Here is a 72,089-nt window from a genome sequence, read left to right as displayed (position 1 = left end):
TAAATCCAATGGTTGACATCTTCGAGCCACTAAGATCTATGCCACAAATTCACCTCCCAATACCATTGGCTATGCCTATAACAAGCGTGTCATCAGGTTTTACACCCCCTATCACTTCGATCCCACCGAGCTTTGGTCCCTTACCTGACATTCCCGCAAATCCTATAAGTACCAACCCTTTCCTAGATGCCCGCACCTTGGAGATACTGACTAATCTAGGAAAGGGGGTAGCCCAAGGACTCAGTGAGTCTCTTCCAACAAGAGAACTCACATACGGCCTTAGTGATTCATACAAAAATACCGTCGTACAAAATTCATACAACAAGTGTGGGTACCAAAAACACTACTGCACAAGGGTACTACCAAAAAAATACTAAAGCTTGGTTCCCCAAGTGCATCACAAAGTCCCCTAAGCTTGCACAAAGAAGGAAGCCTCACCAATTTATAATGTTCATCAAAGATGGGTGAGGAATTTGATAATTCCCTTAATTACAAGATTAAAACAATCTCTCAGAACCTCATTTGGAGGAATGCTCTTATCTCATTGATGAAGCCATCATCACATCAGCACTTGCATCTTTAAGGGCTCAACATGAGTTATACCAAGACATAAAGAACTCCATAAAACAAGACTATGAGGATTTGCAAGTTTCCAAACAAACCTCATTGAGAATTGGGCCAAGTGTACCAGTGTACGTATTGGGTACTCTTGAAAAAGATGAGACCCAAATACAGGATAAAAATGAATGGGAATATGAAACAAAAACAGGATCTGAAGCTGAAACAAAAACTGAAACATCCATGGTTCCTTTGGAAGATTCTATCATGGTATGATTGGATTTCCCTATAGGCAATGATGTTAAGCACAAACGCGCATTGATTAGCCCTCGAGCTAGTCATAACATCATGACAATAGACACTTGGGTGTCATTGTTGGGACAACCTAAACTCATCCCTACAAGCAATAGTCTTACAAAAGGAGCCAATGGAGACAAAACATTGAAGTTTCAAGCTACTTTAGCTACACTACTCAAACTATCGGTGGAGGTGTGGAATGCACATTCCAGGTTATCCTAGATTCTCTTGAATATGATGTAGTATAGCGAAACTTGGATAGGTGAATCATTGTATTCAATAGATGACTCCATGCAAATAGTCACCTTGAACACTCCTACAAGTAATGTACAATTGCTATTACGGGAGGAAGAGACCTTGAAGGTGCTAGAACTTCCAACGTATCTTACTCAAAAGATCCCTATGATTCTAGTGGGATTGGAAATTGCAAATAAAATCACCCCATTTCAAGCACAGCTGTATCCAACATGAAAAAACAATCTCATGACCCTCGAGCTATGGGATTTGTTAGGACAACTAACACTCACAACACATCTTGAAAGAATTTCACACAAGACTTGAACATGCCATGTTTGGGGTACCTTGAACATACAATATATATTGAAACTAACCCCCTTTCTTGCAAGTTTTTTTGTGGTTGAGTATGTGTTGGAAGCAGATTTGATCTTGGGGCATAAATGAACTATTGTTGCCCAAGCACCACTGTGCTTTGCTAGCACAATAGAGTCATCATGGTGGTCAATAACAAAAGGTGGACAATACCATACTACAAGGAAGAGGATCCAACTTTAATGGATTTCTATGATGCTGAATGCAAAAGTATACAAGCCTCTTCCACACAAAAGCCCCTCTACACAATGACCTACCATCTGTGTCAATGACCAACTCTGATAAAGCATCTACTCCTTCAACCCCATCCTCACCTATGAAGTTTGATGCTAAAACCTCGCAATCAACATCTATTCTTGAAGAAGTTCCCACAGCTCAACCATCTATATCTAACAAGGAACTCAAAGGAAAGGCCCTAGAGACTATGCATCTTCATCGACAAACCTCACCAAAGGAGACTTGTAACCACATGCTCAAAGGCTTTGTCATTGACAACCACTCCACAAGAGACTCTAGCCTCATTATTGTCAACAATGCCCATGAGTCTCAAACCTGCAGCCTCAGCGCCAACCAAAGTCAAGGAGGGCCCCAAACCTTCCCACATCAACCCAAAAGAAAACTCCACCATGACAACCATAATCAAGGTATCTTAATACTATCAAGATGTGGGTGGAGAAGCAACTACTTGTAGCTCAAGGCTACTATGAAGGTACCTATCAAATTTGGGTGCCTTGACAATCAAAGTCTCTTTCTCAATGCAGCACTTGGAGGCCAAGGAAGAAGAATACTCCACAACATCGTCCACAAAAGCCTATGCGAGTTCCTCAAAGAACTCCACCAATGCAACAAGTGTGGGTACCAAAAACACTAGTGCACAAGGGTACTACCAAGAAAATACTAAAGCTTGGTTCCCCAAGTGCATCACAAAGTCCCCTAAGCTTGCACAAAGAAGGAAGCCTCAGCAGCACCAAGCACATAGGCCACCAATTTATAATGTTCATCAAAGATGGGTGAGGAATTTGATAATTCCCTTACAAGATTAAAACAATCTCTCAGAACCTCATTTGGAGGAATGCTCTTCTCTCATTGATGAAGCCATCATCACATCAGCACTTGCATCTTTAAGGGCTCAACATGAGTTATACCAAGACATAAAGAACTCCATAAAATAGGACTATGAGGATTCGCAAGTTTCCAAACAAACCTCATTGTTGAGAGTTGTCAGAGGGCCAAGTGTGCCGTACGTATTGGGTACTCTTGAAAAAGCTGAGACCCAAACAGAGGATGAAAATGAATGGGTATATGAAAAAGAAATAGGATCTGAAGCTGAAACAAAAACTCAAAACATCCATGGTTTCTTTGGAAGATTCTATCATGGTATGGTTGGAATTCCTATAGGCAATGATGTTAAGCGCAAACGCGCATTGATTAGCCCTCGAGCTAGTCATAACATCATGACAATAGACACTTGGGTGTCATTGTTGGGACAACCTAAACTCATCCCTACAAGCAATAGTCTTACAAAAGGAGCCAATGGAGACAAAACATTGAAGTTTCAAGCTACTTTAGCTACACTACTCAAACTATCGGTGGAGGTATGGAATTCACATTCCATGTTACCCTAGATTCCCTTGAATATGATGTAGTCTGGCGAAACTTGGATAGGTGAATCATTGTATTAAATAGATGACTCCATGCAGACAGTCACCTTGAACACTCCTGCAAGTAATGTACAATTGCTATTACGGGAGGAAGAGACCTTGAAGGAGCTGGAACTTCCAACATATCTTACTGAAAAGATCCCTAGGATTCTGGTTGGATTGAAAATTGCAAATAAAATCACCACATCTCAAGCACAATTGTATCCAACACGAGAACACAATCTCATGACCCTCGAGCTATGGGATTTGTTAGGTCAACTAACACTCACAGCACATCTTGAAAGAATTTCACATCACACGAGACTTGAACATGCCATGTTTGGGGTACCTTGAACATACAATATATATTGAAACTAACCCCCTTACTTGCAAGTTTTTTGTGGTTGAGTATGTGTTGGAAGAAGATTTGATCTTGGGGCATAAATGAACTATTGTTGCCCAAGCACCACTGTGCTTTGCTAGCACAATAGAGTCATCATGGTGGTCAATAACAAAAGGTTGACAATACCATACTGCAAGGAAGAGGATCCAACTTTAATGGATTTCTATGATGCTGAATGTAAAAGGATACAAGCCTCTTCCACACAAAAGCCCCTCTACACAATGACCTACCATCTGCGTCAACGACTGACTTTGATAAAGCATCTACTCCTTCAACCCCATCCTCACCTACGAAGTTTGATGCTAAAACCTCGCAATCAACATCTATTCCTGAAGAAGTTCCCACAGCTCAACCATCTATATCTAACAAGGAACTCAAAGGAAAGACCCTGGAGCCTATGCATCTTCATCGACAAACCTCACCAAAGGAGACTTGTAACCACATGCTCAAAGGCCTCGTCATTGACAACCACTCCACAAGAGACTCTAGCCTCATTATTGTCAACAATGCCCATGAGTCTCAAACCTGCAGCCTCAGTGCCAACCAAAGTCAAGGAGGGCCCCAAACCTTCCACATCAACCCAAAAGAAAACTCCACCATGACAACCACAGTCAAGGTATCTTAATACTATCAAGATGTGGGTGGAGAAGCAGCTACTTGTAGCTTAAGGCTACTATCAAATTTGGGTGCCTCGACAGTCAAAGTCTCTTCCTTAATGCAGCACTTGGAGGCCAAGGAAGAAGAATACTCCACAACATCGTCCACAAAAGCCTATGCGAGTTCCTCAAAGAACTCCACCAATGCAACAAGTGTGGGTACCAAAAACACTAGTGCACAAGGGTACTACCAAAAAAATACTAAAGCTTGGTTCCCCAAGGGCATCACAAAGTCCCCTAAGCTTGCACAAAGAAGGAAGCCTTAGCACGAAGCACATAGGCCACCAATTTATAATGTTCACTCATCAAAGATGGGTGCCTGTGCATGTGCTTCAACAACAAGGATACTATGATGGTAATTCTATCATATGGTTGCTAAAATGGAACAACGTGAAGAAAGCCTCACCACCGACCTCAATTCCAACAGCTTCACCTAAAGTTCAACAAGAATGGAGGCCTAAGCAACAACAAGAAAATCACTCAACCACTCTTATGCATTCAGCACCAATACAAGAGCTTGTCTATTCAAGCAAACAATCAGCAGTCTTCCCTACTGCCTCGACAACATTTGAGCAACAAATTCAAGAATCAATACCCATGGAGACTTATGAACGCATCAAGAACAAAATAACAATGCCCTTGCCACCCCTCTGGAAGTGAGAAATGAGTGCATAAGAACCTATTTCTCTCGCAAGTCAGGACCTAGTTATCCCACAACGGAGTCAAAACCTACAACTTCACGGGGTCAAAACTTGCAATCTCATGAGTTCACGTTTCTCAAGAAATACAGCCTCACGGCTTAAGAACCTGCACTTTCATGATTTAAGCCTCATCACGGATTAAGCCATATCACGCAATAGCCCTATATATTTGTTAAGCTTATTGCTTACTATTCTTTGGCTAAATTAATGTAACAGCTACTCCATGAGTACATATCCATACTCATGCACAGGAGAACATTTGCACCAAAGCCTCACCATCGACAACTTCTAGGTAGATCCCTAGATGGGGAGGCCATGGTGGGTGAAAGCCTAGTCAATGGTACAACCCATCGCCTGGAATTTTCCTTCAAATTACAAACCTCTCCAAACGATGCTACCATCTTCACAAATCAATGATCTATCTATATTAGCCTCACAAGTCGACGTAATTCTTTCAATCCTCACCAAAACAAGTGGCTAATTCAACATAGAGCAGTTCAATAGGATTCTATACGACTTGATTTTTGTACTTCATAAAAATCTGTTTCTAAGAGCACTTAAATATACATAAAAACATAAAAAGAACTTGGGCAGAAGAAAGTAGGAACAGGTCCTACTCAACAATATTTGACAAGAATACTGCCACACAAAGAGACATCATCAAAAGCCAATTACTTCAAAGATGAATGTCGCTTCAATGAATCAAATGAGGAATTGAGAATCACAATCTCATTCTGATGATTAAGTCTACGCTCCTATGGATCCTCCCCTCTCTTCTCTCCCATTATTGACATCTCTTAGTGTCCCCACTAACAAAAATAAAATGTAGCCTTGCCGATGATTACCAAAAACATATTGAGCCAAAAAAAGGGTGCTCACACAAATATAAAAATGAATCATTCGCAAAAAATCCCTCCCCTCACCTCGCTAGGAAGTCCCAATACACCACTAACCTCTTCATTCATTAACTATTTTTTCTTATTTCTTCCGAAGGAACAAAGACAATTGAACATCACTCAACATCAACGCATCGACAAAGCTTGTTCATTATCCCCACACAAAGGTCTTCAATGTGATCACGAGGACGCGATCGCCATCAAGAAGGGGGGGATGTTAATCCAATTCTAGGATTAACAAGAGCTACCACCATTATTTTACATCAAGGAGCCACGGTAGATACACCAAAGGGGCATACATGCAAGATATGAAGCAATAGTATCCAAAGCTACAACTTGGATGGGTTCCTATAATGGTGTGATAGAGTATTTATGGCGATTCTTGCTTCAAGAGCATGTGGTAGCAAGTTAGGATGAAGTCCTAACTGATGTACTTCATGGATATATTATGAGAGTAGTCATTGTAATAGCATTAGGCCTCTTATAAGCCTAAAGTGCCCGGTCGGCCACAGTTTAAGTGAGTGTGAACACTTATGGCCATGTATATAAGTGAATTTCTCTCATTATAGAACATACTCTCCCATTGTGCAATTGAGTCTTTCTCTTGATAATCTCTCTCCCTAATGCATGCTAGTGAGTGTGTGTGAGTGAAGTGAGGTGAGGTGAGAGGAGGGATGAGTACCCGTAGTGCAATGCGACGGTGTGACAAAACGCTCATGGGAGGCGCAGTGGAATTGCTTTTCAAGGAGTTGTAGAGCTTGGAGACCTCAAGGGTTATGACCTCAGCCATTAGAAAGATCCTCACGACCGACAGTTGTGGTTCACCAGGTAATCTCTTTTTGGATGTGTTTCAAGGAGGGTTAGGGTGAGCCATAACAATCATCCTTTCATAATCCTAGATCATTTGTTGATAGGAAAAGTGGCTTAGAACAGATCCTTAATGAGGAGTTTGGGATCTCAGATGTTATTACACTTGGTGTACAAAGCACCAAATTAGTGTTGAGAACACCTGGCAGTGATTCACATGTACATAGGTGTACAAGGGTCAGATATCTAGTGGATAGGTTGAGATATGATAGGTATATAAGCATTGAAAGATTCCAAGGATGAAGAGATGGTTGTTGTTGGATATTTTGGAGTCTAGTAGTGTGTCCATTGGTGCGTACACTTTAGTGAACACCCTCTTATTAAGAGAACATAAGGTAGGGCCTTGGTGCCTATATAAAGCATTGTACATGGTGGAAGTATTATCATAATTCATTAATCATTGTGTTATGCAACCACTCTTTCCATTGTGCTCTCTCTCTCTCTCTCTCTCTCTCTCTCTCTCTCTCTCATAAAGCACCATGGTAATCTCAACATGGTATCATAGCTAGGTTCTATCCATCGCCATGTTTCCTTCACCTTTGTCTTTGTGTGTCACAGTGTATTATTTGACCAACCATCGCTATCATCACCTTGCATTTATCATCACACTATGAAGCACCTTCTCAGTGTTTTCTCTTGCCTACATGAGGAAAGCCACTAATGATCACTACTTCTATGTGTGCTTTTAGCCACGTGATCAATTTGTTGTGTGTGCATTAAAGCCATGCCATTTTTGACACAAAATCAATAGCCGGTACTACTTTGCCTCATGCTTGCATATGTCATGCCTACAAACACCACCACCATAAGTACCTTGTAATGCCCAATGCTCTGTGTGCAATCCATCACTGCAACCACTGCCAGTTTCATAGTGCCATCACCTTGAACATCATGCTTGGTTCCTAGTGCCTACTGCAGCCTCTGACTAGCCTCAAAGCTACCTTCGACTGCATATAGAAGTATTGCCCTCTAGAGTTGCCCATTGGCCACTACATGTGTAGTACTAGCACAATCATCATTATCGACATATATTCATAATAATGCCCAACATGTCATCAACACTAAAATGCACCATCGTGAAGCACCTTTGGTTTGTGTTTTTTTTCTTTATCACTTGTAAGGGATTTTAGTGATCATAATATTTTAATTCAAGTATAGTATGGAGGTACATAGGAGCAACATGTCCATTGAGAAGTTTATTGGAGCAAACTTCCCAACATGGCCGAATTCTCTTAATGTGAGAAGGAGTATGGAACGTCATCAAAGGAATAGGGAAGAAGCATGAAGCAGATCCCTAGAAAATCCTAATATGGAAGGACATATTATAAGCCAATATTAGTGTCATTGGAACGGAACATAAAATTGGGGTGATCAAGAAATTATCAATGATCCCACGTTCTTTGAGAGCATGGAACTCCTAATCCAACAAAAGGCGGGCTAAGGCTGCTAACAATGAGCCAAGCAATGAGGAACTACTCGGACCCAACCATAGGCCCAAATTGAATAGAAGAACCTCTCCACGAAGAGGACATGGTCTAGGTATAGGAGGGCGGTATTGTGGATCCCAACACAGATCTAAACGTAGTCACAAGGGCAGATTTGTTGAATATGGCCACGAAAATGGTCAAGGTATGGTTAGGGAACTAGGTATTTCCTGGAATCTAGACCATCCCAGATGAAGCCACATATCATTTCAAAGCTTGTGCAAAAATTATCGAGAGATGGGAACCCGATCCAACATGTAGGGGTCTTTGAGTCCACTTGTGAAACTTGTGGGCCAATGAGCGATGTAACTATGATACATGCTTTTTCTCTGACCCTAGAAGGGAAGGCTCACCAATGGTATCGAACCGTAAAGTCGGAGGATAAAGTCAACTTTACACGGCTTAAAAATGTGTTCATACCGAGCTTTGCTCGAAGTGCATGTGGCTCAGCTCCACAATATCAAGCAAAAGAAAAATGAGTCCATGCAGGATTATGCTTCTCGGCTCAAGCACTTGAATTCAAGATGCAAGTTGAGGGAAAGGCTAATTGATGATCATTTATTGCCTTGCTTCCAAAGAGGAGTCCAAGATCATAAGATGAATGATTATCGAGTGTTAGCCCGACTGACTGGAAATTGAATATGAGGATAATATGCTTGAGTGGACATAACCAGAAGATGCCAAGGTAGCTTCAGTAGGTGTGTGGCAACATTGCGAGTCTCCAGTCATCAAGACACATGGACCAAGAGCAAGAAAGTTGGCAATATGATAGTGGAAGAACTTAGTAACACCATCTTAAAGAAGTTAAGATTGTGGAAGAACTCAGTAACACCATCTTAAAGAAGTTAAAAGTCAAGGATGGGAGAGAAGCATTAGGGAATGCTCATCTCTACCCCCCGAAGAGAATTGATTTAGTGCTCAATTTGCTGACAAAGTCACACAAGCATTGAATGACCTCACTTAAGACCAAGATAATTACTCTATTGTGCTCACTATCAGATATTATGGAACCATGACACTGCCATGTGCAGGTATCCAAGAATCCAGCCCTTAGTATAACTTCTAGCATCCAGAGTGCCACTAGCCTTACTAGCACCACCACAGTGCAAACTAATGTGACTTTAGGGCAGCCAAATACCTACCTACCAAGATGGATGTTCCCAATGCAAGAAATGTTACCTTTGCCACCACCTATTTTACCACCACATGCCAAAATCAACCAGGTGTTGATTGAGGAGCCCTTGGATGAGGAAGAAATCATGCCCGAGGTAGAAGTCAATAAAACGACTACTATGAGGAGCCCACAGAGATCACACCAGAGTATTATGTTGATGCATCAAACTTTGCTATAGGATGCATAATGGCATAACCTAGGGAATTCAAATTGGATTACCCAGATTGATTTTCTAGTCATGAATGATGCAAAGACACTACTGAGCGTGAAGGGTTGGCCATGGTTTATGCTATAAAGAAATACCAACATTACTTTACTAGCCACAAATTTGTATTCTTTGTGGACAAGACCAGTGAACAAGCCTTGCCCCACGAGAAGAATCACACACTGGTTGCTTCTACTCTTGGAATTTGACTTTACGACCACGGTGAGAAAGGGAACACAACATGTTTTGGTAGACCATATGTCTAGAATTCCAAATGAAGAGTTTGCAAACGACCGGCACCGATGACCTCCCAGATGCTTGTCTGTTCTTCAAACTTGACATGGTGCCTGAGTTGAGTGAGGAAACTCCGACTATCTAGCTCATGGGTTCCCACAAGATCGACCTTTGAATAAAGGTAATATGCGTCGACTTATTAAGCTGGCCGCACCCTATCAATTGATTGTTGGAGAATTATACAAGCTAGGCAAGGACGATATCCTCAGTAAATGTGTGCGAGAAGATGATTTTGTCATGATATTAGAAGAAGCACACTCAGGAATAGTTGTAGAAGTTACACAAAGTTCTTCAGGTAGGCCTATGGTGGCCTACGTTATTCGGGGACACCATAGAATTTATAAAGAGATGCGAGGAATATCAACGATTTGCTATTACACAACAAAAGGACAAGATGCCACTCATCCCTGTGATTGTGAGACAACCCTCTGAGAAATGGGGTATTGATTTTGTTGGACCCATTAGTCTAGTAGCACATCCATCACACTCACAAGCCCGTTATGTGATCGTGGCCACAAATTATTTGACTAAGTGGGCAGAGGTGAGAGCCTCTAAAAGAGCCGATGCTCAAACTACGGCCAACAAACTACAGCCAAGTTCCTATAGAACAGATCATTTTGAGATTTGGCTGCCTACTTGAATTAGTCAGTGAGACTGGGGTTCACATTTCATTAATGAGGTGATTGAACAATTACTTACAAGATTCCTTGTAGTCCATCACAAATCATCACCTTATTACCCACAGGCAAATGGCCAAGTAGAGGACACAAAGATTTTATGTGCTATCCTAACTAAAACTTTAGAAGCTAGTCGTACGGATTGGGAGCACAAGTTGACTGCAGCACTATGGGCCTATCGTACATCTTATAAGGTAGTGACGGGATACACTCCCTTTCGTTTAGCTTATGGCCAAGCAGAGAACACAAAGATTTTATGTGCTATCTATCAGGCGTTTTTCTATAAAGGTGTTTTGATTCCGTGTACATAGGGGATGCGTGGTGTGCAATAAAACTTTGCGCTGAATGCCCTGGCAAGTGTACAGACGGAATGGCTTTGGAGTGATTTAGTGCATGCAATTTTCTTCGGAACAGCTGCTGGAGGCTTGAAGCTTTTATTCGTATGAGTTTTTTAGTCGTCAAGAAGGTGTCTGGGATGTGTGTAAATAAGAGGTGGATGAGCATGAGGATATCAATGATGGGTTTTGATGAGCCTCTGCTGGTGGAAATAAATGTAGACATGCTGGTCTATGTGGAGAGAGCTCAATTCAGACTGTAAATATTGAATTTACAAGGGACGCCGGCAAATTGCCTTTATGCTTGAGTTTTGAGAATCTTTTAGGTTTGGAATGGCCGTCTTGGTAATGATGATGCTGATGACGAGGCTGTGGGCAGCTCTCGCATTTATTTTGGAAATTGTGGGCGCGGCGCAATGACCCGAAGCATAAGGAGAAGGAGAGGCTATTGTAAGTGGTGGCCATTATTTTGAAGCTTAAAGTAAATGAAAAATATATAATACACATGGCCAAGATTATTGGGGCCACTTGGAAGCTTTTTTGGGCTGCCACCTCGACATCTAGAAGGTGGCGAAAACGTGAAAGGAAGGTGGCCACTTAAGGGCTGGGGGGATTGTGAAAAGAGAGCGAGGGGTGTTCTGGAGGCACAGAGAAGGAGAAAGAGCCTGAGAAGAAAGAAAAAGAGGGGGATGCTTGTGTGGCCATCGCATAGAGGAGAAGGGCTCTGGATGCAGCTAGCGCAGGTGACTGGTGAGTTCGTCGCTGTGAAGAGAGTGATAACGTGCGAAGAAGGCGTCAAACCGTCGTGTGTGAATAGGAGTGGGCTGGTGGACAGCGTGAGTGGGGGAGAGGAGTTCTGCAGGCAAAAACAAGGAGAAAGAGCTGACTGGTGATTCGAGTGGCAGCTTGGAGCCGGGGTCCAGTGTGGAATCGCAGCTGGCGTGGTGATGGGAGCGAAAACCGGTGGTTGCCTGTGAAGACGGCGGCGTCTGTTGAGGTATTAGCCTCGTTGATATAGTGGTAGGTGGGGCGCCCTCTGGTGATTGTGCAGCTGCAGCCATATGGTGTGAAGGGAGCACAGCCAGATGTGCGAAAAGAGCCAGAGTGTTGGCCGCCTTATAAAAGCTAGGTGTGAGCTGTAAAAGGCTGACCGCGCAGGCAATGATTTTGAGCTACGTGGGTGGTGCGAAGGGCTGCAAGAGTTGGCGATACAGGTAAGGCTGGCAATTGAGAAGCTGGGCTAGGTGAAGTTCTGCAGAGAGTCGAAAGAAGGAGTGGCCGCCAAGGGTACAAGGGGCCTCACGATGGTGAAAAAGGCTGGTGGGTAAATGTGCAGCCGGGCTAGTTCTGCAGAGATGCCAGGGAAACTGTCGAGAGCAGTGTGAAAGGAAGCTGAGGTTGGTGAGTTTGAGGCTGCTGGTCGAGCTGCTCTGTAGGCGTGGAAAGCAGAGGCCAAGGTTCATGCTGGTAACCAGAGAAATTGCTGCCTTTTCTACTGGAGGTAGCTGCCTTGTTTCGAGACTTCTGGTGTGAGATCAAGAGCAAGCTTTAGGCAGTGTGTGTGTGAGTTGTTTGCTGTGAGTGTGTGATAAAGGAGAGTGCGAGGGAGAGTGGGTTCAAGTTTGTCAATTAATAAAATCTATGGTGATGGATCACCCCTTGTAAATGGACAATAGGGTTTGTGTTGATGATATGTAAGTGGTTTAGCCTTGCTGACAGATAAAAGGCTTTGATAATGAGATATGTGAGCTGTTGAAATTGCCTTTCTTTGGGTATCTCTGGGTGGTAGAGAGAGAGAGAGAGATTTTTTCTTTCCAGCTAGAGAAGCTGTGGTGGTGCCCCTTGTGCTTGTGAGTGTTCTGAAGGTGGTGAGTCGGCGAGCTATAGTGGCCTTCTTGTGTTCTTGAGCTGCCTCACATCCTTCTGGTGCCCCCACTGAGGAGTTGCTCTGGCATTGCTGACTGAGGAGTTGCTCTGCTATTTACTTCAGTTTATCAGGGTGTAGGCCCTAGGAATTGAGAGTTTCAGGGAAGGTGCTTTCTTGGAATTTGAGGTGAAGTTTGGGGGTGAAAATGATGTCTTATCTAGAGTTTTATGGTAGCCCTAATGAGGATGTGGCAGATTTCTTGGAAAGAATGGAGGTTGCATGCATAAGCAACCATATTAATGAGTCGGTACAGGTGTTGCGGCTATTGAGCATCTGCTTGAAAGGGGATGCAAGGACCTGGTACAGGACTTATGAGGAGTCATTGAGGGTTGCTGTTCCACATCTTGATATGACTAAAAATGGATTAAAGACAGCACTTAGCAACAGGTTCAAGAAGGTAGAAGACCCCGACAAGGTTTGGCATGAGGTGCAAGCTCTGACACAAGGTGAGTTTGAATCATTAGATGATTATATGAAGAAATTTTCTTTGCTATGGGAGACTCTATGCAGGGCTTTAGGGGAAGACCAGGTGCCGCCTGACATGATGAAGAAAATTAAGTTTGTAGCCGGGCTTAAGAGGAGTATTCACTGGAAAGTGGAATTGAAGAAACCGAAGTCTTTTGAGGATGCGGTAGAAATTGCTAAATCAAAAGACTAGAAGCAGCAGAGCGGATGAATCAGCTGGGGATGATTCCAGTTGTAGCACAGCCGGAGATTCGTAGAGTGGAGGCTACACCCATGAATGCAGTGATTGAAAGGACGAAGCCCACTGAAGCACAAGCTATGCAGTGATTGAAAGGACGAAGCCCACTGAAGCCCAAGCTATGCAGATGGTGCCACAAGCTAATCAAGGAGTACCTATGGTTCCTGCAGGTTCTGATGAGGGATTGCAACAGGATATGAAACAGATGGTTGATCTTATGAAGAATTTGAGCTTAAATTTAATGGGAAGTACAGGTGGTGGACGTGGTAGAGGCCGAGGTAATAATCATGAAGGGGGAGATGGACAAGCAGGGTATGGACGTGGTCGCGGTAGGGGCCATCGTTTCATCCCTACATGCTGGAACTGTGGTGAGCTTGGTCATCTGAGCACAGATTGTGATAAGCCTCAGCATATGGGTGGTGATATGTACCCACTACCTTCACAGCTACCTGATAGGTCAAATGATTATGGTATTGATATCAGGGATCAATACCATAATGATTATGGTATTGATAGCAGGCCCCAGTGGAATCACAGCTGAGGAGAAGGGGAAGGCAAAGGTCATGAATGTTGTTACTCTGGAGAATGTTCAAGTGAGAGAAGAAGGGGATGTGATGCCTGTTGGCAAGCGCACAACAGATGAAAGAGAAGGAAAAGGGGTGGCTGGACCCAGCCGTAAGAAGGGGAAGCAGCAGGAAGGAGAAGATGTGAAAGCTAAAAGGAAACGGAAGCCTCGTAGAAGGTTCCAGGTGTCAGACTTCCCACTGGGGGATGGGCAAACCAGCTATGACTTGAAATCTGATTTGGTGAACAGGAAGGCCAACATCACCTTTGGGCAGTTGGTGGAGATGGTGCCAAAATTGAGAAGGCAATGGAAGAGACTGGTGAATCCAATGGAAAAGGAGTCAGAGAAGAAGTTAGTCAAAGTACTATCTTTAGAAGAGCTTCCAGATATTTGTCCTATTGTGGAGGTGTGGAGTAAAGGTAGGAACCTTGGTCAAGCCTATATAGATGGAGGAGCTCAAATCTGTGTGATTACCCAATCATGCGTGGAGCAATCAGGCTTGAGGGTGTCTGGGGTTTCTGGTTTTCGAATCAGGATGGCTAATCATCAAAAGGTAAAATGTCTTGGTATGATAAAGGAATTGGAAATTGAAGCTTTTAATGTCAAAGCTACTGTAGATTTTCATGTGATGCCTGCGGGTCTTGGTGCTTTTCCAATTATTCTTGGACGACCCTGGTTGCGAGTGGTGGGTGCAGTACAGGACTGGAGGTATGGGACCATTTCTTTGCATAATAAGCAGGGTGATAAAAAATCTTTTGAGATGCATAGTAGGAGATCTTTGAATGATGTGTGGGAGAGACCACAGGATTTGAGTGAAGAGGAAACTACCACCACTACTTCTGAATCAGAGATGGATTCATCGACTACTGCTTCTAGTGGAGAAGAGGCAGATGTGGCCTTCCTAATATCAGAGCAATAAGGTAATGAAGATAAGAAATGCATGAAGTGGGTGCTGAGGGAGAAGATACTATGGGGTCGTATGAAGTGATCGAGGAATTACTGCAGCCAAAGATAGAAGTGAAGAAGAAGCAGGAGCTAATCGAAGGAATGCTGAGTCCGGATCTCTCGAGTGGAGAAAAGGTTAGATATGTTAATATGCTGTCTCATTTTCCAGAATTGTTCATCACTTCTTATAGAGAGATTCAAGGATTTAAAGGGCCAGATTTGAGGATTGAATTGAAAGAAGGTGTAAAAACAGTTAGGCAAAAGCTTCGCAGGATGGGACGAGAACAAATGCAGGCCCTGAGAGAGGAAGTTGATAAGCTGTTGAGTGCAGGTTTCATTACACCAGTGGATATAGCTGAATGGGTAAGTCCTACAGTGGTGAGTCCAAAGAAGGATGGCAGATGGCGTATATGTGTGGATTTCAAGCCTTTGAACGCTGCTACAAAGAAGGATTCTTACCCCCTACCTTTTTTGGATGAGATCTTGGATACTGTAGCTGGATATGAAAGGTATAGTGTTTGTGATGGGTATTCAGGTTATTTCCAGTTAAAGATTGCAGAAGAAGATCAGCGCAAGACGACTTTCATTACACCGTGGGGGTGTTTCTGCTACAAAGTTCTTCCTTTTGGATTGATGAATGGACCAGCCTACTATCAGAGAAGGGCAAATTGGGTATTATCTCCTTTTTTGAACAAGTTTGTCAAAGATTTTATTGATGATTTTTGTATATACAGCTCCAGGCAAGAGCATTGTGATAAGCTGGCTACAGTTTTTCAGCGTTATGATGAGTGTGGTGGTCAATTAAATCCAAAAAAGTGTTTTTTAGCTCAACCGAGGGTGAAGCTTTTGGGCCATGTTGTTTCAGAGAATGGTATTGATCCAGATCTTGATAAAGTCAAGTCTCTTCTACTTCTTTCCACACCAAAGAATACAAGGCAACTGGCTACTTTTGTGCAAAAGGTGAAGTATATGGCTCGTTTCATTTCTCTATCTTCACAGTTGTTATATCCTTTATAGCAAGCAGCAAAGCATGATCCTTTGCATTGGATGGAGGAGTGTGAGGTAGTTTTCCAAAAAGTGAAAGAGGTACTGGGTGCTATTCCTACAATGCAGGCGCCTAATTGGGAACAGGTATTTTATGTCAATCCTTCAGTAGGTGAAGATGCAATTGGAGCCATGTTGTTACAGAAGGGGAAAGAATCACATTATATGCAACCAGTTTACTGTGCTAGCAGGGTAAAACTTGCCAGAGAAAGGTTATTATCAGAGGTGGAACTTGTTATGGTTAGTGTGATGTATGTTATGCATGTAGGCGGTTCTGCCATTACTTGTTGCCTCGCCCCTTTGTGTTCTTGACGAGTTACACTGTTTTGCCTCAGTTGATAAATGGCGCAAATTTATCTAAGGCTATGATGAAGTGGGTGATTGAGTTGCAGGAATTTACTTTCTCATTCTTGGTGGAGGAGAGTACCAGGGCTACCTTAGCTGATCTACTAACATATAAGGAGAGTCCTCTTCTTATAAAGGAGAGTCCTCTTCTCATATAAGGAGAGTCCTCTTCTTATAAAGGAGGAGACCATCAAGAAGCCAGTTGAGGATGCAACTGAATTGGTGAATGCACACTTATTATATTTTGACGGTTCTTACAGGAAAAGCCATGATGCAGCCTCAGGAGGTTTGGTGCTTTATGATCCACACGGTTGCCTTGTTTTTAAGAAGGGTGTTAAAGTGGATGCACATAGCAACAATGAAGCGGAGTATTTGACTCTGGAAGTTGGATTGCAAATATGCTTGAAGCATGGTGTACACAGGATTCGCATTCGTCGAGGAGATGCATTGCTTGTGGTAAAACAGGTATTGGGAGTTTGGAAGTCAAAGAATATGTTACTCAAAGAAATGTGTTTCAAGATGAAAGGTCTGTTGAAGGAATTTGAAGCTTGGAGTCTTAAGCATGTGGATCGAGGCCATAATGAGGAGGCTCATGAAGCAGCCCAAGGAATGATTGGTGAAGTTTTTATTCTTAAAGCTCATGCATCTTTCTATTGTGGCAGGGAGAATTTACAGGATGTTGAGGAGTTTTTGTTAACAGGGATGATTCCTAATGGTATTGACAAATCAAAAAAATATGGTTTCATCAGGAAAGCTGCAAGGTATGTGTTGGTTGGTGATGCTTTGTATTTGAAAGGAATTGATTTGATAATGCGACGGGTACCTTGGAAGGAGGAAATCTACAAAATTCTTAAGGAAAACCATGAAGGAGCATGCGGTGGACATTTTGCTTCGAAGATTACCTTGCATAAGGTATTGCAGGAAGGTTATGCATGGCCAAGTATACATAAGGATATTAATCATTGGTGCAGGTCATGCAAACAATGCCAAGCTCATAGTAGACGGATATTAAAGCCTGAAATGAGGAAGACAATTCTTGCTTATGATGTTTTTGAAAAATGGGGAATTGATGCTGTGGGACCATTGCCTATTACTAGCCGAGGGAAGTGCTACATCTTGACTGTAGTTGATTACCTTTCTAGATGGGCAGAAGCAAAGGCAGTGAAACAAATTACTGCTAAGGAGGTGGCAAAGTTTGTATATCAGGATATCTGTTGTAAATTTGGTGTGCCATTAGAATTGCTTTCTGATCAGGGTCCAGGATTCAGAGCAGAGCTTATGGATTATTTGTGTACGAAGATGAAGATCAGTCGCAGTTTTACCACACCTTACTATCCACAGTGTAATGGCCCGAATGAGCGTTTCAATGGTAAATTGATCAAGATTTTATCTAAGGTGATAGAGCAACAAGGTAAGAATTGGGATCTGGAGTTGCGTGCTGCCTTATGGGCATACATGACAGCAATTAAGACTGGTACGGGTTTCACTCCATTTTATCTTGTTTATGGGAAAGAAGCCTTATTGCCTATTGAGGTGGAGATACCAGCTGTGAAAATGTTGGAAAAGCTTTTGGAAGAACCTGAAGATGTCTTTAAAGAGCGGCTATTATATTTACAAGAAGCACAGCTGAATAGGGATAATGCTTTGAAGCATTATGAAGATATGTAGGCAAGAACGCTGGAGAAGTTCAACAAGAAGATTAAAAGCAAGGGAATTATGAAGGATGATTTGGTATTACGTTATAATAGCAGGCTGGATAATGCCTTTCATAAAAAGTTCCAAATTAAATGGGAAGGACCTTTCTTGGTGATGCAAGGATTTGCAAATGGCACCTATCAATTGGCAGATTTAGATGGGACTTTACATGCTTCCAGGGTAAATGGATACGGGCTGAAGAAGTATTATGCACGCTTGATGGTGATTGTGCAGGATGCAGTGTCTGAGGATGTGATCTCAGATGAAGGGCAGTTTTTGGACATGGATTTAGGTCTTGAAATGCTTTTTACTGCTGATCATGAATGATTCAGCAGGCTGTGGGGGTTGGGCAAAGTATGTCAGGCGTTTTTCTGTAAAGGTGTTTTGAGTCCGTGTACATAGGGGATGCGTGGTGTGCAATAAAACTTTGCGCTGAATGCCCTGGCAAGTGTACAGACGGAATGGCTTTGGAGTGATTTAGTGCATGCAATTTTCTTCGGAACAGCTGTTGGAGACTTGAAGCTTTTATTCGTATGAGTTTTTTAGTCATCAAGAAGGTGTTTGGGATGTGTGTAAATAAGAGGTGGATGAGCATGAGGATATCAATGATGGGTTTTGATGAGCCTCTTGGTGGAAATAAATGTAGACATGCTGGTCTATGTGGAGAGAGCTCAATTCAGACTGTAAATATTGAATTTACAAGGGACGCCGGCAAAATATAAATTGCCTTTATACTTGAGTTTTGAGAATCTTTTAGGTTTGGAATGGCCGTCTTGGTAATGATGATGCTGATGACGAGGCTGTGGGCAGCTCTTGCATTTATTTTGGAAATTGTGGGCGCGGCGCGATGACCCGAAGCATAAGGAGAAGGAGAGGCTATTGTAAGTGGTGGCCATTATTTTGAAGCTTAAAGTAAATGAAAAATATATAATACACATGGCCAAGATTATTGGGGCCACTTGGAAGCTTTTTTGGGCCGCCACCTCGACATCTAGAAGGTGGCGAAAATGTGAAAGGAAGGTGCCTGCTTAAGGGCTGGGGGGATTGTGAAAAGAGAGCGAGGGGTGTTTTGGAGGCACAGAGAAGGAGAAAGAGCCTGAGAAGAAAGAAAAAGAGGGGGATGCTTGTGTGGCCATCGCATAGAGGAGAAGGGCTCTGGATGCAGCTAGCGCAGGTGACTGGTGAGTTCGTCGCTGTGAAGAGAGTGATAACGTGCGAAGAAGGCGTCAAACCGCCGTGTGTGAATAGGAGTGGGCTGGCGGACAGCGTGAGTGGGGGAGAGGAGTTTTGCAGGCAAAAACAAGGAGAAAGAGCCGACTGGTGATTCGAGTGGCCGCTTGGAGCCGGGGTCCAGTGTGGAATCGCAGCTGGCGTGGTGACGGGAGCAAAAACCGGTGGTTGCCTGTGAAGACGACGGCGTCTGTTGAGGTATTAGCCTCGTTGATACGGTGGTAGGTGGGGCACCCTCTGGTGATTGTGCAGCTACAGCCGTATGGTGTGAAGGGAGCACAGCCAGATGTGCAAAAAGAGCCAGAGTGTTGGCCGCCTTATAAAAGCTAGGTGTGAGCTGTAAAAGGCTGACTGCAGGCAATGATTTTGAGCTACGTGGGTGGTGCGAAGGGCTGCAAGAGTTGGCGATACAGGTAAGGCTGGAAATTGAGAAGCTGGGCTAGGTGAAGTTCTGCAGAGAGTCGAAAGAAGGAGTGGCCGCCAAGGGTACAAGGGGCCTCACGATGGTGAAAAAGGCTGGTGGGTAAGTGTGCAGCCGGGCTAGTTCTGCAGAGACGCCAGGGAAAGTGTCGAGAGCAGTGTGAAAGAAAGCTGAGGCTGGTGAGTTTGAGGCTGTTGGTCGAGCTGCTCTGCAGGCGTGGAAAGCAGAGGCCAGGGTTCATGCTGGTAACCAGAGAAACTGCTGGCTTTTCTACTGGAGGTAGCTGCCTTGTTTCGAGACTTCTGGTGTGAGATCAAGAGCAAGCTTTGGGTAGTGTGTGTGTGAGTTGTTTGCTGTGAGTACAAGTGTGATAAAGGAGAGTGCGAGGGAGAGTGGGTTGAAGTTTGTCAATTAATAAAATCTATGGTGATGGATCACCCCTTGTAAATGGACAATAGGGTTTGTGTTGATGATATGTAAGTGGTTTAGCCTTGCTGACAGATAAAAGGCTTTGATAATGAGATATGTGAGCTGTTGAAATTGCCTTTCTTTGGGTATCTCTGGGTGGTAGAGAGAGAGAGAGAGATTTTTTCTTTCCAGCTAGAGAAGCTCTTGTGCTTGTGAGTGTTCTGAAGGTGGTGAGTCGGCGAGCTATAGTGGCCTTCTTGTGTTCTTGAGCTGCCTCACACTATCCTAACTAAAACTTTAGAAGCCAGTCATATGGATTGGGAGCACAAGTTGACTGCAGCACTATGGGCCTGTCGTATATCTTATAAGGTAGCGACGGGATACACTACCTTTCGTTTAGCTTATGGCATTGATGTAATAATGCCTATGGAATTTTTAGTTCTTCCAAGCCTTCGAATTGCCGTACATGAAAGGCTCACAGAAAATGCGGTAGTCGTCGAGAGGTTGGTTGACTTGGAGAAACTCGATGGAACCGGATTGATTGCATTGTATGGGATTATGGTAAAAAAACTACGAAGAAAACATTGGTTTGACCATAACCTAAAACACAAAGAACTGGAAATGGGGGACCTCATCCTCATGTATGGTGTTGGGAGCACCAAGAAAAAGAAACTAAATTATAGAGGGTTATGACCTTTTAGAGTGTCCGAAATCACCCCTCAAGGGCCACTCCGAATTGAAACTATTGAAGGGATGGAAATGGAAGGGTATATCAATGGAAGTAAACTCAAGAAATATTATGGACCCCTGACCTAGGAAATACTCACACAAGAGCAGCTCCTAAAACAAAAGAAAGAACTAGTCAAGGAAAAGATCAAATAAGCTCAAGAGGAATCCAAGGTAAGGGAAGCCAAAGCAAAACAAAGACTCCAAGGGAGAACGCTCCACGTAAACATGGCTTCACTCACCTTGCTTAACAAGGATGACCTGGATATTGAACCTGTAATTAACAACTCAGTGTAAAAGTCTCTACAAGGGGTGGCCACACGACAAGCATTGCATTAATTGATATGGGGTCAAGTCATAACTTGATTTCCTATGAGACATGGGTAGCCTTAAATAAACCCCCCTAGAGGTAACTAATAAACATGTTTATAGTGTGCATCCATTTGTTATATAAACAATAGGACTTTTGAATATAAACATCTTGTTATGGGCTACCACATGTCCCAAAGGGAACTCTAAGCATTCACCTTAGGAAGAAGCAATAGATCACAGCCGTCGTAGGGAACTTACCAATTCTTTGAGCTTGTGTCCCTTGAGGTCTCTAAGCTCACTTCAAGAAGCTCCAATCCTCCAAGCTTCACCTCCACGCTATCATGGTAGAGTTGCTCACACCACCAGACAAGGCAATCTCTCTCTCTCACTTCTCTACACAAGCATGCAAGCATAGAGAAGGCACATGCACTAGAGTACACTCTCACACTGTCCAAACAAGGCAAGAACTTTCATAGCACAAAGGGGGATGGTGTCCATTCATTATGAGAAAATACCTTATATACAATTAGTTCTTATTCACACGGGTATCCAAAACTTACTAACTAAGGCCTTAAGTGGCCAATGAGTCTCATAATGTTACAACTTTTATAGTGTCTTTGCATGACACTTATTAATGTCCTTAAATGGAGGAGCATAATTGTTAATCCTAATTGGGATTAACATCCCCCCTAACTGATGTAGGTTCTCTCCTTTTAGAACCTGTCACCCAGGCCTAAAGACCTGGTCACAACCAAACTCATGATGATAGAAGTTGCGGAGTGACTGAATCTTTTTTAGGGTTCTTCTGAATGCAGAGTGAGATCTCCAGAACCCAGTGTCTACCATATCTTCAAATGTTACATGCATGTAAGCTGGTAGACACCTGAGGCGATGATAGTATAATATCATACCTCTATCAGTGGGGTCTTGGTTCATGTCGAATAGTAGTTGATCTGCATCATATCCATCATATCTCTTTGTGGGCTGGCCATTAAAGACCATGATCAACTTAAAAAATCGGACACTAGCCACAATCGTGGGATTTGGGATGCGACGCTATGCACGTATCCATGTCAGCACAGCAAATTGTTTTCTTTGCTGTTCTATATCTGAAAATGTTGCTGGCAAAAATAGAGGAAAGTTGTAGCATATATGTGAATCCCACTGCTTTGCATCATGGAATTCCAGTGGTGTCCATCTTTTTTTTTTTCAGTGGCACATATAATGGATCCACTCTCTATGTGGGTGGAGCACACGTATTGGTGACTATATTCTGGGATTGTCAAGTACTCCTACCGCAATGCTCGCTGTATAGCAAAATCTTCAATTTTGGGATTTGCATCCTCTATGACAATTGTTGTATAGCCCCCTCGTGTATGAATTGGATGTGCCTTTCTCCACCTGTGGAAGCAGCTCATGAATGTCACAATCTCGATTTCAAGTAAATCTGCCAAATGAGGGTTAGCTAGCTTCCTATGCCTTGCCACATTTTCCCATAAAGTGCCTTCTCTAGCTAGGGGCAATAATTCTTTTAACTCCGGCATTGGTGCTCAGAGAGGATATGGTACATAAGGCTATTTTGTAGATGTAATTATTTTAACTCCAGATTTGGTGCTTAGAGAGGATATGGTACATAAAGCTATTTTGTAGATGTAATGTTAGAGTAAGATTCTGGCACGATCTGCCTTGTAGGTTCAAATGGTGTTATTTGCATTCACACCTTAAACGTTAACTTTGGCTTCAACAAAGGATTTCCTACTGTGATGAATCCTTCATATTCTGCAGAGCAGACAAAGACTCAAGAATAGTATCATCAATAAAAGGGTGAAGAGTATCTTGTGTGGTAGAGTGTGACATACCTCTTGAGTTGGCCATGGTGGAGATGGGTGGGGTGTTGACAACTCCTCGGGGGCAAGAGTGTTAGTGGGAAATTCTAATGGAAGAGAAAGAATACGAGAGAATATACAATTTGCCTAATTTTTTTGTAGGAGGAAGGTTTAAGCGTTGATGCATATTATACACCTCTAGCCACCCCCATGACTGATTATCCATTGATAACTTCGAGCTACAACCTCGTAATTGGTCGATGTAACAGGAATATCATTTGGTACAAATAGGTCAACTTCATTGACATTGTTGTCCAAGATATCCGAATTCTACAACACCTGACACCAACTACATAGGTTGAGCACAATAGGGTGTAATGGATAGAAGAATACATCTTTGGGATCAGTTAGTACTAGGTCCCCCCGGAAGATATCCATAATAATGGTAGGATCGGCATCGCGTTCTGTATTTTGCCTTGTTAGTGTTAAATCTCCTAAGCTTAAGTCTTTAGACAGATTTATTTCAGATTGAAGTAAAGAGAGTGTTAGTGTAGAAAAAAAGAGAGTAAGAGTTTGAGGAGAGGCCAGAGGAGTCACCAAAAATGAACCTATCTCCGAGACCATAGTGAGAGACATGGCTCTGCAAGATTTCTATGTCACCTCATCCCTGATATTTTCATATTCAGCCCTATTGGAATTGTAAGAGCTTTTCTTTAGCATTGCATCCAAAGGAATCTTTTCAAAGTTGTGAAGAGTGGATCTTTATTGGCAGTGGTAATTGCAAGGCTTCCTGGATCAAGTCCTCTGAGAGTAAGACCTATTATGTGGTTCCATATGCTTTGGTAACTTTCCCTCTCTTAGTGGCCTTGTCATAGGACTTTAGATACTCTGCACACAATTCTATATTGATAGTGCGGGGGGAGACACTTTGCCATGCATCCCAGGCCTACTTTCTCTAGCTTGTCCTTGATTTCTGAGTCTTCCAAGATCTGCAAACATTCTGGACAATGGTACTACAGAGCTATCTTCCCATGGGTAGTTTGGATGTCCTTGCTAATGATTGAGCCAACTCACACGGAGATGCCTGAATCTAGTACTGGTCAAGGGGAGACCCATAGAAGGCTTCTTGGAAAATCTATTGAATTGGGATTGCTTGGTGATGTATTCACTAAGTTTTTTGTGCAACGCAATTCCTCTACCCCATTGGTCCCTTTATGCAGGCTGATTCCAAATGAAGCCATACGTACAGTTTCTAGCCAACTTGAGGTGTTTCGTGATTCCTTTGACTGCCATGGCTATGTCGAAGCATCTTCTCCTTTTTTAGTTTCACTTACACGTCCCGGAAGCTCTATGTATTTCGCGGTCACACAAATAGACTTGCAAGAATGGGGACCATACTGGGTGGTACAACATGATAGATTTGAGGATGAAATCAGAGTTACTGAGTGGGAGGATCTTAGTGTAAGAAGTTTCTTGTTTGGGATGGCAATCATCGTGTGAAGGCATGGATGTCTCGAGTGCGCGAAGGTATGTTCTTTTGAATGCCATAGAGTGATTTTATGCAACATTAAAAGTAATATATTGTAATATCTTTATTTTGTTTTCTCTAGCTTGGTCTCATAGCCCCTCACGCCATGTCAGATGGTTAAAACTGTGAAATGGTTAAAACTGTGAGATAGCAGGGTTCGAATCTCGTGAGATGGTTAAAACCATGAGATGGTCAAAACCGTGAGAAGGTTAAGCCGCCGTGAGGCAGTTAGTAGTCCGTGAGATGGCTAAAACCGTGAGATGGTTAAAACCGTGAGATAGCAGGGTTTGAATCCCGTGAGATTGTTAAAACCATGAGATGGGCAAAACCATGAGATGGCTAAAACCGTGAGAAGTTCAAAACCGTGAGATAGTAGGGTTCGAATCCTGTGACATTGTAGGTTTTTTGACCCGTGAAAGTGCAAGTTTTTGTACCAAGTCTTTTGTGTAAAATTGTGATTTTTTAGCGTATTGAGAGTCAAATTGTGAGTGATTATTTTATGTCTTGTGTATAAAATACAAGACCATATGCACGCATGCAGCAACCACAGTTCAGACCATTTACAAGAATTAATCATGACATGTGATTTACAATACTTAAAAGAAAGAAAGAAATGAAAAGAAGAACAAAAAGGTAAGGCACAAGCTCCCACCTCAACCCACCAAAGTTGCCGAATACGCGGGCAGACAAGCACTTGGGAATCGACAGTGATGAGTGGCAATGCATGACGATGCACACGTTGAAGAATTTGCAAAAGCAGAATGCACAAAAATGGGGGAAAATTTGATTTTATGGCGTGATCGTTGGCCTGGGCGACTGTCTTAATGAAGTATACCATGTGGCATTCGATGATTGGCCGAGGAAAGGTGATCGTTTCACACCATGAATTAGTAAGGCAGTTCATATAGCGTGAACCATTTAGAACTTGTTCACACTGTTAACTATTTTAAACTATTTCATGACGTGAACCATTTAGCACTAGTTCACACCGTGAACTATTTTAGACTATTTCACAACGTGAACTGTTTTCTATTGGGTGTGTGCAAGGTTGATACCCTATGTTCCTTTCATGCTCAAACACTCAATCATGCAGTCAAAGATTGGTTGAATACACATGAAAAACGAATGATCATATTTCATGGCATGAAGATTAAACATTTTTACTCTTGTATCCATTTTTGAGTAATGGATACCTTTTTTTCCTCTTTTTTTTAAAAAAAATTTATTGCCACGGAAACTAAGGTGGTACTTTGGCACTTGTGGTGGGTATTTGTTGTTGCAGTTGTTTTAGCTCTGTGTAAGAGTGCTTGATCTTTCCTTCCATCCAACTGAAGAGTGCCTCTACTAAATCTTGTTGATTGAGATTTGTCTCTTTCACATTTGGTTGCACTTTTTCTCTTCTTTTCTCCTTAACTTTATCTAGCTCTTTTATTTTGGTGGGTGTAGTTGGCGGTAGTGCTACCTTCAGTTCATTGTGCTGAATTGGCTTCTTCTTCGAAACCAATTTTTATATTTTCTTAGCATTTGCTTTAGCTGGGAATTGGTCTTGGTTGCTCTTTTTGTCCCATAGCTCGAACTTTTTGCCCTGATTCCCCAATTACTCCTTTTACATCATAATATTTCTGGGCTTGGAATTGGTTCTTAGGCACCCACTACTGAATCACTAGTGACTTCGTTTGTTTTTTACATAGGGACTGTGATTTTGATGCTTTCTCTGGTACGTGAGATGCTTTCTTTGGCATTGATGTTTCCATACCATTAATCATAGCCTATTTCCCTTGGTTTATTGGGCTCCATAATAAGAGCATGATAATGATATCGTTGCCCTCATTGAGTTGTGCAGCCTTCTTTTTCCACTGGATATCACAATTATTGGCGCAAATCCAAGATCGTCCAAGGATCATTTCTTCCTCCATAGATTCTGCAGGCATAACAAACACCTTTCCAACCAAGGGATTATTTGTGAGGGAAATATTAACACTTAGAAATCCCACAACACTGGTACTTGTTGACAAGTACATAGTTCATACTTGTGCATTGGTGGCCTCAAGAATGTGGGGTCTGTCTAGAGCTTCCCATGCCTCTCATAAGAGATCAAATTATGACTTGATCCCATATCTATTAATGCAATGCTCGTTGAATGACTTTTAGTCGTGAAGACTTTCACCTTGAGCCGTGCTGGCTCAATGTCTAGGTCATCCTCATCAAGGAGGGTTAGTGAAGCCATGTTCACATGCAATAATCTCTCATGGAGTCTTTGTTTGGCCTTGTCTTCTTCCTGAGCTCGCTTAATTTTTTTCCTTGGTGCTAGCTCTTTCTATTGTTTTAATACATGCTCTTGCATGAGAATCTCTTGGGTCAGTGGTCTGTAATACTTTTTAAACTTGCTTCCATTGACATAACCCTCCATTTGCACACCCTCAAAAGTTTCAATTCTGACTGACCCTTGAGGTGTGATTTCGGACACTTGGAAAGGTCCTAATCCTCTATACTTGAGTTTCTTTTTTCTGGTGCTTCTTTTGACAACACCATACATGAGAGACAAGGTCCCCCGTTTTTAGTTCTTTTTGTTTCAGGTTATGGTCAAACCAACGCTTCCTTTGCAATTTCTCGACCATAAGCCCATGTGATGCAATTACCTGGGTTTCATCAAGTTTCTCTAAGTCCACCAACCTTTGGGCTAATGCATTTTTAGTTAATCGTTCTTGCACTGCAATTCATAAGCTTGGAACTAAGTACTCCATAGGCATTACCTCCTCAATGCCATAAGCTAGACGGAAGGGAGTATATATTGTTGCTACTGTTGCTACCTTATACGATGTTCGATATGCCCATAAAGCTACAGTTAGCTTATGTTCCCAATTCATACGACTTGCTGCTAATGTTTTTGTCAAGATAGTACACAAAATTATTTGTACTCTCCGCTTGATCATTTGCCTGTGGATAATAAGGGGACGAATTTCGGTGGACTACAAGGAATCCAGCAATTAAGTGATCAATCACCTCATTATTAATGAAATGTGAACCGCATTCACTGAACTAATTCCAATGGGTAGCTGAATCTCAAAATGATTTGTTCATATAAGAAATTAGCTGTTGTTCGTGCATCATCTCCCTTAGAGGCTCTTGCCTCTGCTTATTTTGTGAAATAGTCTGTGGGGCCGCGATCACATATCAGGCTTCTTGATATCATAAACCATGGCCAAACCCTCTCGTTTTATGTTGGTATAATTCACCTCTGCATCATTCAATTGGTGGCGACTAGTGAAGCAGACTGGGTAGTCCAATTTGAACTCACTAGGCTATGCTAATATGCATCCTATAGCAAAGTTTGATGCATCGATGTGTACATGGAATATAAGATCCTAGTTGGGTGGTCTCAGAATTGGTGCACTAGCCAATGCTTGCTTCAATTTATCATATGCTTCTTGGCATTCTTTAGTCCATTCAAAGACAATGAGTAGCCTATATACTAGTCTGGCAATTTCAACATAAAATACTATGAAGCGGCGACGATAATACCCAACATGGCCCATAAACCTATGTACACCTTTTTAATTAGTGGACGGGGGCCGTTCTAAGATCAATTTGACTTTTCTTTTGTCAGTGGAGATATCGTTCTTAGAGACAATGTGTCCCAAGATCACACCGTGTTTAACCTAAAATTGGCATTTCAAAGGGTTTAAGGATATACGATACAATCGACATCGCTCAAACACCTTTCTCAAGCAAGCCAAATGTTTCGACCATCGTGAGTGTGCACACAAATCATCAATGAACACCTCCAACCACTTTTGCGTAGTCATCATGGAAGGCTATGCACATCATCGTTGGAACGTTGCTAGGACATTGGTGAAACCAAAAGGCATAATTTTGTAAGCAAATGTCCCCCACATTGTATTGAAGGCCATTTTATGCTGGTCTTCGGGTGCTATAGACACCTGATTGTAACTTGAAAATCCGTCTAAGAAGCCGTAAGCTTCTTCACCAGGCAGCTACTCTTTCCTAAATGTGTTCAGTATAAGGTAGTGGGATAATGGTCCTTCCCAGTAGCTGCATTGACCTTTTTGAGATCGACACAGATCCTAAGTTTTCCATTCTTCTTCGGCACTATCATGGCTAAGTTTCCCATTCTTCTTCGGCACTATCACGATTGGTGATAGCCAATCGGTGTGTTGTATCTTGTAGATGAAATCTGCAACAATGAGTTTATTAATTTCCTCCTTTATAATTGTTGCATATTTTGGATTCGTCTGGTATGGTTTTTGCTTGGTTTGGGCCTTGATCCTTCCATGATTGGGATCGTGGAAGGTACCGCTTCAGGCGCCACTTCAGGCGGTACGCCGTTCATCTCTTTGTAGTTCCAAGCAAAACAATCCTTAAAGTCCTTGAGGAGAGCAAAAAGTTAATTTTCCTTAGCTGGAGTCAAGTCCTTAGCGATATAAATAGGTTTGGTTTCCTCCCCTGGCTATGCAATATCAATTTCCTTGACCTGAGTTGTGGGCCGTCGTATGATGTGAATAAACCATCTTCTTTGACTCTTTTAGCCATCAATTGGACCACTTTTCTTTCGTCAATTGTGTATGTCTTGAAATGATCTGGCAGCACTGATAGTAGGTTTGGTTTATCCTCATGCTCTCTTTTTGTTTGAGCCATCATCTTCTTAGCCTCGTGCTCGGCTTCCACCAATGAAAAGGTCTTCCCAAGATTATGTCATATGAGTCTGGTTGGCACGCAGAAAGTCCATTACAACAAATGTATGATGGTAGCAGAATGTAAAGAGTTTAAATTGCACATTATCCAAAAGCCCCATGGGTCTTGAAGATGTTGCGTCTGCCATTTTAACGATAAGATCCGCTTTTTTCAGACCGGGTTTTCCCCCAATTCTCTCAACAACATCGGTTTGTGATGATGCTGACTCTCCCGCTCCACCATCTAGGAGATAGCCAATGCTTGGTATCCATTATGATGAATTGGGATTGTAGCATTAGTATCATCACTTTCATAATACCGCCTCAATTGATTGACCAGTATCTTGATGAATCTAGGCATTCTTTCCCTACATGTCTTAAGTTTCTTTCTGCTATAGTGGTCGTTGTCTTTAGTCCTCCCTCTACCCATTATTTTATGTCTACCCACAATGTTGGTGAACTGCGTAGCAGTTGTCCCAATGGCATTTGTACGGAAGTGGACAATACAATACAGTTGCGAGATTGCCTATGTCTCTGGGATCTCTGGCAAGTGAGGGTTTCTTCCACGTGTGCGTCTCATATCCACCCCTAGAGAATGAATGAATGGACACATCTTGCTCAACCTCCTCAAACATTCTTGCCATAAGGTTTCCTTGAGATTCTTCTTTACACTCTTCTAGAATTGAATTAGGTACGTCCAAATTCTCTAACCCTTATTGGCTTGTTTCTTGGATACATTGTATCCCTAGCCCGATTAGCCCTTAATTTGGCTTCATGAAGTCATTGGCACTCTTCTACTAGGGCCCTAGATTCTTCAAGCTTTCTTATCTCTTCTTCATCATTGGGTATTCACCAATCCCCTTAGGGGTTGCTGGTTTTTCTCTTTGTGCCTCCTGGGCAAGCTCATTTGATTTTGGTGTTTGATTACTCTCTTCCCTTGATTGGGTGGATCCGGTATCGATAGTGTCTTCTTCTGATCCATCCTAAATTGTGACCCTGGTGTCACCTTTACCCACTTTTTTCAATCTCCTTCTCTTGCCAGTTCTAGAAGTGGTGGCATCCATTGGGTTCTTCCTTTGTCCCCTGGTTGGGCTTGGGCTCGTGTTAGGACATTCATTGGCATGATGTTTCCAGGCTACACACTTATGGTCCTGATCGTAGCCTGGTTACAAGTGGAAGTAGAACCACTTGCGCGATATGGGCAATCTTTGATCAAATGATCAACCCCACATTTAGTACAAGTAAGCACTGGTATATCGTTAGGTGGTGTAACCATTTGCTGAGTTTGATGCGCATGAACCACATTCTTGTTAGGACATTCTGCTATTCGATGAGGTCCACCATAACCAAAACATTGTAGTGGCCTCCTCCATTGATAGGGGCTTCAAGATGTGGGAGCTCAAACACCATGTCATGTTTATGCAAACGCAGCAAACTGCCAAAGTTCAAGTGACCAAAGCGTGCATGCCACAACTTAGCATGACCCATTGCCTTTGTGGCAGAAACTAGTGTATGTTCTATAAGCGTATGTGTGTATTTCCACCCGTTTTCCTCATCTTCCTGCATTTTAGAACCCTAGAAAAGAAGGGTAATTAGCATAGAGATTAAGGGGCTATATTTTCCTTATAATTGGGCATTAATTCGTGACAATATAGAGCAATTGAAGGCGACAAACGCTTAGTCCCCAAAGCAAGAGCAAAACAAGCTACAACATTAAATGCTTAAACAATTCAAATCATTGAGGTTGGTGCTCTACATATAGTGAACAAAGTAATTAGGAAATATTAAGAATTTTAATGATAATTTAAGGAAATGGTTAAGTATAGAGATGAAGCATGACATTAGGCACTGAATTTAGTCCATCAAACTCATTTTGAATTGGATTAATAAATGGATTAAGCACTATAATCAAAATTGGTTGCATGTCATTTTATAAATAAACTATAGTAAATATTAGTGATAATGGAGAAGTGATTTAAAACTGAGAAATAACATAATAAATAAAGTAATTAGGAAACATTATGAAATTTAATTAAATGGTTATAATGAACAAATTAATTAGGGATTATTAAGAAATTTAATGATAGTTTGAGCAAATGGTTAAGTACAAAGATGAAGCATGACATTAGGCATTGAATTTAATTGATCAAACTCATTTTGAATTGAATTAAGTACTTTAATCAAAACTCGTTGCATGTCATTTTATAAAGGATATATATTAAATATTATTGATGATTAAGAAATAATTTAAAATTAAGAAATAAGATAACTAAGAAACCTTAACTTAAATTTTTAGAAATTATTTGATGAAAGTTGCTATTTATTTTCTAATTTCCAAAATTGAGATAAATTTAGTAAATAATTATTTTGAAGGGGATAAATAATGAATTTTTCTTAATGGTATTCAGAGAAGTAGTTTTATTATGATATTTACTCACAAAAGAAATTGAGCTTGAAAGGAATGGGTTAATTAAGGAAATATCAACTATTTTAATGAGCTAAAAGTTATATAAATGAATATTAATAAATAGTAAATGATTTTTCATAATTTTAAAATTTAAGGAATGCATGATGTTCAAAGCTTAGGGGAAGTGTCAAATCTATTATAACACTTTCTTTAATGAGGATTAATTAAATTTCTTTCTTTAATGAGGATTAATTAAATTTCTTATTTTCTTACCTTAAAAAAAAGAAAATTGATAACTAAGAATTTAGAATTAATTAGGGGATAGTTTGGAAAGATACTAGAGTTAATTTTCTATGTAGTATAAGTGTGAAAAAAGACTTGACCAAAAATGGATTCTATCTTATAGACTTAGTGTAAAATGTCCTAACTTAATAGTTTAGTGGAGGCCTTATATCCCCAAATGGGTAGAGAATCTAGAGATATTTAAAGAAAGAAAAAGTTGTTTTTATTTGAGACGTAGAGGCTTGCAAGATTTTAAGTTGATAAGATATGTTTAGCTAGTATTCTCTTTGTTAATTGGCTTAATTGTTGATTTACTAGAGGGTAAATATTAGGAGTTCTATAAGGAATTTGAAGAGGATGTATAAAGGTGATGTTTGGACACATGAAATTGCCAGTAATTGAACTTAAATTACCAACACATAAATTACCTTTTTAGTAGCATAACAGCCTAATACTCGGCTGGATAGTAGCCCGTATTTACAAAGAGTATTCTAGTGAGTCACATAAACAATTCATTCACATTGTTCCTTTCTATCTTGGCTTCACTCGTATTGTACTCATAAGAGTGGCTTCTAATAAAAGATATGAATTGAAGTGAACTCCTTGTAGATTATCCAATAAAAGATAAGGTAGGCTTATGGAAAAGTCCCACCACCACCAAGATCTCATCGAGGACAATGTCATCATCACTCTCCATAGTGCATTGGACCACTTACAAGAAACCTTTCTTTAGTTTTTGCCCAAAAATTATCTATTTTTTCCTTCTCCTTGATGTCCGGTGCACTAAGAAAGAAAGATACCAATACTCCTCGGCATACCTAGACAAAAACTCCCCATGAATTGTCGTGCATCTTTCCCTAAAACTCATTTGCTCAGGTAGTCACAAAGCTTTCCACACCTTCATAGGCTAAAGTCTCCCAACACCACACATGCTTGTGCATTTCTTGCAACCACCAAGATCTAGCTTTACCCATGAAATACCAAGTCACTTTCTTTTCATTGTCTTTATCATCACAAGGGAATGCATAGAAGTGGGCCTTCCAATTGCGAAGCCATTCCTTAATTTGCATACAAGTGATTCCTTCACCATTGAATGAGAACAAAGCTTGGAAGAATGGTTCACAATGCTTAAACCATAGATTTTTCACTTGAGTCAACACAATGTACTCAATAAATTCATCCCTCTTCATAGACTTTGGCAATTTGGAGTACACAACATCATATCATATCTTCCCCTTTCATTGTCCTTGGTACTTATTGTTATAACCTCTTATCTTTGCACCAAAATACCATGCTATCCGTACTATTTTGTCTCCACATAAAGTCTTGCATAATGATAACTTGAGAGAGCTCATTGCCGTTCCTCGTCAAATGTGTCCACAAGATCACTACCATTGTTACCCTCATAGGTGTTAAGTTGTTGAGATTCGTCTTCACTTTCATTAACCCAATCCTCATTGCAATAAGTGACCTCATAGAAAGAATCATAGCTACCATGATCATCATAAGCATAGTCATCAAAATCCATATCTTCATTGTCACCTTCTATGCATGTGAAGTCTTAAAGATTGTAACTACCCTCATTGGAAGTGTAATCCTCAATGTCAAAAGCAATGTAATCTTCTTCCTCATTGGTGAAACTTCCATTGTCGGTACTATAGCAATCTTCATCCTCATAATAGCTACCATCCTCACTACCATAATCTTCCATAGCTTCCAAATGGCACACTTGGTGATGGGAATATCAGAATCAAGTGAGCTAAGTCTTGTTGGAAAGCACTTTAGATGTGCTTGGTGAATTTCAACTTCTTTGTGCTGGGTCAAAGCTCTATACCACTCTATTTTAACTTTTTTAGAAAAGTCAACCGCTTCAAGTTGACTCATGAAGTGACATTGAAAATGAAAGATGTATGGCTTGAATGAAAGCTCCTTTGAACCATGTAAACCGTCCAACTTCACTCTGTAAAAATTTTGATTGAATTTGGGTTTTGTGATGATTGATCAAACCATCTCTTGTTGACCTAGAACTCAAAATCTATACATGTGTCCAACTAATATGCCAAACTTCCATATATGGGACCTCTTCTAATGTTTCTCTTAGCAAAAATAGCCCAAGTTACAAGGGAATATCAATAACATAGACCTCTAGAGATTCTAAGTATGGCCCTTAAAATTGAGCTCCCAAAATATCCTTGTTATTTTAAAGTTAATTGACTGTTATACTAAGTTCATGCATCCATACACACTATCCATAAAGTTAATTAGCTTTGTTATCCTAAGTTCATGCATCCATATATCCTAAGTTTATACATCCATATACATTATCCATAAACTATTCCTTTTATTGAATTCATTCTTAATATTATCTTAAGAATGCCTTGCTTTATACCCGCCCCCATGTAATATGGTACCAAAAATTATCATGAGAAAATCTAAAGGAATCAATCCTTATGCAATTTGACCTAAATTAACAAGATGCATAATCCTAGTATCCTCTCCTACAATCCATCTATTCATTGCATACTTCATCATCAAATGGATTGAAAATTGATGAGAGGACATATGACTTTGGCAAGATCTTAAGTGGTCTTTCATGTTTTATGAATGATCATTGAAGCGTTGTGGAATGATCATTGAAGCGTTGTGGAATGCTTCATGGGATATAGACCCAAAGAAACCAGAAAGAATGTATGGAATAGAGTCCCTTATTGTATGACTGAGAAACTATAAAGCTATTCCTAGAAGAGGAATAATCATGGAAAAAGTAAGATAACCTTGAGGGATCCTTGAAGAAATATGCATGGATATCATTGATATTAATTATTGAAATTAATTTCTATGCATAGAAAGATGCATAATGGAAATTTTTATTATAAAAGTGTTGTTTTCATTGAATTTAAATTCTATGCATAGAAAGACGCATATTGGAAATTTTTTTATTATAAAAGTGTTATTTTAATTGAAATTACTTTCTATGCATAGAAAGATGTATAATGGAAATTTTTATTATAAAAGTGTTGTTTTCATTAAATTTAATTTCTATGCATAGAAAGATGCATAATGGGAATTTTTATTGTAAAGTGTTGTTTTCATTGAATTTAATTTTTATGCATAGAAAGATGCATAATGGAAATTTTTATTATAAAAGTATTATTTTTATTAAAATTAATTTTATGCATATAAAGATGCATAAAAGATTTATTTTTCTTTCAGAAGTGTTATTCTCATTAAAATTAATTTTATGCATAGAAAGATGCATAAAGGATTTATTTTTCTTTCAAAAGTGTTATTCTCATTAAAATTGATTTTATGCATAGAAAGATGCATAAAGGATTTAATTTTCTTTCAAAAGTGTTATTCTCATTAAAATTGATTTTATGCATAGAAAGATGCATAAAGGATTTAATTTTATTTCAAAAGTGTTATTTTCCTTAAAATTGAATTTATGCATAAAAGGATTTTTATAAAAGTGTTATTCCCACACAAAAGTTGATTTTTATGCATAAACAGATGCGTAAAGAATCTTTATATCAAAAATTAGAATTTTCTTAAATTCTATGTTTAAATTCTATGAATAGATGTAACGAGATGTGATGAGAATTAGATAAGTGTGAATGAATGGATGGGTTGTTGTGATGTGAATAGAGGTGATGAGATGTGAGGTGAATAGATGTGATGAGATTTGATGTGAATCAGATAGATGTGATGAGATGTGATGTGAATCAGATAGATGTGAATGGATGGGTGATTGTGATGTGAATAGATGGGTGGTTGTGATGTGAATGGATGGGTGGTTGTGATGTGAATGGATGGGTGTTGTGAATATAGGTGATGAGATGTGAGGTGAATAGATGTGATGTGAATCAGATAGATGTGAATGGATAGATGGATGTGATGTGAATAGAGGTGATGAGATGTGAGGTGAATAGATGTGATAAGATGTGATGTGAATCAGATAGATATGAATGGATAGATGGATGTGATGTGAATAGATGTGATGAGAATCAGACAGATGTGAATAGAGGTGATGTGATGTGAATAGAGGTGATGAGATGTGAGGTAAATAGATGTGATGAGAATCAGACAGATGTAAATGGATGGATGGATGTGATGCGAATAGATGTGATGAGAATCAGACAGATGTGAATGGATGGATGGATGTGATGCGAATAGATGTGATGACATGTGAGGTGAATAGATGTGATGTGAATCAAATAGATGTGAATGGATGGATGGATGTGATGTGAATAGAGGTGATGAGATGTGAGGTGAATAGATGTAATGAGATGTGATGAGAATCAGATAAGTGTGAATGAATGGATGGGTGGTTGTGATGTGAATAGAGGTGATGAGATGTGAGGTGAGTAGATGTGATAAGATGTGATATGAATTAGATAGATATGAATGAATGGATGAGATGTGATGTTATGAGAATCATGATGTGAGGTGAATAGAGGTGATGAGATGTGAGGTGAGTAGATGTGATAAGATGTGATGTGAATCAGATTGATGTGAATAAATGGATGAGATGTGATGTCATGAGAATCAGGATGCAAATGAATGATATGGTATATGAGTGGATGATATGTGATGAAAATGGATGTAAATGTATAAGTGAAGAATGGATGTGAATGTATATGTGAAAGAATTGATGTGAATGAGTATGTGAAAGAATGTGATGTGATGTGTCATAAATATATGTGGATGTGAATGTGATGGATATGAGTCAATGGAGGACGTCTCGCGTAGCAAGGTCGGCTGAGGTCCTCACCAGCCTTGGTTCGATTAAAATGGTGAGCTTCCGGTATGGTGGATGAGGGACCAAGGAAGCGGCCTATGAGTGAAGCGCTAGGTCACCTGCTGCGAAGGATCCTAGAGGGTGCTGACCATACGGTGCTCGGGCTCTGGGTCGTCGATGATACCCATGCGTGCGTCGAGGAAGATATTGGAGCAAGGAGTAAGAGTTGTTTTCTGAATTCGGGCATGGATCTGGTTGATTGACCTTGCTGGTCCTCAATGGATGAGTCCATGGCTCTTTTATATGGATCCATTGGTTGACCTTGCTAATCTTCAACGGAGATTCCATTTTGATATGTGAATATATTGCCGGTTATAGGAACTATCGAAAAGGCCCCTGAGTGGACCGGTGGTGAGCGCTCTGGTTGCCAATGATGCCATAGGTACACCGATGAAGAAATGATTGGAATTAAGGATTTAACCGAAGATTTTGAGGATTATGATCAGTGACTCTATGATTTCATTAAATGATTGTTTTAAAGGCAGTTGATTTCATTAAATGATTGTTTTAAAGGCAGCTAATTTCATTAAATGATTGTTTTAAAGGTAGCTGATTCTGTGAAAAAGGTAATTTCATATTGGGTGTGTAAGTGGTGTGACTAATTTTAGGTTTGCATGAATACCCGAGGACAAAACCTAACCAAATTCTTAATTAGATCCCATCACTACAGTGGTTGGGCGGTTGGCTAACCCACGAGACTGGATGGGGTTAGGCTGGATTGATGGATCCCTAAATTGAGACTCAATTCTGTTATAGTATGATAGATGAAGTAAATCCGAGACAAAAATTGTTCTATGGAAAAGAATCAACGGTTGTGCCTCTCTAAATGAGGAAAAAAGCATTGGTCTCTATGATCCAAGTGCAATCTTTTCCCTGATCTGACTAACGGGACTTACGAGCTCGGTCAGGTCAGTTCAGTTTGTTAAGGCTTTTGACTACATTAGAGAAAAATTATCCTGGAGAAATCGCCCGTGCTTTCCGGGCAAGGGAAGTTTTTTCGGGTTCGGCTTTGGAAGAACTGATGGATTAGTCTCTTGTCTGGATATCCTTGGGCAAGGCCTCGAGTGAGGGACCCTGTAAGATTCCTCCCCAGCCTCTCAAGATGTCCAGCATCTTCCCCTATAATCAAATCCCTCTTCAGAAATATAAAAGATCTTGTTTCTACCAGTTTTGGCCTAGCATTAGGACCTCAATGGAAGGCTTCTTGGGCCCTTTTATTTGGCAGTTTAAGGGAGTCAAACCTTTTCTCTTAAGAAGAAACGTTTTCTAATTAGAAGCTTCAAAACGGCTACTTTATTCGAATTTGAATTTTGGGGGGAAAATGGAATTTAAAATCTAGCGGATAAAACCATATCATGTAACATATCTATGGAAAGCTCTTGATGCGTAGATCACGGATCTGTAATCTCCGCTCAAATCGGAGCTTGTATGTAGAAGTTATGGAGGTCCGAAAATTGTAAAATTGCCCCCCCCCCCCCCCCCCTTTGGGGGAAAAAGTTCACCCTTTGACCACTCTTACACCTCTCTTAAAAACCCAACATTTCAGTCCACATGGCAACCCCCCATTTGGCTATTCCTTAATCACCTTGATTAGGCTGGGGCAAATTAAAGGACCCAAGAAGACCCCATTCACTTCCTAATGAGAGAGAAAATGTTTTAGAAAGAGCATATTCAATGTTTAAATATTTTTGGATAGAAAAATATCTCATCTTATTAAAATAAGTTCCCTTGAAACAGAAGTTCAAAAATATTTTCAGAAGGTGCATTAGAAATTAAGTATATTCTATTCAAGAGGCATTACCCTGGAGGTGAAGATTTTTTTAAAATTTTAAATTAAGGTTTCTATGGACCAATAAGATTCATCCAAATGTAGGGAGGAGATAAATGAAGAAATAAAAGAAAAATCCCCCAAAAATGGGTAAATACTCACATAAGATGAAGAGTTGACTAAGGACAAGGTTAATAGTTAAAAAAGAGAGATATTTAGGTGAAATGATGCATTTTTAACACCTCTGCATGGGGGAATTCCCCTCATGAAGGAGGCGCCTATTTCACATGATTGAATGAGTTTTAAACTCCCAAATAATGAGATATTTTTATCTCTCCTCTCTCCTATTTCAACTAGATCCAAAAAGTGAGTAAAACTGACCTAAAAATGGTTAAAAATTGACCAAACTGATTTGGAAAATTCTAGAATCAGTTGGCTTGGTTAGAAGCTCACTTTTTCCTATAAATAGAAGCCCTCCCCTTTGTTGAAACTTAATAGTGTTTTGCACTATTACCCTGTCTCTCCCAAGTGCCAAAAATAGTGAATTGTATTCATAATTCATTAGTTTTTGACCCTCCTTCTTCTAGAAGATTGGTGGCCACTCTTGTCTTAAACAAGAGTTGAACCCTCAAACCATCAAGCCAAAGGAAAGCTCTCCAATTAATTAGTAAGTTGATGATTCTTCTCTTTTCCAGTTATTTTATGGTTTTTATGGTTTTTTATGCTTTTTGTCTTCTCCACATTGCAAATGATGTTATGCCTCATTTTGCAAAAGACATTCCCCTCTCTTCTCTAGTAAATCCAACCATTCTCTATCCTAGGTAAATGATTAATGATTAAAGTCAAGTTTTTTATAATGTTTATCTTAAATAAGTAGAAACATGTTTACTTTAGAATAATTTCAATACTCTTGGTGCATTTTTAATTAATTTTAGAGGCTTAAAAATTAAAAAATGGTCAGTCATACAAAGGAGGTTATGGCAAAAATTTTGAAAATTAGTAAAATAAATATCATCTTTTATTATTCTAAAAGAGTAATCCTTATGGTTTCTATATTCTAAAGTATCATTTTCATGCATAGAAGTATGCATAAAAGATTTTTTTAATTATAAAAGTGTTACTTTTATCATATTTGATTTTCATGCATAGAAGTATGCATAAAAGATTAATTTTTATTATAAAAGTGTTACTTTTATCATATTTGATTTTCATGCATAGAAGTATGCATAAAAGATTATTTTTTTAATTATAAAAGTGTTACTTTCATCATAAATGATTTTTATGCATAAATGGTTGCATAAAAGAAAATTTTTATATATTAAAAGAGTGAATTTCATCATAAATGGTTTTTATGCATAAATGGGTGCATAAAAGATATTTTTTTATTATTAAAAGTGTGATTTTCATCATAAATGGTTTTTATGCATAAATGGGTTCATAAAAGATATATTTTTAAATATTAAAAGTGTGATTTTCATCATAAATGGTTTTTATGCATAAATGGGTGCATAAAAGATATTTTTTTATATTAAAAGTGTGATTTTCATCATAAATGGTTTTTATGCATAAATGGGTGCATAAAAGATATTTTTTTATATTAAAAGTGTGAATTTCATCATAAATGGTTTTTATGCATAAATGGGTGTATAAAAGAATTTTTATATCAAAAGTGTGATTTTCATTATAAATGGTTTATATGCATAAATGGGTGCATAAAAGATATTTTTTTATTAAAAGAGTGATTTTCATCATAAATGATTTTTTTTATGATGATAAAAGTGTGACTTTCATCAGAATCGGATTTTATGCATAATTAGATGCATATAGAATCTTTGTAATTAAATAATGGTTCTCCTTAATCCTCTATTTAATTTTCATAAAAATTGGAAAAATGAATAAGTAGATAATCTGTGAGAAGAAATGCTACCGTTTCATATTCACTAAGATGGTAATGAGAAAATTCAATTAAACTATTGAAGTCAGAGATTGAGATAAATGATTATTTTATTCCTCATAAGAAATTCATGTTTTAGAAATCTGTAAGCAAATATTCGTCGAACAAAATTTAGAAAAAGAGAAATTGAAATAGTACCTTTGGAGAAAGATAGTTTAGGAAGAACCTTTCCAGACCCAAACTCTGATTCAGACTATTGACCAAGACCAAATTCCTTCGTCAATGACGATGTGATCAGTTCAGGAAAAATGCACTCAAAACACCCACGGAATCTGAAACTAAGTTAAGACTTGATTTTGATCTGAGGATCAAGTTGACAGAATTCGAGGAATTCTGTTTGGAATTCAGACCTGGATCTAGAAGTATTGAGATACGGATTTAAGATTATTCATGGTTTTCAAACAAAAATCAAGACTGAAAGCTTGTATAGAAACCCTATTTTCTTAAAAGACTGTCTTATGCCAGAATGCTGGAGGGAGCATTTGGCATATATGTTTATCTAAGGGAAGTTCGGTTGCAACAGCTGGAGGGGAGTGTTCGAGGGACAGCTCACGTGGCAAAGCCTGCCGAGGTCTTGACCAGCCTCGGTATGGTTAAAATGGTGCGCTTTCGGTACGATGGGCGAGGGCCGACGAAGCGGTCCGTGAGTGAAGTGCCAGGACACCTAAGGAGGATCCTGGAGGGTTCTGACCAGGTGATGCACAGGCTCGCGGTGCCGAGGAGACCCATTCGTATGTCGAGGAAGATATTGTATGACACGCCAATGTTATTGTAATCTATCTCACTGGATCTCGTTGTTGACTCGCTGGTCTCAACGGAGAGTCCAGAGTGATACTGTTTTGTGAGAAACAAAGACTCAATGGAAATTTTGAAGTATGACATGTGTAACCAGTAAATTCGTCAATGGATTGTTTTTATTAAATTTTTAAAGAGGAGTGTGTGTGTATCTGTTTTCTAAAGCTAAAGTTAAGAAAGGCATTTCAATTATGGGTGGGTGAGTACTTGTTTGGTTCCACCGATTCTAGTGGTAGGGTGGTGGCTAACCCATGGGCCGGATGGTATTAGGCTGGAATCATGGAGTTTTAATAATCAAAGTGAAAAATCTTAGGATTACGCTAGGATTCGAATAGATAGTAACTCCCTGATAAATTTCTCGATTGAGTGGATCAATGGCTGTGCCTAATCTTGATTAGAAAAAAAGCGTTGAATTGCTCAAATGATCAAATTATATCAGTGATAATTCCTTCTATCTGTTTATTCAGGTGGAGGATAGTTTAGAATTGATCTCGTTAGAAAAATTCATTAAGAAAAATAAAAAAGGTGGAATCGTCCCTGCTTTCCGGGCATGGAAAATTTTACCGGTTTTGGTTTTCGGAGTGACCACCAGCCTAGTCTCGTGCCCGGACATTCGTGGGCGAGGCCCCGAGTGAGAGACCCTGCCCTGTGCATGAGGGGGCTGCTTCCGCTGTCAGCTTACTACTGGGAATCTGGTGCACGGAGGGGGCAGTGGGATCTCACAGTTGGTATCGGAGCGAAGTTGAAAGCTAATAAGGATAAACAAATTCTTATCAAAAATTGATAAAATGAAAACTCATAAAAAGCATTTTTCATAATGTATTTTCATTTCGTAAGCTTCTTTAATGAAGAATTTTTAATCAAAGAAATTATTTTTATAGATGGAAGTTCCCTATTTATCTGGTATTCCCGACCTCACCTAGTCTCAAGATATGACTGCGTTCGCCTTCGAGCATCTCATCTCTTCCGCTTCAACTCGAACAAGCCGAGCAAGACTCGCATGCCATTTTGAGGATTTATATTTTCCTGACCCAGCGGAGAGACGACAACATAAGTGGTTTGTAGGGCAATTTGTCCATGCCTCTTGCGACGGCCGTGTAATGCTGAAGCAGAACCTTTCCTTGGCCATGATTCTGATAAGACTAGGGCTTGTTCAGCATGTTCATCTCTTTGATCAGTCACCCCGGAACTTCAAAACTTCATGCCGATTTTTTAGACTTCTTAGCCGCTTTATCCCTAGGAATAGAATTACAGCACCTCTTTGTGTAATGAATCATATATACCATGGTATGTCTTCTTCTCAGTTTCGCTTCTTTATGCGATTACGACTGAGGCGGTGATTCTGGAGCCAAGTTACTCTATGTACATATTGCAACTTTTATACAAATAAAGAAATGTTTTCCGGAGAAAAATTCCCTCTTGTATAAGTGATTGTTTACGGATAAAGAAAAATCTGTTATCGGACATATGTCATAGATCTCCAATAAGATCATTGTCTTGTTTAAGAAATTATTTTTCAAACCTCTTAAGTCTTAGGATTTCGTGGATAATATCAAAATAAAAATTTAATAATATATAAATTTTTGGCAGAATCATGAGACGAGGAAACCGTGGCCGTCAGCCAGACCCTGTCTCTGAAGATGACGAGCTTGATCCTGATGTTCGCAAGGCTCTTCATAGGACTCAGTCACCAGAACCCTTCAAAGGAGAAGGGGAGAACCTGGGCGAGGCTATGGAGAAATGGGTGGAAGCCATGGAAGAGTATTTTGACGTCACAGGCTACAATGAGTGGAGCAAAATGGCTCTTGCCCGATTGAAAATAGTGGAAACAGCTAGGGTAGCATGGAGGAACCACTGTGACACCAACCGTCTGGACAGAAATACTCAATCCTGGAACAACCTAAAAACCTATCTAAGAAAGAGATTTTGTCCCCTTGGATTTTTGGAAACCAAAATGAACGAATTTTTAGAGCTAAAGCAGGAGAGCAAAACCATCGAGGAGGAATATCACCGGGCCTTTGCTCTTCTACTCAAATATTCACCACCTCTAGATGAAGAACAACTCATGGCCAGGTTCATTCAGGGAATGAACGAACCCTTGGACACACTGGTCAAAAATGCCAAGCCAGTGTCCATGGCTGAAGCAGTAAGAATGGCAAAGGATTTTGCCAAAGCCTTTGTAGTAAAGGTCCCGCCGCCAAAGCCTGCACCCTCTAACTTTAAAAGATTCCAAGCCCAGGGAAGTACTTCAAACTTTCCACCCCCAAAGAGGCAGCAAGGCCCGAATCAGAATCAGGATGCAGGAAGATTCAGAAGTGAAGGAAGACCCTTCCCCCAGAATACTTTCTCAGGAGCCCCACCTCTTTGAAGAAATCAGAAGGATGAGCTCAGAACTGAAAACCGATGTTTTGGATGCCAAGGTTTTGGTCACCAGTTAAAAGACTGCCCAACTCCTGCCATGTCCAGGGGACAGGGAAGTCAAGGACCCCGAATTCAGAGACCAACCCCTTCATACCAGTCTAATCAGGGTCCGTCTTACTTTCACTTAAAATCCATTATTTTATCTCATGCCACATTTATATCATCACTCTCAAAGTAGTGACCTAATTTGTTCTCTGGCCCTCTCGAGATGGTAGGTTGTTCCCATTTTTTTTGGTAGTGCTTATGTTGACACTAACACCTCCATCTAAGATTATTGTCACCACTTAAACCAATTAATATATTTAGTATTATGTCATCACTCTCAAATTAGTGGCCTAATTTATTCATTGTTGGCACTCTCAAGATGGTCTTAAGTCTTTTAGTCTCTTGAGCATTTATGTCAGTTTTTCAGACTCATCTGAGGAGTCTATTCCTCCATGCCTAATCTTAATCTTCCATCCATCTAGTACTTTAAGTTCCTCCATGGGCTTTTCAACTACCTTAAAACAAGGAGCCAATAGGTATCTAAAATTGAGAAGAAAGAAAGGCACTGAGACCTACTAGGACTCTTCAATTTTAATTTTCTCACCTTGGTAGCTATGAGGACATGCAGTAGTGTATGAGATTGCACATGCCCTTTAAAAGATTGGAATTCTCAAGTTGTCCTTTAGGAATTTGGAATTATATGAGAGTAGAGGTTGTTACCCTACTACTACTATGAGCTTGGTAATGAAAGAGTGTAGGTTGTTATCTAAGAGTGTAGGTTGTTACCTACTATGTGCAGGTTGTTATATGAGACTGTAGGTTGTTACCTACTATGATCTTGGAAATGAAAGTCTCGTCAAAACTCACACACAATGGGTTTGATTCTACTTTTGACTCCTCTATCATCGAGAGTGGTCCTTCTTAGATCATGGAAAGAATTGGTTCTTTTTGTGAGCAATGTGAAGTTTGTATCTAGAATAGGACCTACTCTTGCAATAATGACTAATGGAGGTTCACCCTCTATCAACACTTGGCAAGCTTTGATTATTGAGAAGCTTCTAGGCTCTTTTCCTCTATAGGTTTTGGATAATTTTCCAACTTCTTTGGCAAGTTGTTTTTGGGTCAGTAATGACTTTTTCTGTGAGTTGTGTCATGACAAGAATCACCACACTAAAGATTCTCAATTCTATTAGTGTAAGCACTATAATGTAAGGGGTCATCGAAAGTCATATTGTGCACTATCATTTGAGAATGAGTTATCTTGCATGCCTTGCACAAATCTAAATCACATAAGAAAGTTAAGAAGGAAATTCAAAATCTAAATGATTTCATGAGCAGATTAAAAGAAAGATGATATCCCTCACATAGTTGTTGATGTGATGATATGTTCTTTGATGTAGATGTAGCCATGCACATGAGCTACTTGAGATGATGATCCTCACGTCTCATTGAGGATGATATAGTTATTATGATTCCTTCGGCACCTTGGAATGATGGGGCTATATTTCCTTTCAGTGCACTGGGAATACACATAAACAAGAGGTTTTTACAAAATGAACACTAAAAGTTGAGATCAAGTATCCTTGAGTGTGAACGGCAAGAACCTTGGTATTGCACCAAGCTCTACTTATTGTGCAAGCACACTTGGCCTTGTGTGGGTGTGGAGCACTAGTTGAGGGGTCTTTGATCAAATCAGACACTAAAAATGGGGAGAAAGTGTGAGTTGTTTCATGACAAGAATCACCACACTAAAGATTGTCAATTCTATTTGTGTAAGCATTGTAATCTAAGGGGTCAGTGGAAGTCATATTGTGCACTATCATTGGAGAATGAGTTATCTTGCATGCCTTGCAAAATTTAAATCACATAAGAAAGTTAAGAAGGAAATTAAAAATCTAAAGGATTTCAATAGCACATTAAAAGAAAGATGCTATCTGTCACATAGTTGATCATGTTGTGTTCTTTGATGTAGGTGTAGCCATGGCCAATGATGCCGCACATGGGCTACTCGAGATGATGACCCTCACACCATTGAGGATGATACAGTTATTATGATTCCTTCAGCACCTTGGAATGATGGGGCTATAATTCCTTTCCATGCACTGGAAATACACATAAACAAGAGGTTTTTATAAAATGAACACTAAAAGTTGAGATCGAGCAATCATGAGTGTGAACGGCAAGAACCTTGGTATTGCACCAAGCTCTACTTGTTGTGGGAGCACACTTGGCCTTGCGATGGTGTGGTGCACTAGTTGAGGGGGCTTTGATCAAATCAAACACTAAAAATGGAGAAAAAGTGTGAGTCACCACACTAAAGATTCTCAACTCTATTTGTGTAAGCATTGGAATGTAAAGGGTCATCCTTGGAAGTCATATTGTGCACTATCATTGGAGAATGAGTTACCTTGCATGACTTGCACAAATCTAAATCACATAAGAGAGTTAAGAGGGCAATTAAAAATATAAAATATTTCATGAGCACATTAAAAGAAGCACACATATGGCATATAACATGTTGGCTTAGATGATTCAGCCCATCTATGCCTATTGTGTGGAGTACACCCTTCACCTTCGTGGGAAACTTTGGGTGGAAGACCTAAGGAGCATAGATGGTGAGTAATTTTCAAATTACAAATACATCAATTGTTTTACATTGCCTTTAAATATTGTATGAATAAAAACATTAAAAAGAATGTGGCATGAGGGCAGGAGGAGAGGCTTGATGAGGACTCTATTGTATGAATAAAAACATTAAAAGGATGTGGCATGGGGGCTAGAGGAGAGGCTTGATGAGGTCCCACCAGACGTCTGTAAGTCTGAGAGAGAAGGCATCAGGTCTAGAGGAAAGGCCTAGTGAGGTCCCTACCGTGTCGCTTGTAAGTCTAAGAGAATGAGGCATGAGGGTCAGAGGAGAGGCTCAATGAGGTCCCTACCCATGATGCCCGTAAGTCTAAGAGAGAAGCTATGAGGTCCAAGGGTCAACGAGGTCCCTATTGTGTCACTTGTGTTGTAAGTCCAAGAGAAATAGGCATGAGGGCTGGGGGAGAGGCTCAATGAGGTCCCTACTGTGACGCTTGTAAGTCTGCGAGAGAAGGCATGAGGCCCGGAGGAGAGTCTTAGCGAGGTCCCAACCGAGTTGCCTGTAAGTTCAAGGAAAGACAGAATGCAAATCAAAATGAAAATTTTAAAAGAATAAAAAATGATGTAATGATTTCTAGAATGAAATTACTTGTTGGGTGTTATAATTTCAAGATCCAAGGGAGGGCTCACTTGGTGGACACTCGGAGCGGAAGCAAACTTCCTAGACTTTTGGAGATGAAGCTTCATCGGCATAGATGGTAGAACACTTAAGTGCCCACCATGGACAAGATTCTTCTTTGGAATATCCTTGTGGATTCTTCATTGGATTGGTGGAAATCATATTCCCACCATCTCCTTGGTCTACCATTAGTTTTATGTGCTTCTACATGATTATATTGTATGACTTAAAATGGCTTGTATTGCACCTTCTAGAAGCCACTTATTCGTAGATTTTCATGATATATTTGGCATTGATAGGAGATAGCACACCCCTAATTAAACAAAGGGGAAGAAAGGTGTGGACTGGTGTGAATACCTCCTAGCATTTTAGCATTAGCTTGGGTGTGAACACCCCCTAGCATTACTAGCATTAGCTTAGGCTAATGAGATTTGGGATTTGGTCATTAAAAGATGTCATATCAAGAAGTGGTTACAAGAGGGCTAGTGGGGAGTTAGGATCTTGTGGATGTTATGGGAGCCCAATAGTCACATAGGTATCCCAAGATTCACATGGTTGAATGGCTATATAAAGTCCCTTTTGTATGGAAATTGGATACATAACATGGAATACACTATGATGTTTTGCTTGTATCTTTATCTTGAATCTTTAACTTGTTCTTGATTCATGTCTCTTACTCCATGCTCAGGTTTACATGTGTACTCCATGTCTATGTGTGTAGGAGCATGTGTTTTCCTCCCCCATGTTAGAAAGGCTATGCTAACAGACGACTTGGTAGACATGGTACATGTTGTCACGATTGATGTATTGGCAAAAGTTTTGAGCTAGTGGGATCTTAGATTCTAGTGGCTCTCAATATAAACAATATCCTACAATTCCCCCTCCTTATCCCCCTATGGGATCTTAGTTAATTTTAGTTGGTTCATTAGAGTCACTCCTAGGATCTTAGTTAAGGTTAGTTGGTTCATTGGAGTCACTCCTAGGATCTTAGTTAAGGTTAGTTGGTTCATTGGAGTCACTTGTGGGGTTGGTAAGGACATCTTAGTAGGTACTCTCAAATTTCCTAGGATCTTAGTTAAGGTTAGTTGGTTCATTGGAGTCACTTGTGGGGCTGACAAGGACATCTTGGGTGCTCTCAAAGTTCCTCTTTGGGGTACAGGTTTCCTAGATGAGATGCATTAGTGATCAAAGACCTTTACTGGTAGTGTTGGCAAAGACCTTTACTAGTAGTGCTGCCAAAGACAAAGGTTCCACCAATTTTTGCCTTACTATGTGTTTTTTAAAGTAATGAGACATGTAGTAAATTATTGACTCTCGTGTGTAGTGTGAGGACACCAAAGACCTTATCTTGGCCTCAAGTTTGGGAATTCCATGCTAGTGTGATTATTAGCACAATAAATTGGGTGCACAAACCAACTCGCATCTAGGACATAGATAAGCTTGTTTCTTCCTAGTCGAATCCTCCATTGTTGGGTCATTTTGTACATCAGTCTAGTGAGCTCTTCGGCACAGGTAGTGCCACTAATATCTCTTTTCCCTTAGTGGTAGTCAAGGAATACATTGTGCTCTCATGTCCTAGATCGTGCCACTCATTTATGATGGCATGCACAATTGCAATATATTTCTCAACATGGTTGAATCTATCTACACATATTTGTTTATGTTCAGATAACGAATATAAGAGCATAATAAAGTAGTAAGTACTCTTTCTAGATTATTATGCACCTAAGAACAACACACTTAGTAGCTATTTTTTGTAGAGTTAGAAGATTGACTTGGATTTCTTTGTGGAGATATCCAATCCTCATCTTCTTCTTCTTGCATTGTTTTCCATCTCTTCTTCATGCATGTTACTTCTTGTCTTGATTTTTTGGTAGCAGTGCTCTTTAAGCATTGTTCATGCTTTGGAGATTTAATTACACGTTGTGGGTTAATCTAAATACAACATGTACAAGATCAACTAATCTAAGTAAAACCAAAAAAATAAACATAATTGTGAAGGTAACAATAGATATAAAAACACTTATGCAATCTCTTATATTGGCCGTATAATGATGTAGCCTTTGCTTTGATTTAATTTGGAGATATCACCATCTTCAAGAGGAAAAAGAAGCGGTGCTTGTGCTTCTCCCACTTTGACATCTTTAATCGACACGCACCCATACCTGTTGAGAAATGCGGTGCCTAAGAGCACAAGGAAGAGGTAGGGAGTGAGTTGAGTAAGCCAAGAAAGTGCAAAGCCTAGCATGAAGCCACATGAGCAAAGGGATTTATCCCACATTGATATACAATCCTAAGGGTGTACCTCCTCATATAAAAGGGGGCCATTTTAAGCAATGAAATCATATCACTTGCACACATCTCAAGCCTCTTTATGAGTACAAGTCTTAATCTTGTAACCTAATTGTGCTTGAGTTTACTGCACATACTCAACATTAGGTTACACCTACCTTAGATCAATTCACTCTAATCACCTTAGATCAATTCAGTCTAATCACCTTAGATTAATTCACTCTAATCTTATTAAATTAAGTGTAGGATTAACACTAAACACCTTTCTCATGCACATGATGTCCATGATTCTCAACATACCCAGATGGCTGTTGGCGACTAACCAGCCCATTTGGCTGCTACCCAGATCACTACTGGACTGACTGTTGTGCAACAAATTGGATCTTCTTGTTTTGCAACAAACTTGTAACAACTTGTTGATGAATGGGTAGACCCATGGTTGTAATGGAAAAAGGGAGATCAGCTAGATAAGGGGACCGATGAGTGAGAGTGATCGAGTCTACCCAACTGAGACTGTAGAAGAGGGTGCATCACTGTCTTGATGGAGATATACATGTCGAGTCTACTCAAGCTTTGAGGAGAGGAACAATACTGAATAGGGACACATGAGAGTTGAGAGAGCAGTTCATGGTGGGTAGAGTTCTTCTAAGGCATTGTACTGTGATACTCAAGAATGGATTGTACCTTGTCTTATTGTTGCTTTATATCTATTCATCTCTATCTATGTAGTGTTTAATCTTGTGTTAAGTCATTCTTGTTTGGATGTGGTAGTTTGTCTAGAATTCAGATATCCATAGGAACTAAATTGCTTTCATTCATGATTAATCTCCCCACACTTAGGCATATGGTAGCTCAACATTCTTGGCATTGGCTTATTGTACATTAGTCTCGCGAATCCTCCGACTAGGTGGTCTGGAACCACGTAAGTGCCGGGTCCTAACCAGACATTGACACTTTTGGCAATCCTGTTGGGGAAACTGGTATGCCAGGTAGGGGAGTAGGAAAATAGAGGTTAGTCCTAGGTTAGTCCTGCACAGTTAGTTAGGAGAGTGAAGCTAGTTGCAATAAATTGGGAAAGGCAGTGCACACACACTAGTGTTAGGTATGTTAAAGAGAGAGTCATAAAGAGCACAATGGAGTATGCATGGAGAATGAAGGTGGCGCAAATAGAGCAATGCGGCACCATCGCTCGCAGACATGCTCAAGCTACAGAGCATGAAGGATAACTACATTGTCCAAGAAGACTAATAGAAGGGATTCCACGTCAGCTAGAAAGAGAGATTCAGGAACTAAAGAGAATGTGGGGGAGAGGGAGAGCTTCAAACCCTACAAACCAAACATACACACAGAGCAAAACACAAGAGAGAGATGGAAAGCTGAATTTTCTTCTATCTTCTTCTTCTCTACTCAACTAACATAACATAAAGATAAGAGTACACACTATATGGGTTAGTACTCAACTACTACAACATACAAGGGTCAGTCCATAATGTGAACCTGACTAAATGAACTAGCGTTATAACTATGCCAGTCTCTAGAAATCCAAAATGGCGGTCATCACAGAGCCAGTCATCCCATTGGCCGCATATCACCCATAATCTCACCAACCATGCCAGCAATGGTGTAGATGCGAAATCTATCACCCAGGCGGGTCATCAATGTTCGTTGTAGCACTAGTTGAGCTCGATATCTCAACACTCCCTCTCGAGCTCAACTCCACACATTGCACTCCAAGTAAGCTCCTCCTGCTAGAACCTTCTCCCTCACAAAGTGATAATGCACCTCAATGTGCTTCATTCTAGCATGATATACTAGGTTACTGGCCAACTGTATGCTGCTCATGTTGTCACAATATATGACAACTGCCCTATCCACGGGCTCTCCCATGTCACCAAGTAGCTTCTGAAACCAAGCTACCTCACAAGAGTTGCCATAGCAGCACCCGTGTACTCTACTTCTGTACTCGACAAGGCAATTGTTGGCTACTTCTTACTGCTCCAACTCATAGCAGCACTCCTAAATGAGAACATAAAACCACTGGTAGATCTCCTGTCTGCAATACTACCAGCCCAACTAGTATTTGTGTACCCATGCAACTGTATCTCTATACGAGCCTCATAGAAAAGTCCATAATTAACTGCGGACTTTATGTACCTGAGGATCCGTCTAGCCGCATCCAAGTGTGGCTTCCTAGGGGCCTGCACATAAACTGACTCACAAGTTCAACAACATAGCTCAAGTCTGGCCTTGTAATGGTCATGTAGATCAAACTACCCACTATGCGCCTGTATGTAGGGGCCTGCACATAAACTGACTCACAAGTTCAACAACATAGCTCAAGTCTGGCCTTGTAATGGTCATGTAGATCAAACTACCCACTATGCGCGTGTATGTAGTGGGGTCCTACAAAAACTCACCTGTATTGCGAAAAGCTTTGTGTTCTTCTCCAATGGCATTGAACTAGGCTTATAGCCTGTCATACCAAGCCATACTGCATCTGCAAAATAGCAAAATGCCATGAGGTGATCTCACCACCTCTATGCCCACGACATACCGCAGCTCACCCAAATCCTTCATCTCAAACTTCTGCTTCAAAAGCATCCTAACATCATGTATGTATGCATCGCTATCACCAGTGATAATCAAGTCATCCACATAGATGACTAATAGCATGATCCCTCTATCTGTCTTTTTCACATATAGTGAAAAATCTACATTGGATATCTGAAATCCAATGGTAACAAGATACTCCCCAATCTTGTTTGACCATGCTCTGGGTGCTTGCTTCAAGGCCATACAAGGCTTTGTGTAACTTGCACACACAAAATCTGGATGTGCATCACTCTCATAACCTAGTGGCTGCATCATGTACACTTCTTCTTGCAAATCACCATGTAAGAAAGCATTTTTTACATCCATTTGATGTAAAGACCAACCGTTTGCTACAGCCATAACAATGACAGCTCTCACGGTTGCCATTCTTGCAACGGGCTGAATGTCTCCTCATAGTCTATTCCATAAGTCTGCACATAGCCCTTGGCAACCAATCTTGCCTTGTACCTGCTCACTGAACCATCAGCATTGTGCTTGACTTTATACACCCACTTACATCTAATTTCCTTCTTTTCCTTAGGCAAAGGCACTAACTCCCATGTTGCATTTGCATCCAATGCTGCCATCTCCTCATCCAAGGCATCTTCCCATTTCTTATTTCCAATTGCCTGCTCAAAGCAAGTGGGCTCAACCTCTTGTATTGCTTTTACCATGTAAGCATAATGATGGGATGTATATCCATCATATCTCAACCTATCAACATGGTATCTAACCCTCATAGACCTGTGTACACTTGGATCACTGCTAGGTGTCCTCAAAATAGCCTTGGTTCTCCTTACACTAGGAGTAGCCACAGATAGAATGCCAAGCTCCTCACCAAGGCTTTGCTCAGAGCCACTAGAGTTACCATCCACATATGAGTGACCTGTTGATAGATCAGGCACAAAAGGTTGATCTACCTTTTCCTTCCCTTTCCCTGATACATGTGTACTTGCATCATTCCGCAACCTGCCTGACCATGGGCTAACATTGGATCCCACTGCTCGAGGACTCCCCAGGTCCACTCAACACCTATGATTGTTGCTCTACATGTGGTGCAACATCAACACTTCTTACATTTGCATCTTCTATTGCCTTCACTATTGGTGCATACCAACTCATCTCATTGAAGACAACATCTCTGCTTACTCGCATCTCACAAGTGGTAGGGTTATAGCATCTATAACCTTTTTGCTCCATAGTATAACCAATGAAGATGCATTTCTCTACCTTTGGATCCAACTTTGTTCTCAAACACTTTCAAGTGAGACACATCTGGTCTTATGCCTGTAAACTGTTGTTCAGGAGTCATACCATGAATCTCTATAGTGGGTGTCCTGTTTATAATGTACACATGAGTTGCTACTTCTTCTACTCAAAAGTAATGTGGCATATTCTTTTCAGCCACCATCAAGGCACGTGCCACTTCTGCAATGTGCTTGTTTTTCCTTTCTGCAGCAACACCATTCTGGTTGTGGAGTGTACTTGCACGTAAACTGCCTCTTGATTCCTACTTTCTCAGGAAATCGTTGAACTCATTGGAGAAATATTCTCCCCCACTATCTGATCTTAGGCATTTTATTTGCATGCCTATTTCCTTCTCGACCAAGGCTTTAAATCTTTGAAAGTAAGTAAACACCTCACTTTTCTCCTTCATGAAATAAACCCACACTTTCCTAGTGTGGTCACTCATTAATGAATGTAACATAGTACCTGCTACCTGCAATTGTTGCAGTCTTGGTCAGTCCCCATACATCTGAATGTATGACATCCAATGGCCTTGCACTGACATGCTTTTCATGTGGGAAAGCATGTTTGGCCTGCTTACCAAGTTGGCATGCTTCACATACCTTATGCGTACCATCAACCTTAAACTTTGACAAACCTGCAACACTATTTTGGGCCTGCATAGACTTCATTCTGTACATTAACATGACCAATGCGCTTGTGCCATATGTTAATATCTGCAATGACACCTGTTCCATGCGCAAACATGGTTGCCTTTATCTCAAGCATGTTCATATCCAAAGTAAACATGCTGCCATTTCTGTTACCCTTTGCAACCAAGCGAAACTTATTTTTGAAGTCTTCCACAAAACATCCTTGAGGATTAACTCTCACTTGCAGACCCTGCTCAACCATCTATCCACCAACAGAAACCAGATTCTTTGTAATATTTGAAACATGAAGTATATCAGCCAAGTACTTCATTTTGTCATCCTGCATAGACAAAAATGGCACTTTACCAACATGCGCAATGGGATGTGCAGTATCATCACCTGTTTCTACATAACTTGGTTTTTCCATTTTCTGCATATCGCTAAACCACTCAGCATGACTGGTCACGTGGTTAAAGCGCTAGAATCCACATACTATATATCTTGAGATCATGACACATCCCCTGTTATGGAACTAAGCATGTGCTACATCACAAATAGCTGCTCACTTCTGTCATCACAAATAGCTGCTCACTTCTGTCATCATTCATGTCCAAGTTTGCTAGATGATGCATAGTTGCCTTGTTGCAACTTTCCACTTTTAATGTCATTCTGATTTTTGTAGCAATCCTTTGCCATGTCCAAGTTTGCTAGATGATCATAGTTGCCTTGTTGCAACTTCCCACTTTTAATGTCATTCTGATTTTTGTAGCAGTCCTTTGCCATGTTTCCTGGTTTAACACAGTAATAGCACTCTATGCTATTTGCATTTTGATTTCTTTACCAACCATCTTGGCCTCTTTGGCTCCCCCTACCTCTAGACTGGCCTCTTCCACTTGTGTATGATTGCTGCTGTGAATCATTGGACTGTTGTTGTCCAGAATTTCGATTTGGTTGTCGGCCACCACCTTGGCCTCGACCATGACGTCTACCTCTGCCTCTACCTAAATTAGAGTAGAAGCCTATTCCGATGTGTTCTTGCTTTGTGAAGAAGAATCCTCACCTAAAGACTTTTCTTCCATGATCAACATAGATATCAAGTCCCGAACGTTGGAAATATTCTCCCTAACTGCAATGGAGGTCTTGAATGGCTTGTACTCTTTGCCAAGCCCATTCAGACAGATACTCACCAAATCATCATCCTCTATTGATACATTGATAGACCTAATTGATTCAACAATGCCCTTGATCTTTAAGGCATATTCATTCATGGACATGCTTTTTTTTTCCCACAGTTTATGCAACTCTTGCTTTACCTGAGCAACTTCCTCGCCTTTGTGTTAGTCTGGAACATCTGAACCAGATTCTGCCATGCAACTTCTGGAGTGTTTGCATCCTGTATGTGTCCTATCCTAGTGTCTATGACACTAATTGAAAGCCATTACATGACTTTTCTTTCACCCTGATTCCAATCCTTGAATGCCTTTATATCTACAAGAGTGGCATTCTCCTCATATAACTGTGGAGGCTTCTCATTGTCTCCTTCTACATATCCCAAGATCCTTTACCCATTAGGAAATTAGTCATTCTGAACTTCCAGGCATGGAAGTTATTCTTATCCAACTTCTCACTAAAAATTTGATTAATTTCGTGCGTCAGACATGTTTTCCTGCAACAATAAAATAACTTGCAAATAGGTAACTTTTGTATGCAACCTGTAATACAACAGTATCTCTTGTAACTGCTCCAGCAATGGTACTTCAGCAATCTGTGTGTCACCAAATGTGACTAGAGTACATGTACATACACCCATTATCAAAAACACATGCAAACCTTGTCTGCAATTCCAAAATGCACTACTGCACTGTAATAACCAGACTTTGGGCATAAATAGTTCTCTACTAGAACTTCCAAAAAACTATCAAAAATACCCTATAGTGATGAAACGGGGCCCGTAATGCACCTGAAACATGAATCTGGCCAAAAAAATGGTGTCCAATAAGATAATATACTGGCCCTGTAGCTTTTCTCCCACGCGAAGACAACTCCTTAACCGGAGATGTACTAAGGGGGTGTTGTACCTAAACCAAGAAGGGGAAAGAGATGATGGTGCTCTTACACCCGTGTAGTATCGCTTCCTTCCTTGCTTCTTCTTGCCTCTGGTGTTAGGTATGTTCAAGAGAGAGTCATAAAGAGCACAATGGAGCATGCATGGAGAATGAAGGTAGTGCAAATAGAGCAATGCGGCACTGTCGCTCGCAGACATGCCGAAGCTACAGAGCATGAAGGATAACTGCATTGTCCAAGAAGACTAATACAAGGGATTCCATGTTAGCTAGAAAGAGAGATTCAGGAACACCAAAGCTACAGAGCATGAAGGATAACTGCATTGTCCAAGAAGACTAATACAAGGGATTCCATGTTAGCTAGAAAGAGAGATTCAGGAACTAAAGAGAATGTGGAGGAGAGGGAGAGCTTCAAACCCTAGAAAACAAACATACACATAGAGAGAGCAAGACACAAGAGAGAGATGGATAGCTAAATTTTCTTCTATCTTGTTCTTCTCTACTCAACCAACATAACATAAAGATAAGAGTACACACTATATGGGTTAGTACTCAACTACAACATACAAGGGTCGGTCCATATGTGAACCCAACTAAATGAGTTGGCACTATAACTATGCCAGTCTCTAGTAATCCAAAATGGTAGTCACACAGCCTGTCATCCCACAGGCCACATATCACCCATAATCTCACCAACCATGCTAGTGGTGTAGATGCAGAAGCTATCACCGAGGCGGGTCATCAATGTCCCCTAGCACTAGTTGAACTCGATATCTCACCAGGAACCACTGAGGAATCAGGAAGAAGATCACTAGGAACCACAAAACAGGACGCATGAAGCTTAGGAAGAAGAACCGCCAGTAGTGGAAAGGATGTCTCTCAAGTATCCTAAATTCAAGGGTAAGAGCGAAGAGGATCTAAACGCCCACATCTTCGCCTTCGAAACCACGTTCCTGGTGGCCACCAGAGCTCCGTTGCCCGTAGAAGACAAAGTATTTTGCAACAAAGTTGGGTGTAAAAGCCACCAAATTGTATGCACAATATGGTATGGAGCACTTCCACACATTTGAAGAACTGAAGAAGGCCTTGCTGAAAAGATTCAGGAAAGATAAGACCATAATGGAGGTGTTGAAAAAGCTACAGAGGCTAACACAGAAAAAGAGGCCAATAGAAGACTATGTAGCTAGATTCCAAGCAATGTTGATGCGCCTGGATCAGCCCAACCGACCTCCTCTAGCCATGTTGAGCCAGTGGTTTGTGAGGACTGAGGGGAAAGCTCCAGAGACAAGAGTAGCCTCATTTGACTTGCAAGCCCTTATCTTTGAACAAGTGATGGTAGGAGCTACCAAAGTTGAAGGGATCCTAAAGCAAATAAGCAAAGAATCCAAGAAGAACAAGAAGGACAAAAGGAAGAAAAAGGAGAAAGAAACTTCAGAATCATATTCCGGAGACTCCAGTCAGGAGGCGGATGCCAAAGAGCGGAAGCCTCAAAAAAAGAAAGGCAGGAAGTAGGCAGTAATGTTCAAGAAGAACTAAAGGCCTCCCTAGACAAGATTGTCGGAGGACACATAGGATCTGGACTCAGACCAGACGTTTGATGCACAAGGTATAAGAATCAACGTCACATGAAGGAGGAGTGCCAATTAAGGAACACATAGCAGATAGAACACTCGGCATATATGCACTATCTGCTGCTGCTGCAGGAGGAATAATCACACTATAGAAACGTGTTACTATAATACTCAAAACAAGAATTGGAGGGTGATGGAAAGGCAGCAGCAAAACAAGCTCTAGTTGTTAGCTAGGTCGGACCTCAAGTCGATAGACCTTATGGAAGAGAAGGTGGTAGATTTGGACCAAGGGGAGTGTGTTTCTACTACAATGGTCTAGGACATAGAAAAAATGACTACCCCATATTTCAGTGCCATCATAGGAACTGCAAGAGGTGAGGCCACAAAGGGAGGATGCAAACCCGACAGAAGTTGATGCAGCTGGGAACATGGTGAAAGTGGACCATGGGGAAAGAAAAGAATAAGAAAAGCCACCAAAGGTGATGGCTATGACAAGATCACAAGGACTTGTCAGGATGCTATGACAGTTATGAATGCCGATCTGGAACAAAAACAGAAGCCAGAACAATGGTCATGAGACAGCAGAGTCCGTGATGAACAAATCACCAAGTTGGTTCTTCAGGCGCAGAAGGGATGGTGAGGACAATGCAAGAAAGCCCCAAACGGTTTCAAGCGCACAAGGGATGGTTAGAATCAGAGTCTAGTTAGGAGGCCGATGCCAAAGAGCAGAAGCCTCAAAAAAAGAAAGGCAGGAAGTAGGCAGTAATGTTCAGGAAGAACTAAAGGCCTCCCTAGACAAGATTGTCGGAGGATCTGGACTCAGACCAGACGTCTGATGCACAAGGTATAACAATCAAGGGCACATGAAGGAGGAGTGCCAATTAAGGAACACACAACAGATAGAACACTCAGCATATATGCACTATCTGCTTGCTGGCAGGAGGAATAATCACACTGTAGAAATGTGCTGTAGAAACGTGTTACTATAATACTCGGAACAAGAATTGGAGGGTGATGGAAAGGCAGTAGCAAAACAAGCTCTAGCTGTTAACTAGGTCGGACCTCAAGTCAATAGACCTTATGGAAGAGAAGGTGGTAGATTTGGACCAAGGGGAGTGTGTTTCTACTGCAATGGTCTAGGACATAGAAAAAATGACTACCCCATATTTCAGCGCCATCATAGGAACTGCAAGAGGTAAGGCCACAAAGGGAGGATGCAAACCCGACAGGAGTTGATGCAGCTGGGAACATGGTGAAAGTGGACCATGGGGCAAGAAAAGAATAAGAAAAGCCACCAAAGGTGATGGCTATGACAAGATCACAAGGACTTGTCAGGATGCTATGACAGTTATGAATGCCGATCTGGAACAAAAACAGAAGCCAGAACAATGGTCATGAGATAGTAGAGAGTCCGTGATGAACATATCACCAAGTTGGTTCAGGCAGACAAGGGATGGTGAGGACAATGCAAGAAAGCCCCATACGGTTTCACGCGCACAAGGGATGGTGAGGACAATGCAAGATGGGAGAGCATCTTGAGAAAAATCTGGATAGGAAAAACCTGGTCAAGAAAACAGAAAAGATTGGCGCAAGAAAGAAGCCAATACCAAAGTGCCAACTAGAGCCAATTACAACCCAGAGGAGCAGAAGAACCTTGAGAGAAGAAAAGTAAGGAAATCTGGAAGGAATCCAGATCGAAAAACTGACAAGGGGAAGTCAGGAGAATAGGAAAGGGAAGAAAAAAAGGAAGAAGGAAGGATGTACAGAAACCAAGGCATGCCAACTGATAAGGATAAAAGCAACAACTCCGTGAAGGAATACGACCTGTGGGAGGATCTCAGTAAGATGAAATTGAACATTACATTGGATAAAATGTTGAATCTAGCTCCCAATTTTATAGGCAAAAGCTGCTTCAAGCCATAGTGCCAAATGAGAATTTGGTGTAGGTGCACTTGTACAGAAACCAAGGCATGCCAACTGATAAGGATAAAAGCAGCAACTCTGTGAAGGAACACGACCTGTGGGAGGATTTCAGTAAGATGAAATTGAACATTACATTGGATAAAATGTTGAATGTAGCTCCCAATTTTATAGGCAAAAGCTGCTTCAAGCCATAGTGCCAAATGAGAATTTGGTGTAGGTGCCCTTTTAGGAGCTGAAAAACCTGGCAAAATGTGGAAATAGTCCAGGACTGTGACACGTCCTAGAGGAGAGACATACACAAGGGTCATTATGGATGGAGGTTTAGGAGTAAACATAATATCATATAGTCAAGCTAAAAAGCTAGGAATTATTGACATGTAGCCAGCTCCATTCTAGATCCACATGGCTGACCAAAGAAGGGTTCGACTAGTTGTTGGGATAATTAGAGAAGAACAAATAGAACTGGCAGGATGTATGTTCACTGTGCCATGTTCATAGTTCTCAAAATGATTAAGATAGCGACGAGTGCATATCCCATGCTCTTGGGAAGACCGTGGCTTAGGAGTGTAAGGATAAACCACAACTGGGATATGAAAAAAGAAAGTCTGCATTTTAGTCATCCGCAGGAAAAGACTAGATAAACCCGCTAGTCAACCGATGCATGAAGAGAGAGCCTAAACTACCTAGGAAGGGGTAGAAGACGATGAAGAAGAGTAGATCATGAAGGAGAATCCAGATCTATTGTCGCTATTTGAGGTGGACATAGAAAGGATTGTACAAAGATGTGATCGAGAAGTCTTGGTGGCTCATCTTAAAGTGCTACTAAATGAAGAAAGTGCACAAGAAAAGGAGGAGGACACTCAGGATAAACGGGGGTCGAACTGCAGGCCAGAATTGCAAGCCGAGTAGGAAAAAGAAATGATGGCCCTCAAGCAAGAGAAATCCCAACTTAGGAAGCTGAACATTAGAGTCCAGGAAGATGAATAGGAAAAAGTGAACCTAGGGGATGACCAAGAAAAAAAAACAATCAGAATCAGTGCCCAGCTGAATTAGGAATTCAAAGGAAGGCTCCTGGAATTGTGAAAGTCCTACAAAGCTGTGTTCGCCTGGAATTACTCAGACATGAAGGGGATTGATCCCAGCTTCTACCAACACAAGATTAACTTAAGAGAGGATGAAATCCCTATCTTGTAGAGCAGATACAAAATGAACCCCAACTACGCAAAACAAGTGATTCAAGAGAAAATTCACAAGCTGCTCAGAGTGTTCATCTATCCAATGGACATGGCAGAATGACTTTCACCCCCAATAGTCATTGTCCCAAAGCAAAATGGGAAGTTGAGGGTCTGCATCAACTACCGCAAGCTGAACACCACCATATCGGATCCATTTTCGCTACCATTCACATAGATTTCTTGCTGGATGCGATAACCAAGCATGAGACATACTCCTTCCTGGATGGGTTTAACAGGTACAACCAGGTAATGGATGGCCTTGGAAGATAAAGAGAAAACAACCTGTGATTGAATGGGGGGAATTTGTCTCCAATGTAATGACGTTCGGGCTAAAAAAATACTCCTACTAGATTCCAAAAGATGGTTCAGGAAATATTTATGAATATCTGACCACCTTCATGAGGGTGTTTGTGGATGATTTTAGTGTGTTTGAAAAGAAAGAAGACCACATAACACACCTCACAATGTGCTTGGAGAAGTGCAGGAAGGCCAGACAGAGCCTGAATAATCTAGACAAGTGTGTCTTTGTTGAATAAGTGGATCCCTCTTAGGGAAGATAAGTGTGCCTTTGTTGAATAAGTGGATCCCTCTTAGGGAAGATAGTGTCTATAGAAGGGCTAGCTATGGATCCGACCAAGGTTGCAGTCATTGTAGGGCTACAGCTGCCCAAGAACACCAAAGAACTTACAAGATTTTGAGGGCTAATCAAGTGGCATAGCATATTCATGAGGTTCTTGGTGAATGTGGCAGTGCTCCTGTATAGTTTGATAGTGAAAGATGTAGAATATGTCTGGTCAAGATCCTATCAGGAGGCATTCCGGAATCTCAAGAGAATACTATCGACAACACCCATTCTCCAGCAACCAAACTATGACCTAGTATTTCATGTATTTTTTTGATGCCTTTTCCTTTTCCATTGGTAGTGCTCTGATTGCAGAAGCACAAGAAGGTTGGTATAGACCAGTTCACTATGTAAGTAGGAGGCTATCCATATAAAAAAAGAACTACTCGACTACAGAAAAGGAGTCACTTGGAATGATCTACTCCATCAAGACATTCAAGCACTATCTATTGGGGAAATTTTTTGAATTTCATGTAGATTACAAAGCTCTCTTGTACCTAATAAACAAACTAGATTTGGCAGGAGAATTGACCAAATGGATGCTTTTGTTACAAGAGTTTGAGTTCAACATAAGGCATGTTAATTTTGCAGCAATGTGATGAGCTATGGTGGATCAAATGAAAGGATCAACATGATTAGAAAGTTATTATAAGGTGATTAAGATGAGATTAGTGCACAATTAATCTAATAGCTTAATGTAGGCATGGATACTCAAAAACCAGCAAGTTCTCATTAGGCCAATGCCTCAATTTATAGATTTTACATCCACAAGATGCCAAGTATCTAATCCCACTGATTTCTCCTTGATTTGTGCCACACCTCCCCTACATTTGGAGGCACCTTTTCCTAGAATCTTTCCACACCCCTATATTCACTCATGCTACCCTTGATTCTCTCATCCAGGAGATTCTTCTCACCTTTTCACTGCTACCCACTCAATTACTGACTCCCTTTTATAATCTCTAGCTAAGGGCTTGTTCTTGCACACACCCATTCACTTGCATATTTCAACACCTACCCTCAAGTGAATAACTCTAGCACACCTGGACCCTATACCAACTTTCCCTCTTACTTGTTGGTAGCCTGCGCCAGTGCCTCAAGTCCATAACTCATAGTCCTTGACACTCTCTCTCTATGTGTCCAAGGCTACTACAAGTGCCCCTAACTTTGACTAAAGTGCTCACACATATATCTACCACATGGCCTACATCATCGGTGGCTCAGAGGTGGTTTTACTCTATTGGGGCATATTACATTGGGTTGTGGGTTTTCTCTCTCTTTCTCTCTCGAGTAAGATGTTTTGACTCCTCTACCTTATGAGTCTCCATGAAGTTTGCCGATGCTGATCCTTCTTCATTTGGTTTGTTGTTAGCAGTCTCTAGCCATGTGCCATGGCTTCCCACAGTTGTGGCACAAGTGAAGGTCATTCCTCCTTCCCTGCCTCTTCCTCATCCTCATCCTCATCCTCGTGCTCGTGTGAGGCCTCCTCGGGTGTAGAATGCTTTCTCCTCTCCAACTATTGGGCCCAATCCTTTCTTCTCTTTGAACTTGTTCTCTTGCTCTAGTAGAGCTCCTTCTATCTCATGCAACTTCAAATCTAGTACATTATGTAAGGTTGCCACAATGTTCTCATACTCTCCCTTGTCCACACTCTTTAGAAGCACTGCTAGTGCCTCATCATCTTCTACTTTCTTCCCAATGGCTGCAAGTTATTGTTTGATGCTTTTGTATTTTGTTAAAGTGTGTGGTTAGAGGTTCACTTTCCTTCATGTCAAGTTTGTAGAATTGCATTAGTAGATTTATCTTTGAATTCTTTGCTTGAGTGGTGAATAATTTGTTAAGTTCATCCCATGCATCTTTAGCTTGTTGTATCCCTGCAATGTGGTGAAGGATTTCATCATTTAAGCTAAGTGCAATGAGTCTTAATGCTTTCTCATTTCTGCTCTTCCACTCATTCTCCCCATTCTCCACTGCTGGACATTCATCTCTTCCCTCATAGCCCCCATAGATTCTTCCTCATGAGCAAATACATGGCCTTTGTTTGCCATGTATGGAATTGCTCCCCGTTGAATTTAGCTACTTCTTGTGCAATTCTCATGAGATGATGTGAAGGGGGTCTTACCTCTTGATCCAATTCAAGATTCAAGGGTAGTGTCTACCCTTTTACAACTCCAATTTGGTGTTAAATGATGATTACAACAAGTTTACAAGCATGAATAAACCAAAACATTGCATAAGACCAATGATAATTGGTTTGTACTGGATGGTTGGGATATCAAACCAACTTCAAATTGTAATCTAAAGTGATAGAGAGCTATATCAGATACCCAATGGTAAGTTTGAACCATCAATTGCACCAAAATGTAGTGATTAGTGCTAATTAATTTACTAATTAGTGAGATCAATCCCCTATTTTGTGTGCAAAAAATAGAGTGTACGGGGAGGCAAGATTTGGTGCCTTAGAGTTCAAATGAGCTCAAATACTTTCAAAGGCATCAATAGCAGTTAGTCTAGTAGAGGATCAAGCACACAAACAAAAGAATTGAGTGCTTAATATCTATTTTACCAAAGTCACTTGTAGATTTGATCCAGAGCTTGATGCCACTTCTCCTTGATGAATTTCTAAAATCTAAGTTCATAGGCGTGTAGAGAACCTTGAAAACCCTCAGGGCTAAGAGGAATTAGATTGATTTCATCTGTGGAAGTGTGAATCTACAATTATTGCCAAAAAAAGGTGACTGTAAATTTGTAATTTCTTGTAGCATCTAATGGCGATTTGGAGACTTGACGTGGTAGATCGATGCATGGGGGTTGTGCCTAGATGTGGCTAAGAGCTCTTAAGCTAATTTAAATGTTGGAGGGAGATCAAGCCCCTCTACCAATTGGGTGTGCAAAATATTAGTTGAAAAGGGTTAAAATAAGGATTAACTCCTAATCTATGATTAGCAAGGTGATTAGGCTTAAAAATGAGCTGAATCCTAAGATTGGCTCTGATACCATGTTAATTTTATAGCAATGTGATGAGATATGGTGGATCAATTGCAAGGATCATTATAAGGTGATTAAGATGAGATTAGTGCACAATTAATCTAATAGCTTAATGTAGGCATGGATACTCAAAAACCAGCAAGTTCTCATTAGGCCAATGCCTCAATTTATAGATTTTACATCCACAAGATGCCAAGTATCTAATCCCACTGATTTCTCCTTGATTTGTGCCACCTCCCCTACATCTGGAGGCACCTTTTCCTAGAATCTTTCCACACCCCTATATTCACTCATGCTACCCTTGATTCTCTCATCCAGGAGATTCTTCTCACCTTTTCACTGCTACCTACTCAATTACTGACTCCCTTTTACAATCTCTAGCTAAGGGCTTGTTCTCGCACACACCCATTCACTTGCATATTTCAACAAGGCACACCCCCGGGAACAAGCACACAATAGGTAGACTTCTTGTCAAGACTGGAGTTAGGAGAAGAACTAGAGGGGGTGGAAGATGATTTCCTGGATGTGCAGCTCTTCCTCCTCGAGGAAAGAGAAAAACCCATCTGGTACGATAAATTTCTAAAATTCCTGTGTTTGACTTGTCCTTTCTAGAGTACATGTTTAGGGATGAGATAAAGAAGCTGAATCTCCAGAGTAAGTCATTTACGGTGGTAGTTGGATAGCTTTACAAGATGGGCATTGGTCAGATATTGAGAAGATGCATCCCCGAACATGAGCAACAGGCTGTGCTGGTAGCAAAAGCGCACAAGGGATAAGTGGTGGGCACTTTTCCAGAGAAGTCATGGGGCAGAACATGTTCCAAGTAGGTTTGTGGTGGTGGCTGATTGCATTAAACGATGCGCACAAGTTTGCAAATAAATGCGACATGTGCTAGAGGTTGGGGCAATAGAATGATGCATGCCGTACACCCCAGTGTTGTCCCTAGAGTCGTTCTAGAAGAGGGGTCTAGATTTTCTTGGTCCATTGAAGCCAGAAACTCAAAGAATAGGAAACACTGGATTTTTTCGAACCATTCAAGCTAGCAGCTCAAAGAACAGGAAACAAATACATCCTAGTGGCCATGGATTACTACACCAAATGGGTAGAGGCCAAGGCCCTAAAATACTATAAGGCATCATCAGTGGGTGAAGTTTCTCTATGAGACTATAATGACAAGATTTGGATGCCCATTTGAGATAGTCAGTGACCAAGGGACCCATTTCCTTAATGAAGTTATCAGGAAACTGACAGAGCTGCACATAATAATACATAAAAATTCAATAGTCTACTATAACCCACAAGAAAATTCCACAAATAAAATCCTAAAGGGTCAAGATTGAATGAGAATAGGACCGATTGGGACACAAAGCTGCACTCATCATTGTGGTGGGCATTCTAGATAGTGTATAAGAATGCAATAGGACTTACACCTTTCAGCATGAGCTTGTAATTATGAATGGAGAAAGCTTAAGAAAATTGGTGAATGGGTATAGGATGAAGCCTTATTATGGAAAAATGCTAGAACTAGGAAGACAAGTATGTCGTAAGGAAAAGTGTGTTCAAATCCAGATTTGGAAAACCTAAGCAAAAAGTGTCTAGATCCAAATCCAGGTCTGGAGTACCTAAGGAAAGTGTGTCCAGATCCAGCTCCAGATCCAGATTTGGAGAATGTCCAACAAGCATAAGCGTCCAATAAGGATCTGGAAGGTTCCCAAGAAGAAGATTCTAGGTTCTTTGAGGATCGAGAATCAAGATAGGATTTTGGAGTAAACAAAAATAGAAGAAAATAAAATCCAAAATTAGGATATACATATGTAAATATGATTTCAGTATGTACAGAAAAAGAGGAGTCACTTGGCGGTAGTGTGGAGGTGTTGGTGGGAAAATCGAAGTTGCCACCCCGAAAAAGGGTGCATGAATAGAAAAGGACATGTGTTGTGTTGCCGTTGCCGTTGTCGTTCCCTGTTTATCGGCCCAACCATTAATGACCTCGCAAAAGTGTTAGAAATACACCAAAATATCATGCGACATTGGGAATATGGGCATCTAATCATTAGGTTTATATCCAACTTCTAGGTGTGAGAACAACCTCTTAGTTAGAGTCAAAAGATAGGGTTTAATGCCTATAAAAGGGTATTTTACTTGATGGTTCATTCAACTCTCATATCATTCATAATACAATCACCTTGTGTTGTGCCCAACTTGCTCTCTCTTGCTCTCTTTTTCTCTCATCTTCTTCCTCCAACAACCATGAAGACATTCCATCCTCCACAGCTCCATGGCTGGACCTGTGATTGCCAACATGGTATCAGAGCCATGCTTCTCAATGATTCTCAGTGGTTAATCCTTGCTTATCATCAAACCCTAATCATGATTAGTGAGTAATTAGGTATTTTATCATTTTTCACCATTTTCTCATGTTTGGTCATCTTTCTCTTCTACCCCCCTACAATGTATCCATGAATTCTCTCTTTACACACAACCAAATCACAAGCTTCAACTTGGGGCTTCACAACAATGAAAAGATGCAGGGGGGAAGAGAGCTTGAGCTCTTGCAAGCACACACACACACTCACAAAACCCTAATAGAGAACACACAAGGTGAGAGGCTGAAAATCTTCTTCTTCTCTACTCAACACTCAACACACCATATACAAGAATAAGAGTACACAATAATATGGAAGGTACTCAACCAATACATACACGGGTTCTCTATAGTGTGAACCCGACTAAATGAGCTGGCGCTATAACTATGCCAGTCTCTAGAGTGGCTGTCACACAGCCTGTCATCCCACTGGCCGCATATCACCGAAGATCTCACCAACCATGCTAGTGGTGTAAGTGTGGGGCCTATCCCCCAGGCGGGTCATCAGTGGCCACCGCCTCACTAGACGAGCTCGATATCTCAACACTCCCCCTCGAGCTCAACTCCATCTCATGTACACCAAGCGAAGCCCTGAATCTGCGGAGCTTCTCTGTACCCAATGCTTTGGTGAAGATGTCAGCTACCTGATCCTCTGTGCTGACATAAACAAGGTCAAGGTCTCCTGCCAAGACCTTCTCTCTGACGAAGTGGTAGTGGACCTCTATGTGCTTCGTACGAGCATGAAAGACTGGGTTCCTGGCCAACTGTATACTGCTCATGTTGTCACAAAAAATGACAACTTGTCTATCCACTGATAGACCCAAATCTGCAAGTAGCTTTCTCAACCAAGCTACCTCACATGCTGCCATAGCAGCTCCTCTGTACTCGGCCTCTGTACTCGATAGAGCAACCGTAGGCTGCTTCTTGCTGCTCCAAGTCACAGCAGCACTCCCCAAAGAAAACATGAATCCACTGGTAGATCTTCTATCTGAGATACTACCAGCCCAATCAGCATCTGTGTACCCATGTACACATATCTCTGTCCCAGTCTCATAGAATAGTCCACAATGCAAAGTAGACTTCACATACCTCAGTATGCGTCTCACTGCATCCAAATGCGGTTTCCGTGGAACCTGCATAAACTGACTCACCAACCCAACATCATAGCTCAAATCTGGTCTGGTGATCGTCATGTAGATCAAACTTCCTACTATGCTCCTGTACATAGTAGGATCCTCCAAGATCTCTCCTGAATCTGCACTCAACTTGCCATTCTGATCCAATGGCACAGAAATAGGCTTACAGCCTGTCATACCATACTTGGACAACATGTCCAAGCCATACTGTCTCTGCAGTAATCCAATACCATGTGGTGACCTAATCACCTCAATGCCCAAGAAATATCTGAGCTCCCCCAGATCCTTCATCTCAAACTTCCGTCTTAGCAAGATCTTTACATCAAAGATCTCTGCATCATGGTCCCCCGTAATGATCAAGTCATCTACATAGATGACAACAAGCACAACCCCTCTATCACCATGTCTCACATACAATGAGAAATCTGCATTGGCTACATGAAAGCCAATAGTGACAAGATATTCAGAGATCTTGTCAGACCATGCTCTTGGTGCTTGCTTTAAGCCATACAAGGCTTTCTTCAACCTGCAAACATGCTCGGGGTGACCCACATCCTCATAACCAGGTGGCTGCAACATATACACCTCTTCTTGCAAATCCCCATGCAAGAATGCATTCTTTACATCCATCTGATGTAAAGACCATTGCTTTGATGCAGCCACTGCTATCACAACTCTCACCGTTGCCATCTTGGCAACTGGGCTGAAAGTTTCCTCATAATCAATCCCATATGTCTGCGCATATCCTTTGGCTACCAATCTAGCCTTGTACCTGTTTATGCTTCCATCACTGTTATGTTTAACTTTGTACACCCACTTGCATCCAATGGCTTTCTTGCCTTCAGGCAATTGCACTAAATCCCAAGTTTCATTTCCATATAGTGCATCCATCTCCTCATCCATAGCTTTCTCCCAACACACATTTCCAACAGCCTCATCAATGCATGTGGGCTCAACAACCTGCATAACCTTTGCCATATATGCATAGTGATGTGCCACATAACCATCATATGTAAATCTCTGCACAGGGTTCTTCACTCTCCCTGATCTTCGTAGCTTTCCATTCATGGCTTCCATAGCCTTCTTTACACCAGGTGTTCTCATAGCTGGTATCCCAAGCTCCTCATCAAGGCTCATATCTGAGCCACTAGACTCTCCATCAACATGAGAATGCCCTGCAGAAATGTCAGGCATACCAAGGGGCTCAACCACTTTCTCTTTTCCTTTACGTGATGTACTAATCACATTTGCAGGACTGGTATTATGACGCAACCTGCCACTCCATGGTCTATCAATAGACCCACTAGATGAGGACTCTCCTGGTCCACTCAAAGATTGTGATTGCTGACCTGCATTTTGTGCAACCACACTTCCACTCACATCAGCCCCAACAGCTTCTTTTTCAGCAGCATACCAGCTGCTCATCTCATCAAAGACAACATCCCTGCTTACCCTCAACTCACGTGTAGCAGGATTATAACACCTGTATCCCTTTTGCTCAAGGGAATATCCAATAAACACACATTTTTCAGCTTTCGGATCCAGCTTAGTTCTCAGCTCATCTGGCACATGCACATATGCAATGCATCCAAAAACTTTCAGATGAGACAAATCTGGTTTTCTGCCAGTAAACCTCTCCTTTGGAGTTACATCATGTATGGCTGCAGTTGGAGTCCTGTTCATGATGTATACTGCTGTAGAAACAGCCTCAGCCCAATAGCAATGCGGCATATTCTTCTCTTCCATCAATGCTCGCGCAATCTCAGCAATGTGCCTGTTTTTTCGCTCAGCAACTCCATTTTGCTGCGGAGTGTATCTGCATGTGAACTGTCTTCGAATACCATTCTTCTTCAAAAATTCAGAGAACTCATTGGAGAAGTATTCTCCCCCTCCATCTGACCTTAGGCACTTAACATATTTCCCTGTTTGCTTTTCAACCAATACTCTGAAATTCTGAAAGTGAGTGAACACCTCACTCTTCTCCTTCATGAAATATACCCACACTTTCCTTGTGTGGTCATCAATGAAAGTGACATAGTACCTGCAGCCTCCCATAGACACGGTCTTCGTAGGACCCCATACATCTGAATGCACAAGATCTAGTGCATTTCTGCTCACATATCTGTTACGTGGAAACACATGCTTTGTTTGCTTCCCAAATTGGCATGCTTCACATATTTTCTGCATACCTTCCACTTTAAATTTTGGCAGCCCTGTCACAATTCCTTTTGTCTGCATAGACTTCAATCTCTGCACATTTACATGTCCAATTCTTTTATGCCATATGTCTGTGTCTGCAACAACTCCTGAACCATTTGCAAACATCGCAGCACTCATTTCAGGCATGTCTACATTCAACGTAAACATTCTGCCCACTCTGTTGCCTTTTGCAACCAACCTGCACTTGTCTTTAAAATCTTCAACATAACACCCATCAGGGTTAAACCGAACCTGCAAACCCTGCTCAATCATCTGGCCAACTGAAACCAGATTTTTTGTTATGTTCGGTACATGAAGTACATCTGCAAGGTACTTCACTTTGCCATCCTGCATAGACAATGGCACATCTCCAATGTGGGCAATTGGATGAGCAGTGTCATCCCCTGTTTCCACAAAACCTGGTCTTTCCGGGTTTTTCATCTCCTTGAACCACTCCCCATGACTCGTCATGTGGTTCGAAGCGCCTGAATCCACATACCATACATTATCTTTTTGTGCTGCATCAACATTTTCAGACATGGCATTCACGACATGCTGCATAACAAACAACCTTTCATTATCCTCATTATTTCTGCTTGAGGATGCATAGTTGTTTTGCTGCACTTTCCCATTTTGCATGTTAGCATGCTTCTTATAACATTCTGACTGCACATGTCTAGGCTTACCACAATAATAGCATTCACGTGCATCATTATATTGCCTTTGCCAATTTCCACGGCCTCTTTGACTCCCCCTGCCTCTGAATTTGCCTCTTCCACCTGCATGTTGTTGTTGTTGTTGATTCTGGGACTGTTGTTGTTGCTACTGCTGCTGGCCATAATTTTGATTACCTGTTCGGCCACCTCCTTGACCGCGTCCACGGCCTCCTCTACCTCGTCCTCTTCCTGAACTCGTGTAGAAGGCCTGTTGCTCTGAACTGTTTTTGCTTTGTGAAGACTGTTGGTCTTCACCCAAGTTCTTCTCTTCGATAATCAGCATAGACACCAAATCTGTAAAGTTGGGAATGTTTTCCCGAGTCTGAATAGACGTCTTAAACACCTTGTATTGTGGCCCGAGACCACGTAGACAGACTTCCACCTTGTCATCATCATCTACTGACACACCAATAGATGCAAGGGATTCCACAATACCCTTTATCTTCAGCGCATAGTCATTCACAGACATGCTCTTTTTCTCCACAGTATGAAGTTCATTCTTCAACTGTATCTTACGAGCCTTGGTATTTGTTTCATAAAGCTTTACCAAGGTGTCCCACGCCTCCTTGGGGGACTTGGCATCCTGAATGTGCCCAATCATGGTGTCCTGTATACTAATGGAAAGCCAATACATTACTTTCCTGGCTCCTTGGTTCCAGTCTTTAAACTCTTTCACATCTGCAGCAGTCGGATTTATATCCGGTATCTCCGGTGCCTCTTCATGCTCACCTTCTATGTAGTCCCAATAACCTTTTCCCATCAGGAAATTCGTCAACCTGAACCTCCAAGCATGGAAGTTATTCTTATCCAGCTTCTCAGCCACAATCTGAGTTATCCCATCATTTGACATCTTGCCAAACACACAACTTTACCAGAAATTGCACTCTGGTTTTTCTGCACAAATGCTGTATTTTCTGCACAGCGGTACTGCAGTACTCTCAAATGTCACAACCAGTGACTTCAATGCACATACATACACCCAATGGCAACTGTAGACCTCTTTGCAGCACCCACAGTGTCTGCACAGTCAATCTGTCTTCCTGCAGTTCTTAAAACAGAGTTCTGCAGAGAATCGATGACTTACCCGCAGTGCTCGAAATCGCCTGCTTTCTGAAAAACGGAGGTCCAGACGCGCCCGAAACGCGTTTTCGGCCCGCAAATTTAGTCCAAAGGACTATATAGTTGCCCTATAGCTTTACTCCCGCGAAGAAAGCTCCTCAATCAGAGATCGTTTGCCGGTGCCTCCCGTAGAGCTCCCGACAAGGGTGTAGTCACCAACACAATAGGGAAGAGTAGTTGAAGCTCTTACCCTCGTACCGCTTCCTGTGGTTCTCTTGCTTGCAGCTCAGCCCTTAGCACGAACCAGGCTCTGATACCATGAAAAGATGCAGGGGGGAAGAGAGCTTGAGCTCTTGCAAGCACACACACACACTCACAAAACCCTAATAGAGAACACACAAGGTGAGAGGCTGAAAATCTTCTTCTTCTCTACTCAACACTCAACACACCATATACAAGAATAAGAGTACACAATAATATGGAAGGTACTCAACCAATACATACACGGGTTCTCTATAGTGTGAACCCGACTAAATGAGCTGGCGCTATAACTATGCCAGTCTCTAGAGTGGCTGTCACACAGCCTGTCATCCCACTGGCCGCATATCACCGAA

This window comes from Cibotium barometz, chromosome 27 (genome assembly GCF_041138505.1).
Source record: "Cibotium barometz isolate CiBa-2024 chromosome 27, ASM4113850v1, whole genome shotgun sequence".
Classification (NCBI taxonomy): domain Eukaryota; kingdom Viridiplantae; phylum Streptophyta; class Polypodiopsida; order Cyatheales; family Cibotiaceae; genus Cibotium; species Cibotium barometz.
Note: the sequence above shows the minus strand (reverse complement) of the source record.